The sequence below is a fragment of the Jatropha curcas genome, chromosome 10, assembly GCF_041381405.1.
Source record: "Jatropha curcas cultivar XTBG-Jc1 chromosome 10, XTBG_Jcur_1.0, whole genome shotgun sequence".
NCBI lineage: Eukaryota > Viridiplantae > Streptophyta > Magnoliopsida > Malpighiales > Euphorbiaceae > Jatropha > Jatropha curcas.
This window is the reverse complement of record NC_143160.1, coordinates 26649358-26721446: the sequence shown is the minus strand read 5'-3', so window position 1 is coordinate 26721446 and position 72089 is coordinate 26649358. Positions and strand designations below refer to the sequence as shown.

Sequence of the window (72089 nt, the reverse complement as noted above, 5' to 3'; positions counted from 1 at the left end):
GTTCGAGGAAAGAGGAGAACCATTTTCAATCCATAATTGTTATGGTTTCCTACGTCTCGAACCTCTCTCAATACTTGTAGAGTCATGGCTTGGAAATCATTTTGATGTTAATTCAGTAGTTTGCTAGTGATAGAGTAGACTATACATGTGTTGTCATTCTGTCTAAGGCATTTATTCCCCAAGATCACTCGGTATCCTTTGGCAATTTTACTGGTGGTCCACTTTGCTGCAGCTCCTTCTTCCGTTGTGATGTTACCACACCTTCCTACTTTTCGATCAACTAAAGGCACTTGTGATATTGAGGGTGCTTGATTCGCCATCAACTTCTCTAGTACAATTGTAAAATTATTGTAGGATTGGGTCAATGTAGTTGTAGCTTGGATTTCAATAGCTATGACATTAGGTGGAATTAGTGTGATCGGTTCAACTGAGAATCTGATCCTGCTAGTCTCATTAGCTTCATCCGCTGTGATTCTTCTGTCACTCATCTTGATTATTCGATGTAAAAGAATACCATTGTTAAGGAGTTCTGCTCAAACTGAGAGATATGAGATGTATTCTACACTCACCACACCAATTTGACAATGCTTAAATTAGAATAATAGCAACGAAATATAAATGACGAAGAATATTGTATGCTTTTTGATAATTATTAACAGGAAATTAAAAAAAGAAAATGTCATTAACCTTCACTTAACCGTAGAGATAGGTTTATACATAAGATTACATAAGTGTTATGAAGAGATAACCGAGCAAAATATTAGGAGAGAAAATCACCTAATATCGAGCTTTATCTTTAAAAATAATTGATTGCCCCTATTTATATTACAAATGGAACCCTTCAAATATTACAATTCAGTCACCGATAAGAATAGTTGTCTATTATAGTTTGCATTGAAAAATAATTAATTTAAATCTATTTAATTTTTAACTCGAAGATTATCAATATTTAGATATATAATAAATGTTTAACTCATTGCTTTGAAAAATTAAAATAGGAGAAAGTAAATAATTGATATAAACTCTTACTAAGGATTACAATTGTTAAAAAAAAACAATATTTTGAAAAAAAATATATATAAATATATAATGAATTAAAAGAAATTGAAATATAAATTGCTTTGATATTTGTTGTTTGTGGTATTATTAAATTTGCTTTGGATTTGATTGATTGATTATTGGTTCCTTCCATTGTTTTTATGTTTAGCTTTTATAAGCCTTTAATAGTTTTGAGTCTTTAATTTTCTATTTTTATTTTATATATATATATATATCTCGAAATATTTAATCACAGAATATTAATTAATTAAAATAAATTAAAATCCAATAAAGACAGTTAAATCTGTAAGGAGGAGTAAACAATTATAAAATATTTATCATTGGAGATGAAAATTGAATTATGACTTAGGTATGATCACAGTTTTAGAACCTTCAGTTTCATTTTTAAAACTACTGATTTCAGTTATAGAAAACGTGGAACCGAAATCCAACTATTTTTAGACAATTTCTAAGATAGTTTTAGAACTGCCAGTTTCATTTTGTTCTACTTTTAGACCAACTAAATCGAAACTACCGGTTTTAAATCAAAATTATTGATTTCGATTTAAAAAAATGAAGAATCGGAATCAAATTTTAAATACACAATTTCGATTACGGTTTGAAACTAAAAACCATTGACCAAGATTTAGTTCTAATTCGAATGGTTCAATTTTGATTCGATTCCAATTTAAAACTTAAGTGTGATCACACCTGCTCTTAACTATTCGTGAGGACCTTCACCTTAGCTATCAGGCTAAAGCTTAATTGGCATATATTTATAATATTTAAAACCACGAACAGTAATATATCGCAGTTTTATGAAAGTGTAGGCAGCCGGTGTCGTGTCGGTGGATTATCAATTCAAACAATTTGAACAATGTGAGACGAGCCATAGCATATGGATCCCATGTTGGTGTCGGTCACCGACGAATGTGCACATTTTTACTGTTTAAGCCTACGCCTCCCAGATTTTTAAAATTCATTTTTTGTCCATAAAAATTTTAATGAAATATTCATATTTGCCCTCTTAAATTTTCTAAAACAATTTAAAATTTATTTTTATTTTTATTTTTTGAATTAACCTTACTTAGTTCTATTTCTCACTCTCTCTCTACTAAAAAGTTTAAGACGTTGATCTTGTTAAATCATAATATAATAATGAATTGTCAACAACAATATTAAACTCGTAAATTTGGAACAACACAAGATTACTAAAATTTTGCCTTATAAAAGATCTAATCTTTAACAAAAACCTTGTGTATGTCTTTAAATGAACATTACACTTTGCCATTAACATGAGGTTTTTAGGAGAAATTCATATTTATATTCTATTAGAAAAAGTTAAAAAATAATTAAATTTCAATTAATTTTGTGTAAATTTAATGGTGGTGCCTTATAGCTGCTTACTACATCTCAATGATTATGATTATCTAAACCAACTCACTATGTATCTTTCAAACCTATAAAATTTCAAACACTGGATTTAAAGTATTTTTTAAATTTGTATTTCATTCGTAGGTCTATTCTTAGAAGTAGATTTAACATAAAAGTTAGATAGGTTCACAGATAAATAAATAGAGGTGCTCATTCTCTAGTTAGAGTATCCTACATGTATGCTCGTGTTCAAAGTTGAGACTTTATTTCTGACTCTTTGTTACTTTTTTATTCTATAAATTAACGATGTGAGGCATTTTCTTTTCAAAAAAAGAATTTAAGGTATGTTTTCTAGTTCTAAAAGGTTTTGTCAACTTTTCTTAATATATTAATATTTTAAATTTTTTTAACTAGAGTAACAAGGGAGGTCACTTTGAGAGTGCAGCTAGTATTTACCACTGGACTACAGCCAATTTCCCAATATACTAAATATTAGATTTGCATATAAACGATCAATCTCTTACTTAAGTAAGTTGAGTCCTTTCCACTCAAACCAACCTCTGTTAATATTTTATTTAAATAAGTAATATTTTGGAATTATTTTAATTGATAGATTTATAAGTAATTATTTATATGTCATTTTACTTAAATAAGTAATTAATTTAATTAAAGAAAAAAAATATTGCAATATATATAGTAATTCTACAAATATATAACATGGAGAGGAGGAAACAAAAGTTGTTATTGACACTTTAAAGTTGTGACACGTGGCCCATTTTTTCACCAAAGGCTTAAAGGCCTCATTTTTCTTAAAAGTCTTCGAAAGGTACATCATCTCTACGCCATTACCTTTTCATTTTTCTTGCTAATGCCGGCCCTATTTTGGTCTTGGGCTCGACTGTTATTTCTTTGCCTCAAAGATTTTCATTTTCAAATTACTATATGAACCCGCACTTTTCTAATTTGTAATTTTAAATTTATAAATGATTTGTATTTATGATGTATAAATTGTAGTTGCGATGTATTATAAGATTTGTTTCTGGTTTATTAATTTTTTTTTTTCTGAAAATGATTAAATTGTTTTGTTATATCAAAATTGTAACCCATTAATTTATTTAAAATAATTATAAATTTCAATTAATTCTAACTAATAAAGTTTTAGAATTCAAATAATTCATTGTGGATAATATGTCACAAAATATTATTTATAATTTAATTATTTAATGATAAAATATAACTTAATTGTTACAATAAATATTAATTTTAAACTTAAAAATAACAATCAAAACATAAAAATTAACAAATAATTCTCTCTCTTGTCTCAAATTGCTCCTACCTTGAATCTGAAAAATAAAGATTTATAGGAGTAAAAACATTCTCTTTCCTAGTTGAACAAATAATGGAAAATGTTTTCTTGATTTTTAAACAATTGTTCATGATTTGTGGTTTCTTTCTTTTATTTTACTTTTTTTTTTTATGATTATATAAGAATTGTTAATCCAAAATCCAAAATGTTGAAAGGGCTTGCAAATTTTAATCTGAATCTCCTTTTCTTTTTTAATCTATCAAAAATTAAAATTAAAATCAAAACAGAAAAAAAAAAAATTACTCCAAGCAAAAGAGGAAATCTGAGTTTCAAATTTAATATACAATAGAGAATGACCAATAAAAAAAACATATAACAAGAAAAGTAAGAAGAAGAGGTAAAAGAGATTTTGCAATCACTGTCCCGTTAGTGCTTTTCAAGCTAGGTTTGGACCAGTTGGAAAGAGCATCCTAATCCTTCGGACATGGATGCACTTAAAGACAATTGTGACAGGCGTGATAACTGCTCTGATTAAAGCCATTTTCTTCATCTTTCTTGTTATCCAAACAATTCTAAATTTAGGGATGAGATTTTCAAATCAAGCAATGTTATAATCAAATTGAAGCTGAGATCATGTAGATAAGAAATATGGGTATAATTTCAGCATATATAAGATAATTTGACAGTAATTGGAGTTTGAACATTCTATCATCTCTCTCAGTTTGGGCAGTTTCAATTTAGGCATAAATTCTCAATATTATTCCACTAAACGCGTAATTTAGAAGGAAAGAAATTATTCTTTACCTATATCAATCGCTAGAGATGACCGGAAGCCGCTAATTTTCGTCAGAGAATACGAAAAAAAAAAGTTGTAGTTTGATATTTCGTTCAATTGTACAGAATCGATTGTAAAAGTGAAGGACATAATTGAGCTCAGAGACATATTTGGAGTCGATATTCACTAGCTTCTGTCTCTGTGACTCACCGGAGAAGATGAAATTAATTGGAGACTAAGTTGTTGAAGCCGCAAGAATATTGTACAGTATTTAATATTTATTGGATGGGATTGCTGAGTTGTAAAGTTGTAGCTGACTAGGAGTGAAAGTCAAAGAAAGCAGTTACCAATTTTAGATATAGTTCTACTGTACCAAAAACACTGCACTTGTAACTCTGATATACAATTCTCGATTCAATATAATTTTCTCTCAAGAGTTCTTCTTTCCATTACTTTACATACTCTGTTCAGATATAGCGGAGAGAGGAGAGAGAAAAAGTAATTTAAAAAGAGAGAAAATTACAGGAGATAAAAAAATTGTTAAAAATATGATGTAGCATTTTTAAAATAATGATTTGCTAAAAAATAATTCCACATCAGCAACTCGCCGGCTCTTTATTGAGAAATTGGTAAAAATCCTTTTATGTTACTCCAATAGAAATTAATGTATTTTTAAGTGATAAATTAAAGTATATGGACTATTAAGAAATAAGGGGTGTAAATATTTAGATATACTTTCATAATTACCATCATACTATAATTATGACATTCGGATCCGGCAAAGCGATCCTAAGAGGGCGGATAGAGCAAAGATCCTGGCTAGCTTCTAGGATAACAAGCTAGCTATGGATAGTGAAATGTGGGACACATGAATAAATTGGATCATATATCGAAAATGGGGAAATTAATCATCAGAGGTGCCTTTTGGTAGAATGACTTGGAGAATTGGAAGAACTCCAGAGTTAAGCGTGCTCGCTTAACGAAAATCCTAGGATGGGTGACCTCTTGGAAAGTTTTCCATTTCATTTGTGGGACAAAACCGTACGGGACTTGCTAATCCAATATGAGATGGAATTGGCTTGGTCTAAAGCGGACAATTCCTCTAGTGGTTGGAGTTGGACATGACAAATGGTAGTAGAGCGAGACCCCCTCCACTAGATATATGGTTCAAGGACAAACCACTCGGAAGGTGGTGGGCCTATGACATCCCGATTCGGCAAAGCGATTCTAAGAGGGCGAGTAGAGCAAAGCTCCTAGCTAGCTTCTCGAATGGTAGGTTAGCTATGGGTAGTGGAATGCAGGATAGAGGAATGAATCAGATCATATATCAAAAAGGGGAAAATTAATCATCAGAGATGCTTTTTGGTGGAATGACTTGGAGAGTTGGAAGAACTCTAGGGTTAAGCGTGCTCGCTTAACGGAAATCGTAGGATGGGTGAACTCTTGGGAAGTTTCCCATTTCACCTACGGGACAAATCCATGCAGGTCTTTTCAATCCAATATGAGATGAAATTGGCTTGATCCAAAGCAGACAATTCCTCTAGTGGTTGGAGTCGGGCATGCCAATTGGTATCAGAGCCGAACCCTTTCTAGCAAGTAAATGCAAAAAATAGATGTCAAAGGAAAGATATTAAAATTTTAGATGTCAAATGAGAGATAATAAAAATTTTAGTACTTGATAGATTTAGAAAAAATCCATCCATAGCGACGTATAGAAATCTGCAAAATATGAGCAAAAAAGGAAGAGAAAAGAGTGGCCTTAGGCCTAAAACCACTCTGATGTTTAAATTAGTAAGAGAACAATAAATAGTTGTAATTGAATGAGATATTATAATGCTTATTACATAAATATTGCATCCTTGAGTAGGGAGTTTGATCCCTTTATATAGAGGTAGAAAGACCTTGATTAGAGTTATAGTTAAAATCCTTATTGGATATATATTTGGAATACCAATTGAACATGTATTTTGGAGTGATGGACTATCAATTAAGTGATCGTAGAGGAATATGAATGAGATGTCCTAATCCTATTCTGATTCCATACAAAATACAATTGGGCCTTATATATAAATGACTATTAAGTTCGTGATAAATATTTATATTTTATCAGATGTCCCCTTCAGTTTTTAAGTTATTATTTCCTTTTCTCTTTATTATTATTTTCATTATTATTTTTGTTTTAAGGTTCACATTTCAGGATGTCCCAAGGCTTGCCTATTGTGATGAATATATAGATTTGGAGTAATATTTGAAATATTTCAGCTCAAAAAGTCAGGATCCTAGAATCAATATTTGGACATAAATTTTTTTTTTCTAAATTTGGAAATTAACTTTTGAAGTCACTTACCTTTTTAAGCTCACCTTAGAGCATGGCGAGGTGAGCACTTATTTCGGAGGAGGTGCTTAATTTTTTTAAGGCACTTAGCCTTTTTCGGCTCTCTTAGATCATGGTGAGTTGAGCCCGTAGTTCAGAGAAAATGTTTAACCTTTTTAAGGCACTTAACTTTTTTTGGCTCACTTAGAGCATAAGGAGGTGAGCCCTTAGCTTGGAGAAGGTGCTTAACCTTTTTAAGGCACTTAGCCTTTTTCAGCTCACATAGAGCATGACGAGTTGAGCCCGTAGCTCGGAGAAGATGCTTAACATTTTTAAAGAACTTAGCCTTTTTTGGCTCACTTAGACAATGGCGATTTGAGCTCGTTGCTCGGAGAAGGTGCTTAACCTTATTAAGGCACTTAGCCTTTTACGGCTCACTTAGAGTGTGGCAAGTTGAGCCGGTGGCTCGGAGAAAGTGCTTAACCTTTTGAATACACTTAGCCTTGGAGAATTGAGCCCTTAGCTTGACGAAATCAAGCACTAATTAGCCTTGGAGAAACTGAGGACCTAGTTACCTTATAACAAATAATAAATAATAAATATAAATTTAATGCTAATTTTTTCATTTGATACATAGCATTAGACTACTAAATAATATAGTCATCACATGATTCAAATAAATAAATAAATATTAAAAAATATAATGAGAGAAAACTTATCTCTTTTTTCCTTTTCTTTTGGATACGATCTCCTTCTGCATCTCAAATTGTCGAATTATTTAACTTATCTCTTTTGGATATCGATATACGGCCTCCTTTTCTTTTTCTTTGATACAATCTCATTATAATCATGGTACATGTAAACATCACACCAAAATAACGTTCAGACATGGTAATTAAAAACTCAAAATATGGGTACCAGTGTTGAAGAATTATGCACTGCTTATCAATTGATTAACGTAATAGATACATTCATTTTGTTGCAAAGTTATTTATCCCTTTTATAGTTTTTTATTTTCTATGATATTTAAGAATATAAAGAAATTATAATATATACATTATTATCTGCATAATATGTTTAATGTAAAATTTGAAGTGTGTAAAGTAAGATTAATAGACTTATCTTTCATTCATAGAAGGTGTGTTCCACGCTCACCGTACCAATTTGATAGAGTTATAAAAATCCATCAATAGCGCCCATGTAAAAATCTACAAGATATGGGCGAAAAAGGGAGAGAAAAGAGAGACCTTAGGTCTGAAACCACTCCGATGTTTAAATCAGTAAGAGAACAATAAATAGTTGTAATTGAATGAGATATTGTGTTGCTTATTGCATAGATATTCCATCTCTGAGTAGGGAGTTTGATCCGCTTTGTATGGAGGTAGAAAGACCTTTATTAGAGTTATACTTGGAATCCTTGTTGGATATGTATTTGGAATATCAATTGAACATGTATTTTGGTCCGATGTACTGTCAATTGAGTGTTCGCGAGTAATAGGAATGAGATCTCCTAATCATATTCTGATTCTATATAAAAAATAAAGGAAAATAATTATTTCGTCCCTGAGGTTTGCCATAATTATTTAAGTAGTCCCCGATATTTATACAAATATTTTATAACGTCCCTAAGGTTCACTTTCGTCATATTAATTGGTCCTTCCGTCCAAAAAATACACTTTTTCCGTTAATTTTGGGAGGAAAAGACGCAATTATCCTTTGGGAAAATAATTATTTCGTCCATGAGGTTTGCCATAATTATATAAGTAGTCCCCGACATTTATACAAATATTTATAACGTCCCTGAGGTTTACTTTCGTCATATTAATTGGTCATTCCGTCCAAAAAATACACTTTCTCCGTTAATTTTGGGAGGAAAAGATAAAGTTATCCTTTATAAGTTTTTCATTAACATTATTGTCTATCCCTTTCCTATAAAATACCTAAAACTCAAATTTTTACCATCTTTCTCAACCCAACGTGGTCTTCATTGCCACCACCGTGTCTCTGTCAACCATCATCTTCATAACCAGATCACCACCAAAACTAAAACCCAACATCCAAACTCAATCAAGCCATCATCACCTTTCATCCATTTATCTCTCTCCCCTTGATTAGAGGATTTAGGATAGTTTGGTCATTCTATTAAAAATTAAAAAAAGTGTGCTTTCTCGATGGAAGGACCAAGTAATATGACGGAAGTGAACCTTAGAGATTTATAAATATTTGTATAAATGTCGGAAACTATTTAAATAATTATGAAAAACTTCAGGGACAAAATAATTATTTTTCCTTTTAATTTTGGTGGTGATCTGGTTATGGAGATGATAGTTGACAGAGACATGGTGGTGGTAATGAAGACCGCGTTGGATTGAGAAAGATGGTGAAAATTTGAGTTTTAGGTATTTTAGAGGGAAGGGATTGACAATAATGTCAATGAAAACTTATAAAGGATAATTTCGTCTTTTCCTCTCAAAATTAATGGAAAAATTGAAGGACTAATTAATATGACAGAAGTGAACCTCAGGAACGTTATAAATATTTATATAAATGTCGATGACTACTTAAATAATTATGGCAAACCTCAGGGACGAAATAATTATTTTTTCAAAGGATCATTTCGTATTTTCCTCTCAAAATTAACGGAAAAATTGTATTTTTTGGATGGCAGGACCAATTAATATGATAGAAGTGAATCTCTGGGACATTATAAATATTTGTATAAATGTCAAGGACTACTTAATTAATTATGGCAAACCTCAAGGGTGAAATAATTATTTTTTCAAAATATAATTAGGCTGTACATAAAAGTTACTTTTAAGTCCCTGATAAGTATTTATATTCTATCAGTGTTGAAAAACTTATAGTAATGTCCCTATAGTTTGAAAAATACAACTAGCATGTCCATGTGTTTATAAAATTATACCAAAGATAAGAAGAGATAAAAAAAAAAAAAGAGTATTTTCATCTTTCATAAAGCACTTAACGGAAAATATATAAAAAATTGGACGAAATGATATATTAGTATAACGAATCAAAATATAAGACTAGTCTATTTTTAAAAATACAAGAACGACTAGTTGTATTTTTAAAACCACAAGAATCGTACAATAATTTTTCCTCCTTGCAAATGCAGCCACTGTCTTTGCCTAATAAAAAAAAATCCAAAATAATAAACATGAATTATTTCTCAATTATCTTTCTTAAATATAAGCCCATTAGAGGATATAAGAAATCCCATAAATTCCAACTGCATAACTCTAAATTTATTACTGAACATGAGAAAATGAGAAAGTGAAAAAGGTGGAGATATGAGATTAAATTGAAAAAATTATCAAATATATAGATATATAAAAGGTTAGGCTTGAGATTCAGTTTTAGGTGTTTGGTTTTACTGATTCATACATATTATTCATAGCTGATTCGTACTCAACGACGACTAGCTCGTAAGTATTAGTAAGTTTTTTAATCAGTAGCTGATAGCTGACAGCTGTAAAAGTTCCAAACAACTGATTCCATTAGCTATGTACTACTAGCTGATACGAATATTATTTTATTTGGACTCCATAAACCTAAAAAAGTAACTATCAATAAAATTTTCAAATTAACATTTTCATGATTATTTCATTTATAGTTATTTAAAAAGTAATATTTTTTTTATTAGACATTATTTAAAAAAATTAATTAATACTTTATTTATGTAATATATTAGAATAATATTATATATTCACTTGAAAAATATATATATATATATATACATTTTACATCTTGATGTATAAAAAATAATTATATTTTTATTGATGAGGTTACATTTTAACAGCAACTGCTAGTCAAAATTTTACCAAATACTAACATCATCGTCTGACCGTTATATCAAATACTAGCCACCAGCTATTAGCAACTGCCATCAATTATCCGCTGATATGAACAACTAAACTAAACACCCCTTGAAAAGCTGAGAGTCGATAAAGAGATAGAATCCTTCGAGAAGGGAAGACGGACGATAAATAGAGAAAAAAGATAAAATGAGTTTTCGCATTGGAAATTTTTAAAATTTAATATATCATTTTATTGTAGATAATATATAATTAATCTAATCAAATTATACTAAAAATTAGAAATTTATGAAAGAAAGAAAAATAAATGTTAACAAAGGAGATTAAAAAAAAATTAGAATTTTGTAAAAAAAGGAAAAAAACAAAGATATAATAATGTCAAATCAACTTTTTAAAAATTTTTTTTTCAAGATTTTATCGATATATAAATAGATTGTTTTAGACCTAATTTCTTATTTAATTCTCAAATTGAAAATATGGAGAGTGTTTGGTTAGTTAATTTCGCATCCAACAACTAGATTGTACGTATTTAGTAAATTTTTTAATTAGCAAGTGATAGTTGATATAATTTTCAATTAAGTGCTTATTCCATTGATTTGATATTATTTTATTTAGATTCATTAATTTTAGAAAAACAACTATAGTAAAATTATTATTTTTCAAATTAGTATTCTTTACTATCATTTCGTTTATAATTATTTAAAAATAATAACTTTTATTAAATATTATTTTAAAAAGTTAATTAATATTTTTGCTTATATAATATATTGAAATAAAAAATGATATATGCACCTCAAACATTAAAAAAATATACATTACATGTCATACTATATTATATATTTTGAATCAAAATAAAAAATAATTATGTTTTTATTGATTATCTTATATTTGAACAACAATAGCTATAAAAATTTTACCAAACACTAATCTTAATTAGCAACAAATTGCTATCAACCATCAACTACTAGCTATCAGTTATCAGCTGTTGAGATGAACACTGAACCTAGGTAGAAAACATTATTTGTAACATTATAAAATAGCCTTGTAAATCATATTAGAGGTAGGTATTTTTTCCATATATAAATTAAATTAACTAATAAATTACACATTTTTTTAAATTAAAAAGCATGTTAGGTGAAATTAACTGTTTTAATAATTATTTATTCTAATAGTTATTTGCTACCGTATAAGCCGTAAATTACTCTATCAGTATTTTATCAAACATCGAATGAAAAACGTTTCACAGTTCACCGTGAATAAAATAATAGAGATAGTTTAAAATAATAATAATAATAATAATAATAATTCTTTAAAATAATAATAATAATAGAGCGCTCAAAGCATATTAACATATGAACGGCATAAATCCTTCCAAATCTTCTCTTTAACAACCAACAAAACCCAAACGCGTATATGGATTCAAAGTTCAAACTCAGTTTTTAAGCCTTATGTTTGAACTGTAAACGTGGACGTATTTCCAGCAACAAGAAAAGTAGCTTTGGCATCCGATCCAAACCTAAAATTCGATTTCAATGTCTACGAGCCTATAAAGGGACGTTAAAAAAAAAGTTGTGGGGTTATTTTTTTCTTTTTGATTGATGAAAAATTTTGTAAGAATCTTTAATCAGAGATGAAATGAGAATGAGAGAGGCTGATTTTGAAGGGAGAGTTCAAGTAAAGAATTTCTCCTACGGCTACTATGGCATCTGCACTGTTGGAGGAATGCTGAGCGCAGGGACTACTCATCTTTTTGTTACTCCTCTTGATGTCTTGAAAGTTAATATGCAGGTAATTATGGGATGGGATCCATTGTTGTTTGGATTGTAGCTTTTAATATACCTCTGCTAATCTTTATTCTATTCTAGGTGAACCCAATCAAGTATAACGGTATTTTGTCAGGATTCTCTATTCTTTGGAAAGAACAAGGCCCTTCTTCCCTCTGGAGAGGTTGGTCTGGGAAATTGTTTGGATATGGTGCTCAAGGCGGCTGCAAGTTCGGTCTTTATGAATATTTTAAGAGGTTTTACTCTGATGCATTGGTAGATCAAAACAGGACTTTCATTTTCTTTCTCAGTAGTGCATCTGCACAAGTATTTGCAGACCTGGCTCTCTGTCCATTTGAAGCTATCAAAGTCCAGGTCCAAACACAGCCCAATTATGCCAAAGGCTTGATTGATGGATTTCCAAAACTGTATAAAGCAGAAGGATTTTCTGGGTAAATTTTTCTGCAAAAAATTTCATCATCATTCTTTTTATCCTTCATCTTATTTTTACCATTATATATATCATTTACTGCAGCTTTTACCGAGGAATTTTTCCACTTTGGGCTCGCAATCTTCCATGTAACATTACTGTTTCTCTGCATTCTTGGAAATATCATCATTTCTTGATTGTTTTGCTATTATTCTAACACATGAATTTAATAGATCTTTTCCAGTAATTTCAGGTTTTATTTGTTTAGTTCAATTATTGTTTGCTAGCTAATGAACATGATAATTCTACCAATTTCCATTTAAAAAGAGTATTGAATCAGTGAATGATCAAGAATATGCTGTTTGTATTATGTTAATCCTGTAATATGTGGGCCTTGTTACAATAGCAAGTTTTCTCATTTGAGACTGTAGGGTCACTAACCTTCGCTGTTCCTTCCAAGTAGGGAACAGTACATACTTTTGTTCTGTTAAACATGTCTTATACTTAAGTTGTTTGACTGATTTAATTGAGGCAGGACAAGAATGCCAACCATCGATTAGATGCTTGATCATTTCTGTCCTCGAAATGAAATAAAAAGTATAAAGTCTTTGGCAATTAGCTTTTATGATAATGACTCTTATTGGTACAACTATGCCAGAAATTACAAGATACAATGCACGTGTCCCCATTTTGAGGACTTCCAAATAATGTAATCTCTTTCCGAGCAACTGTGTGGAAAGCTTGATTGTGATTATTATCTTGATGTGATGAAGTTATTTGTGATTTTAGGTAGGTTTTTTTGCTTGCATAGGACAAAAATTTCCTGTTCTAACACTTTCTTTGTAATGTTGCAATTGGCAGTTTCTATGATAATGTTTTCGACATTTGAACATTCAGTTGACCTGATATATCATAACATTATTCAAAGGAGAAAGCAAGATTGCTCCAGAGTTCAACAGCTTGGTGTGACTTGTTTGGCAGGCTACGTAGCTGGAACCGTTGGTACTGTAATTTCTAATCCTGCAGACAATATTGTTTCCTCTCTTTATAACAAAAAGGCAGACAATATGCTTCAGGTGCACCTTTATACATAGATATATATATAAAATTGCAGTTTTCCAAACGAGAAATGCAGAACTAGGGGAAAGAATTACCTAAATTAGTTTTTTCTGATTTATTTGATGTCCTTCAGGCTGTGAAGAATATTGGACTAGTCAATCTCTTCACTAGAAGTCTTCCTATTCGTATCACACTTGTGGGGCCGGTTGTTACTTTGCAATGGTTCTTCTATGACAGCATCAAACTACTAAGTGGAATGTAAGTAGATTTTCATGCATTTATGCATCATGAAAAGTCTAGTGCAATTTTTTTTCTTTTGTCTTCATGAGAATAGAATCCAGAAAAAGAAACTGAAGAATCACAAAGAAATGTGCAAACAAACAATTCTTTCCTCCTGGTTGTGTTGAACTTAGAAGAGCCTTTTAATTTCCAACTGTTTCTTTTTTCCATTCTGGTTCATGAGAGGCCTAGTGCTAAATGGGATGAATAATATTATAGCTATACAACAAAACAAAGTAACCATTCTCTCCAAATTAGTAAAGTTCCCATCATAATAGTAGAAGGGATACTCGAACTTGAGACCCTTTACTCCAAGCTGGCTTAAGGTGTACAATTGTTAGGTAAATTTGATTTAGCTTAGTTGGTTGCTTACAATCCCTGCAAAAAGTATTTGCCATTTAGAAGGCTTATGAACTAGTGTTTATGTGCGAACCTCGAATTCTATTCTTTCTTTCTTATGGTTGAACTTATTTATTTTTCTTTATTTTTTTTACTTGAATACATTTATAGGCCTACGAGTGGAGGGCTGAGCATACATGAAGAAGAAGCTAACCTTTCTGCTTAAACTTCATCAGTAGCAATCTTCTGTTTGGTAAATTTTTCTACAATTATCTTTAGAAACCAATCTTAATAAACACCTATATGATATATGGCGTTGTATATAGCAATTTAGATGATCTTAATTCTATATGTATAGGAGGAGGAAGGAGCCTTCTTATCATTTCACTATTTCCGTGTGAATTTCATAAAAGAATGCAGATTTTAAAAATTATTTTCTTTTGATTAAAATGGCCACTCAATTTAAACACTATATTGGCATTTCTACAAACATCTTGAATGCAAGCAGGTCTTACAGACAGATAATAACATTCACTATAGTGGATACAAGATGTAGAAAGAGCAATCATCCCATACCTGATTGACGTATTTATATTATATTTAGACTTATATTAACATCATACAAATAATTATTAATAAAGTTATTTTTTTAAATTTATATTTTTTATGATCATTTTATTTGTAGTTATTAAAAATAATACTTTTTTATTAAATATTATTTTAAAAAATTAATATTTTTATATAATATATGAAAATAAATGATAATAAAATGCACCTTAAAAACTAAAAAAATATACATATACGGTATATCATAATATATGAAAGTAATTATACTCTATTGATCATTTTACAAGCCATCAACAATCGCTGTCAGTTATCAGCTGATGTGAATGGTTAAATTACACGGCCTTATATTTAATATTTTGTTAATTCTCATTGCTAACCTTGTAAATTCAATGTTCCTAAGGCTGGAAAATTCACATTGTAGTGAAAACGGTGCCGGATTTAGATCTTTTTGTCCAAAATTGAAACAATCAAATTCATTTTATTTGTTAATTAATTATTCTTTTTAGCATATACTAACATGTAATATTGAAATAAAATATTACTAACAATGATAAAAATAATATGGGTAAAAGCCAAAGGAAGAAAAATCCAAAAATAGCTTAAGAGTGACAAACTTGCCGGTCCGAGTTTCAAAAGCAATATTCAAAATACTAACATTTTAAGATTCTAAAATTTAAAGGATACTGTTTAAAAAAATTTAAAAGAACAAAAATTAAAATAGGGTTCAAACTTGCTATGCTGGATCATTTTGACCAAAGGAGCTTTGTGATAGGGTCAATGAATTTTCAACGGGTAGGATGCTTCCTCATCCATTTTTTTATCAACCGGGAAAAATAACACTATGGGATATATAATTTTTAACTTACAAAATTGGTAAAAGCTATTATAGTCGAAAAGACTGGAACTCGAAATTTGTCGCTCCTCATAATAAATAAGAAACCAATCAGAGTACATTTGATTGATACTCTTTCATACTTTAAAATGTTATAAAATGAAAATAGTTAATTATATTTTTAGGTGCTGAATTTTTTTTTTCTTTTGAATTATTGAAAATCTTCTATTCAAAGACTTCTGTTAAAATTATTCATAGGACTTCAAAAGTAGAATATTTTACTTCTATAAATAGTAACATTTGCACATCTTTGTTTAATTATCTCTTTTAAATTTTAACTAATCATTTTTTTTTTTATTTTGGTTTTTATAGATTGTGGGCTAAAATTAATTAATTGGACTTTAAATATTTGAGGTCCATAATTAATAGCTAAATATAATGAAAAGTTAGCAGTTGAGGTAAGTCCATGATCTTAGGAATAATATGCACCATCTGATCCATGATCAATAGCGGTTGAGGTAACTCCATCTGAGCATTTGTACATTTGAACATTTGAGGAAACGACATTTTGGTAACCGTACGACGCTCTATCAAGCCAAGCTCAAATGCAGAAGAAGGCTCCCATCAATCAAATTCCAAAAATCGACTCAAGAACAAAGTCAACTACAATAAATTCTCAAGCTTGTTGCATCTCTCTTTTCATGGGACAAAGGCCAACAATCATGCACAAAGGATACTGTAGGCTATACAACAGGGGATATTTCTATTTACTTACTAAATTGGTGATAATTCACATAAGCGAAAAGATCAATCAAATTACACTTGGAAAAAAAATATTTATTTATACTTTCACTAATATTAAAATTAATATAATTTAATAGTAAATTTCACCTATATTTTTCTAATATTTTGTAAAATAATATTACTATCACTTCTTTACTCACTAAATTAGTGAGATCTCACATAAGTGATAAGATTAGTGAAATTACAGTTGGCAAAAAAAAAATATTTATTTATATTTTCACTAATATTAAAATTAATATAATTTAATAGTAAATTTTACCTAATTTAATAATATTTGCTGGATTAATATTAATATCACTTCTATTCTATTTAATGTCAGTTCATATAAAATTTTAAGCCACTCCCAATAAAGAATTTAATAGAAAATTTTTGATATTAAGTCAAATTAAATAAGGATGTATTAGAAAATTAACAAGTCTATTATATCCAAAGTGCATATAATTTATACTATTTCTATTTCATTAATTTCGACAGTTTTTGACTTTTTTTCTTGTTTCATTTATATGGCACTTTTAGAAAATCGAGATACTGTTAATTATTTTATTATAAATTTACCTGTATCTACATATTTATACTAAACTTTATCCCTCTTAATTATATAAATTAATAAGAAGTTAATTTAATTAATTACCTTTTCCAGAATGGAGATGGTTCAATATTTTTCTTAATTCTTGCGAGAAGTCAAAAAGTGCCAAAATCAATGGTAACTGAGGTAGTAAAAACTATTCTCTCCATTCTGTTAAATTTGACCGTTTTTAATTCTTTTTTGTTCATATTAGATGACACATTTAGAAAATCAAAGTAGCATTAACTATTTTATTTCGGTTTTACCCTTGTTAAATATCTGCACTAAATTTTGTCTCAATTAAATGAGCATAGGTAATTTAGTTTTCTAAAAAAAAAAAAAAAAGGTAATTTAGTCAACTAATCTTTTTTTTTTCTAGAATTAAGGTGAACCCATCATTTTCTTAATTCTTATGAAAAGTCAGTTGTCAAATTTAACAGGGAGGAGGAGTAAAAGTTATAATAAAAATACATTTTTTATGATAATATATCAGTATTTCATTTTGCAAATGATTTATTCTTTTTCAAAGCTTCTGTTATTGAGGGTATACAAGTTAAGGGTATTTTGAGGGAGTATGAGGAATCATCAGAGCAGTCTATTAATTTTTAAAAATCAGGAATCCACTAGTATCTCATATATTTTAGAAGTTCATACACCTATGGGAGGGGGTAAGTATTTCGGCTTGTTATCCATGATAGGGAAAAATAAGAAGTAAGTTCTTTTCTTTTTTAAAAAGATATTCTTTGAAAAAGGCTAAATAATTGGAATACTAAACTTTTATATAGAGCAGGCAAAGAAATTCTTTTAAAACTTGTAACTCAAGCTTTGCCCACTTATGTTATGAGTGTGTTTTTGCTCTTTAGTATTTGTGATGATTTGCAAAAGATAATGAATTCCAATTGGTGGGGGTAAAAGGGGTGGGGAGAGGAAGATTCATTGGTTGTCTTAGGATCGTATGTGTCATATTAAGAAGGATGGAGGGATGAGCTTTAGAGATCTTCATTCTTTTAAACATTCATATGTTAGCTAAGCAAGAGTGGCATTTATTGAATAACACTAACACTCTGTTATATCATATTTACAAAGCTAAATATATCTTAATGGGGATTTCTTGTCATCTAAATTAGGTTCTAACCCTAGTTTCACTTGGAAGAGTGTTTGACTAGCCAAAAATGTTTTTAAATGTGGTATTCATTTTCGAGTTGGGAATGGGGATAGGATTTTGGGAGGTATAGATGATAGAGTTTATACTATTAACCATGCTTGTGTAGTAGTATAGCTCTTTCAATAATTTTTTGTTTTATTGAAACTAAGATTTGTATTTAGTATATCATTTATGGTACATTTAATAAATCACCTTTGTTTTGAGGTTTTCTTTCCTTTGATTTTTGGAGCCCAAAGTATCTTTCTCATTCATTTTTGGTAAACATATAGTAATAAGATGTGAAAAGCCCAGACTAGGTTTGGGTCTACTTGTATTTATAAACCGCAGGCTTGTAAAATGAACTGGACATTAAAATATTTGGTGGATCTGTTTAAACCCTAAGATGTTAGGGTTCACATTTATTTATTTATTCACCCTCACTTTGGTTTAATTTGTAACCCTATTGAAGAATTCTAAATTTCTTACAGAAGCAATAAAGAAACATTACAATCAAATATAGAAAATCAACCTATTTATTGAAAAGCATTAAATTTCTTGCAAAAGTAATAAATAAAAACGTTACAATCGCATATAGAAAAATCAATTTGCACTTGACAATTCTGAATGAAAGAATCAACTATTATATTTTTAATCTAGCAAAACTCTCCATCAGATAACAACACTCTTCCTTCTGCAAAGTGTATATATATATATATATATATATATAAGACGTGCCCCAAGGACCCATACCCATTGCCTAACATTTACCAACTAGTAGATTCAATGGGTGGTTATGAAGTTTACAGCTTCGTAAATGTGGCTACTAGATACCACCAAATAAGGATGAGCAAACTAGAGGAAGAAAAAATGAGCTTCATTATAGACAAAGGAATTTACTGTTATCAAGTAATGCCCTTCGGTTTAAAGAATGCAGGAGCTACATACTAGAGATTAGTCAATAGCATGTTCCAGTACCAGATAGGGAGGACGGTGGAAGTGTATGTGGATGACATGATTATCAAGAGTACTCAGGCATCGAATCATCCCAACGATTTAAAGGAGGCATTTAAGATCCTAAACAAATTTAACATGAAGCTGAACTTAGGGTTCATGGTAAAAGCAGGAAATTTTCTAGGGTTCATGGTATCACAGCGGGGAATTAAGACAAATCTTGAGAAGATCAAGATGATCTTAGAGATGAAAGTGCCCAACAACATTCACGAAGTATAATAAGTAAGCGGCCGAATTACGGCTTTGGGACGTTTTAGCTTAATGGCACGACAAATATCAGCTCGCCTTTGATAAGATAAAGGAGTTCCTCTCTTCAGCTCTTCTCTTGAGAAGACCTAAGAGGGATGAACCTTTTTATTTATACCTAGCATCCATCCTTCAGAGAAAAAGATGAAGAGCAATATCTCATCTACTACACTAGCAGAGTCCTCCAAGGTGTCGCGCTAAAATACCCCTGTATTGATAAACTGGCATCTGCTATCCTCACATTGGCGAACAGGTTACGTCATTATTTTCAGTTTCACATTATATTTGTCAGAACTAACCATCGTTTAAAATAGGTTTTTTACCAAGCAGAAACCTCTTAGAGGTTAGTAGAATGGTCCATCAGGTTAAGAGAATTTGACATTAAGTACATACCTCATACCGCCATGAAAGCACAAGTGCATGCTAGTTGACTTTGTAGCTGAGTTCTCCAAGGAACATAAAGTGGGGGAATCAGAAGCCAAAGTAGCAAATCTGAGCAACAATACTTGGCAATTATATATTGATGGGGCCCTAAGAAGTCTGGGAGCTACCGCAGGTATCATATTGCAAGGACCTGGGAAGTTGAGGATACAGCATGCTGTCCGCCTAGACTTTACCACAACCATTAACTATGCTAAATATGAGGGTTTAATCACAGGGTTGAAGCTAGTTCTTGAGGTACAGGCTTCTATGCTCCACATCTTCCTAGATTCACTACTAGTGGTAAACCATATAACAGGTGCAGTCATCACCAAAGAGGCAAACTTAACCAAATACCACTCTTTAGCTCTATCACTCCTGCACAAGCTAGAAGAATAAGGGAGAACCTGAAAAATCTTTCGGATTGATTGGACAGACAATAAAGAAGTAGATGCCATTGCCAAGACCATAGCATGAAAAGAAGAATTACCCAAGGAAGTAATGTTAGAACAATAGAGCCAACCAAGACATGAATAGAGTGAAATTCTCATGTCTCAGCCTAGCAATAATTGGATAAGTTCAATCATTGATTTCATACAGCGTGATTTCCAGCCTGACAATAGATAAGAAGCTATCAAACTCTGCAAAAGCTACCAATTATGCACTCAAAAATGGAGAATTGTACAGTAGGTCAAAAGCACACCCTTGGGCGAAATGCCTAACTGAAGAACAAGGTAACTATATCATAAGGGACTCATGAAGGTGTTTGTGGAGCCCACGAAGGCTCAAACATGATGATAAGGAAGATATTACTTTTAGGTATTACTGGCCGATAATAAAAAAGGATATTCGCCAATATGTCTGCCACTTTCTTACTTGCCAAAAATATAAACGTGTACCTAAAAAACCCTCCTCTGAATTATAATTGTTAGGTTCGGCTTGGCCTTTTGCTTAAGGGGGGGTGGTGATAGACATCCTAAGACCTCTTCCTATAACAACTGGGCAAAGAAAAATTGTAGTGGTAATCATTCATCACTTCTCCAAGTGGGTAGAAGCCGAAGCTCTCAGCACTATAACTTTAACTCGGATCATCAGCTTTTTCAAAAACAATGTGATATTTAGGTACAACATACCCCACAAGATTATTACTGATAATGGCCAATAGTTTGATTCAGGAGCCTTCAGATCTTTTTGTGAAGACTAGCACATCGAACTTCACTTCACCTTGGTAGCTCCTTCCCAAACTTAATGGCCTCACCGATGTTACAAATAGGACTATATTGCAGGGGTTAAAAAAAAGATTAGATGGAGAGAAAGCTAACTAAACATAGGAGCTAAACAATGTACTGTGGGCATACAGAACAACACCTAGACAAGCAACAGGCCAGACCCTCTTCTCCCTCGTATATGGAACCAAAGTAGTAGTTCCAGTAGAAATAGGCATCCCAAGCAAAAGAAAGAATGAATATGAAGAGCTCAGTAGTAAAGAAAGCTTGAAAATCAACCTAGACTTAGTAGAAGAACTTAGAGAAGAGATAGCAATCCGAGTCGAGGCATACAAACAAAGGATGCGAAGATACTTCAAGATATGAGTCCAAAATAGGCAAATTCAAGGAAGGAGATAAGGTATGGAGAAAAGCTGAGATAACCAAAGGTTCAGCAGGTGTAGGCAAGCTAGGGCAGAACTAGGAAGGCCTATATGAAATTACGATGTACCTAGGTTTGAGTACGTACAAACTCAAAAAGATTCATGGAACCAAGCTACTTTAGACATGGAATGCAGACAATTTAAAGAAAGCATATTGTATTTCCATAAAATAAAATGTAAAATAGTTTTAGGATGAAGTAATAAAAAGATATCTCAAGTTTTTCACTTACTATATCATGCCTCAAAAAGATTAAGAAGTCATGGTATATTAAGTTTTTCCTAAAGAATCTTACTTAGAAACTCTTTAGCATTCTTTCACTTATTCTCCTGTCATACACATGAGTTCGGACTTAAGCAGCCTATGAGTTTAGACTTAAGCAGTCTGTAAGTTTCGACCTAAGCATTACACTTAAAAGAAATCCACTAACGTCAAGCTAAGCGATTCAGACAACTCATACTTAGATTGTAACACCCCTTCCTGGTCCACCCGTTGACCCGAATGAACCGAGTCGAGATGCTACAAACTGGTTGACTGTATGGTCTGACATGCTGAAAACATACTGTATATTGAATATAATAACATGCTGGTACTGTTTCCAAAAATAATGTAATTTGTATTTACAAAACATGATACAAGTTTACAAAATGAAATGGGCCCAACTGTGTGCCCTGTACATGCCATAAAAAGAAAAACAAAATGAATTTCTACCCTGAAGACCGAGTCTTCTACAGATGAACTGCAGCAGTTGTACGCGGACTCTCTATGGACCAGTCTCAAAAACCAGCGAGTTAAACAGGTAACTCGCTGAGCAAATAATGCTCAGTGGATATCTCAACAAATAAGAAACAATTAAACACATACATATATAGAAAGAACCATGGAAACATATATGGCACATATAAGCGCACACATTATGATACTTTCATGATATCTTGATTACCTTTTGTACTGTTTATAATCCTGTATAATTCATGAAATGTTATGTCAAGATATCTGAATGGCTCCATAAGGTTATAGTGAAACCGAAGTGATAAGATAAACTGTATGAAACTGGGTAAAACTGTATGCTATAGGCCCCTAACCGGATTCGCCTATGCCAATATTGTTCGTTTTGGTGCCCCTAACCGGATTCGCACCGCACGGTTTAATCATATCCACTCAACGGCCTGTAGCCGGAGTTCCAAACTGTATGGGGCACAGATCTGCTATTCTATGTCGCGACATAGCCTTATCTACATGGTTTCTACCTAACCTCAATGGAGCTTAAGATTAGCATGTCAACAATGTAACACAATAGCACATAAATGGTTTCACAACGTCATCGTTCATCATATTGATTTGATTTCACATCATATGAATGCTTGTATGTTGTTTTAATCCATGTTCTTATGTTGTATTTTTGTTGTAAAATGATTGGGTGCATGCATGTTGAGCAAAGGAATGTGATTGCATAGCAAATGAAAAGCAAAAGAGTGTCAAAGCATCAGTCGCGAGCGCGACATTCCAAGTCGCGAGCGCGAGATGCTTCCCAGAGAGAAGTCGCGAGCGCGTCTTCAAACCTCGCGAGCGCGAGAAGTGCATTTGAGAGTCAGAGGGTTTTCTGGCTCAAGTCGCGACCGCGCAGCACAAGTCGCGAGCGCGGGATGAAGTCGCGAGCGCGCTTGTGTGATTCGCGAGCGCGAGATGCGCACACTGAGAGTCAGAGAGCTTCTGGCCAAAGTCGCGACCGCGCATGTGATCCTCGCGAGCGCGAGTTGTGCAATTGAGAGTCAGAGAGCTACCTGACTCAAGTCGCGAGCGCGCAATGGGAAATCGCGAGCGCGACTTGCTTTCCAGTATGCGCGAGCGCGCGACGTGATTCTGTGCAGTCTGAGTTCTTTTGGCCATAACTCTCAATAGCTAACTCCAAATTGAATGATTCAAAAGCCCATGTAAAGCTAACACAGAAAGGAACAAATAACTCTTCTATGACAATTCCTAATTCCATCATTATATGGGTTCAAAATCAAGATGAAGTTGCTGGTAACATTTCCAGCAAACTCTGTTTCCGCTTCATATATTCATCCCCTGTTTTCACATCATTTCCAGTACTTCCACCCAACAACAAGCAACATATCATCTCATTGGCAACACACCACACAATTTTTCATGCAAAGAACATGGGAAATAATAAGAGATATCAAACCTTGACGTCAAAAGGCTTGACCCCTGTTTTAGCTTCTCTTTTCTGCAACTTTGGAACTTTCTTCTCCTATACACAAGAATTCTCATAACTCATCTCCACTATAACTCAATTAAAGAGTGAATAACATATAACTTCAAGGAATTCTACTTACTTGGAGTGGACTTACTGCGTAACTTGCATGAAAAGTGCAAGGAAATGGAAGGGAAACGTAAGAAGAAAATATGAAAATGGGAAAGTGAGCTGATAAGAACGGGTAGACTCTAGAAGAAATGACTTGGCTGTGAAACATATCTACTTGGTACCTCAAGTGTACAAAGACACAACTTAATACCCACACTGTATGTTTGGCTGCAAACAAGGCCTAAACTTTCCATGCAAATAAGTCCACTTATCAGCCATTCTACCCCAACCAGGTTTGGTTCAACCCGACTCAACTCAAGAGGATGTTACAGTTCTCCCCTTCTAAATAAAAACTTCGTCCCGAAGTTTACCTGTTGTAAACAAATGCGGATATTGTTGTCGCATGGTGTCTTCTGATTCCCAAGTTGCTTCTTCTGTCTTATGATTTCTCCAAAGAACTTTCACCAATGCTATTTTCTTATTCCGCAATTCTTTAATTTCTCTGGCTAGGATCTGAACTGGTTCTTCTTCATAAGTGAGATCCGGCTGAATATCAATCTCTTCCGCTGATAATACATGTGAGGGATCTGATCTGTATCTCCTTAACATTGATACATGAAAGACATTATGAATTCGATCTAAAGTTGGAGGTAATGCTAGGCGATAGGCTAATGGTCCTACGCGTTCAACAATCTCGTATGGACCAATGAACCTAGGACTTAGCTTACCCTTTTGTCCAAACCTTAAGATCTTCTTCCATGGTGAAACCTTCAAAAATACTTTATCCCCAACTGAATACTCAATGTCTTTTCTCTTTAAATCCGCATAGGATTTCTGTCGATCACTTGCTTCCTTCAGCCGTCTTCTAATGATTTCTACTTTTTCTTCTGTGTCTCTTACCAAATCTGGACCCAAAATCTTCTTCTCACTAAGTTCTGTCCAACATACAGGTGTTCTGCATCTTCTACCATACAATGCTTCATAGGGTGCCATCTTGATGCTCGCTTGATAGCTGTTGTTGTAGGCAAACTCCATGAGAGATACATATTTGTCCCAACTGCCTTCAAATTCAATAACACATGATCTCAACATGTCTTCCAGGATTTGAATCACTCTCTCTGATTGCCCATCTGTCTGCGGATGAAATGCAGTGCTGAAATGCAGTTTCGTTCCTAATGCCTCTTGAAGTTTACCCCAGAACTTCGATGTAAACCTTGGATCACGATCAGAGATAATGGATGATGGAACTCCATGTAGTCGCACTATCTCACTAACATAAATTTCTGCTAACTTGTCCAGAGAATAGTCCGTCTTAACTGGTAGGAAATGAGCAGACTTGGTTAATCTGTCCACAATTACCCATACTGCATCATGCTTCCGCTGTGTCTGAGGTAAGCCAGTAACAAAGTCCATCGTGATCTGATCCCATTTCCATGTTGGCACTATTATGGGATGAAGTAACCCGGATGGCAGTTGATGTTCTGCTTTTACTTGTTGACATGTTAAACATCTTGTTACAACATCTCCGATGTCTCTCTTCATGCCCGGCCACCAATAGCCTGTCTTCAAATCTTGATACATCTTGGTACTACCTGGATGCATTGTATATAGACCGTTATGAGCTTCATGCAAAATCTTTTGTCTGATCTCACCTGTCTGTGGTACAATAATTCGATCTGCATAAAACAAAACTCCATTGCTATCCAATCTAAATTTCCCACCATGATCTGCCTGGACTTGTTTAACCCATAGTGCTATTTGTGCATCTTTCTTTTGTGCTTCTGCAACTTCCTGAATCCAAGATGGCTGGACTTGCATCTGTGCTAAAATAACTCCCTGCTGTTGCAACTCCATGCTGATTCTCATTAAGCTCAAAGCATACAAGGATTTCCGGCTAAGGGCATCCGCTACCACATTAGCCTTGCCCGGATGATAATTAATGACATAATCATAATTAGCCAAAATTTGCATCCACTTCCGTTGTCTTGAATTCAAGTCCTTCTGTGTTGGTAAGTACTTTAAACTCTGATGATCTGTGTAAATGTAACACTTTTCACCATACAGATAATGCCGCCATACTTTAAATGCTAGAACAATGGCTGCTAGTTCTAAATCATGGGTTGGATAATTCAATTCATGTGGCTTCAATTGTCTGGATACATAGGCCACCACTTTCCTATCTTGCATGAGCACACATCCTAACCCAGTATGAGAGGCATCACTGTAAATCTCAAAGTCTTTACCTGACACTGGCTGAGTTAACACTGGTGCTTCAGTCAACTTTCTCTTCAAAGTGTCAAAACTCTGCTGACATCTAGCATCCCATTGGAATACAACCTCCTTTTTCAATAGTCTTGTTAAAGGTGATGCAATGATGGAGAATCCTTTTACAAACCTTCTGTAATAACCGGCTAAACCCAGAAAACTGCGCACTTCTGTAACATTTCTGGGTGGTCTCCAATTAACAATAGCTTCAATCTTCTTAGGATCCACTCTGATACCCTCTGATGACACCACATGTCCTAAGAAAGAAACTTCTTCTAGCCAAAACTCACACTTACTGAGCTTAGCATACAGCTGTTTATCTCTCAAAGTCTGAAGTACAATCCGTAAATGCTTATCATGTTCTGCCCTGTCTCTGGAGTAGACCAAAATGTCATCTATAAACACCACCACAAACTGATCCAGGTATGAATGAAATACGCGGTTCATGAGATCCATGAAAACCGCCGGTGCATTTGTGAGACCGAATGGCATTACTAAAAATTCAAAGTGACCATATCGGGTCCTGAATGCAGTCTTGGAGATATCTTCTTCCTTTATCCGCAACTGGTGGTATCCTGATCTGAGGTCGATCTTAGAAAATATACCTGCACCTTTTAACTGATCAAACAAATCGTCGATTCGAGGCAATGGATACTTATTCTTGATTGTCAGCTTATTCAGCTGTCTGTAATCAATGCACAATCTGAATGATCCATCTTTCTTCTTAACAAATAATACCGGTGCTCCCCAAGGTGATACACTGGGTCTGATAAAGCCTTTGTCTAATAACTCCTGCAGCTGAATCTTTAACTCTTTTAACTCTGCTGGTGCCATTCTGTAAGGTGCAATAGATACTGGTGCTGCTCCAGGATAGACATCTATGGTAAACTCCACTTCCCTCCTTGGTGGTAACCCTGGTAACTCATCTGGAAACACATCTGGATAATCACATACTGTTGGTATATCTTCCACTTTCAACCTTTCTTTCTCTATTTGTAACGCACATACCAAGTATGCTTCACAACCCTTCTGAATTAATCTCTTTGCTGCCATGGCTGATATCACATTACTCAAAAACTCTCGCCGCTTCCCGACTACTGTAATCTCTTCCCCTGCTGGTGTAGATAACGTCACCCTTTTCTTTGCACAATCAACTAGAGCATTATGTCTAGATAGCCAATCCATGCCCAGAATAACATCAAATTCTCTAAATGGCAACTCCATAAGATCTCCTGGAAACGCCTTTCCATGAATAACAATTGGACAGTCTTTGATCACTGTATGAGTTGTTACTACATCTCCTAATGGATTGGTAACCAACATACCCTGACCCACATGTGCAACCGCTAACCCTTTAACCCAAGGTTTAGGTACACTAATGTATGAATGAGATGAGCCAGGATCAATCAAAGCATAAACTACATGCTCAAATAAAGAAAACTCACCAACTATAACATCTGGAGCTTCCTCCTCTTCTCTGGCTCGCATAGCATAAACCCTGGCTGGACCCCTAGTATCGGGTCTGTCCACAGTCTCTGATTGCTGTCTCTGCACTCCGGAAGGCTCACCTCTACCTCTACCTGCTATGAACTGGGTAGGAACTCTTGCCTTCTTCGGACAGTCTTTCTTCTGATGGTCTGATGCTCCGCATGTCCAACATTTACCGGTCACCAACCAACAATCTCCACCATGTCATCTACCACAATGCTCACAAGGTGGATACGGATAACCGGCTGACTCTGCACCTCTACCGGTGCCTCTACCAGTGCCTCTGCCTGAACCTCGAATACCACCGGCAGAACTAGCCACAACTGATGCTGCTGGTGCATGAACACCCCTAGCTATGCCTTGGCTAAAAGAAGGTCTAGAACCAGCTGAACTACTAGCACCTCTGAATCTCTTGCTCTCCGGCTGATGTGTACTGGGTGCACTCTGAGTCTGGTCTCTTCTCTGCTGAGACCGCTGGCGTCTAGAACGCTGATTGGCCTGTATTCGCTCTATCTCTTGAGCTGCCTCTACCAAGGCTGAGAATTCTCTGAATCTGGAAGCTACCACTCCCATCTGAATCTCATCATTCAAGCCTTCTTGAAACTTCTTACACCTTTCGGCCTCTGTAGACACTATCTGCTTACCATACCTGCTAAGTCTAGTGAATTCTCTTTCATATTCAGCTACAGACATTCTGTTCTGTCGCAGGTACAAGAATTCCTTTCTTCTCGCATCTAGGTAAGCCTCTGTAATAAATTTCTTTTTAAATTCATCCAAGAAGAATTGCCAAGTACGCTGATCTGCTGTCACTCTCTGTTGTACAGTGGTCCACCATGTATATGCCTCCTCTATCAACAATGAAGTGGCACAAATCAACTTGTCTTCGACTGTACACTGCAATTGTTCTAGGACTCTCGATGTCCCATCTAACCAATACTCTGCAAGCTCTGGGCTATCATCTTTACTAGCTTTAAATTCCTTTGCACCATATTTTCTCAGCTTCTCCAGTGGGGGCTTTCTCTCTCTTTCTACTATTACGGGTGCTTGAGGCATCACTCCTGCAATTTGTCTAAAAGTGTCTGCAAGTTGCTTTAACAGCACCTCTTGACCTGGTGCCATTGAAGCCTCACCCTCCACTGTCCTAGCTTGACCTGGTGCTACACCTTCCACTGGTCTAGCTTGACTTGGTGCTACTGGAGCCTCACCCTCCACTGCTCTGGAGGCGTGTGACTCACTTACTCCTTCTTGAGACATCCTCCTAAAATAATAACAACTGCTTAGTTCATCAGGGTAGTCATGGCATGTACATATACTGACTTATGCATTCAAGCCCGGGGAAATTAAACCTAGGGCTCTGATACCAAAATTTGTAACACCCCTTCCCGGTCCACCCGTTGACCCGAATGAACCGAGTCGAGATGCTACAAACTGGTTGACTGTATGGTCTGACATGCTGAAAACATACTGTATATTGAATATAATAACATGCTGGTACTGTTTCCAAAAATAATGTAATTTGTATTTACAAAACATGATACAAGTTTACAAAATGAAATGGGCCCAACTGTGTGCCCTGTACATGCCATAAAAAGAAAAACAAAATGAATTTCTACCCTGAAGACCGAGTCTTCTACAGATGAACTGCAGCAGTTGTACGCGGACTCTCTATGGACCAGTCTCAAAAACCTGCGAGTTAAACAGGTAACTCGCTGAGCAAATAATGCTCAGTGGATATCTCAACAAATAAGAAACAATTAAACACATACATATATAGAAAGAACCATGGAAACATATATGGCACATATAAGCTCACACATTATGATACTTTCATGATATCTTGATTACCTTTTGTACTGTTTATAATCCTGTATAATTCATGAAATGTTATGTCAAGATATCTGAATGGCTCCATAAGGTTATAGTGAAACCGAAGTGATAAGATAAACTGTATGAAACTGGGTAAAACTGTATGCTATAGGCCCCTAACCGGATTCGCCTATGCCAATATTGTCCGTTTTGGTGCCCCTAACCGGATTCGCACCGCACGGTTTAATCATATCCACTCAACGGCCTATAGCCGGAGTTCCAAACTGTATGGGGCGCAGATCTGCTATTCTATGTCGCGACATAGCCTTATCTACATGGTTTCTACCTAACCTCAATGGAGCTTAAGATTAGCATGTCAACAATGTAACACAATAGCACATAAATGGTTTCACAATGTCATCGTTCATCATATTGATTTGATTTCACATCATATGAATGCTTGTATGTTGTTTTAATCCATGTTCTTATGTTGTATTTTTGTTGTAAAATGATTGGGTGCATGCATGTTGAGCAAAGGAATGTGATTGCATAGCAAATGAAAAGCAAAAGAGTGTCAAAGCATCAGTCGCGAGCGCGACATTCCAAGTCGCGAGCGCGAGATGCTTCCCAGAGAGAAGTCGCGAGCGCGTCTTCAAACCTCGCGAGCGCGAGAAGTGCATTTGAGAGTCAGAGGGTTTTCTGGCTCAAGTCGCGACCGCGCAGCACAAGTCGCGAGTGCGGGATGAAGTCGCGAGCGCGCTTGTGTGATTCGCGAGCGCGAGATGCGCACACTGAGAGTCAGAGAGCTTCTGGCCAAAGTCGCGACCGCGCATGTGATCCTCGCGAGCGCGAGTTGTGCAATTGAGAGTCAGAGAGCTACCTGACTCAAGTCGCGAGCGCGCAATGGGAAATCGCGAGCGCGACTTGCTTTCCAGTATGCGCGAGCGCGCGACGTGATTCTGTGCAGTCTGAGTTCTTTTGGCCATAACTCTCAATAGCTAACTCCAAATTGAATGATTCAAAAGCCCATGTAAAGCTAACACAGAAAGGAACAAATAACTCTTCTATGACAATTCCTAATTCCATCATTATATGGGTTCAAAATCAAGATGAAGTTGCTGGTAACATTTCCAGCAAACTCTGTTTCCGCTTCATATATTCATCCCCTGTTTTCACATCATTTCCAGTACTTCCACCCAACAACAAGCAACATATCATCTCATTGGCAACACACCACACAATTTTTCATGCAAAGAACATGGGAAATAACAAGAGATATCAAACCTTGACGTCAAAAGGCTTGACCCCTGTTTTAGCTTCTCTTTTCTGCAACTTTGGAACTTTCTTCTCCTATACACAAGAATTCTCATAACTCATCTCCACTATAACTCAATTAAAGAGTGAATAACATATAACTTCAAGGAATTCTACTTACTTGGAGTGGACTTACTGCGTAACTTGCATGAAAAGTGCAAGGAAATGGAAGGGAAACGTAAGAAGAAAATATGAAAATGGGAAAGTGAGCTGATAAGAACGGGTAGACTAAAAAAGAACACTTACATTCCAAGTACTAAAAAAGAACAGTACTTCCATTCTTTTTTAAAACAACATCTCTTTAGTGCATTTCATAAAGTTTAACGCAAGCATTTGAAGTAAAATTATGTAAACACTTAGAATCATGAAAAATGGAAGAGTATAGTAACAAAATAAATATGAAATTCCATTAAATAAATCAAAATAAGGATTACAAAAATAGCCATATGCTATTATAAAAAAATCACCTAAAAAGAACTACCTAGCCTCCTCCCCTAAGGGAGCCACAATGTGTGAATCTTGATCCACAGGAGGATCCGTGCCATTGCCCAAAGAGCTTCCAGGGACTATTGTTGACCCATCTCAAAAGAGACTAAGGAGTCTTGAGTAGAGGGTTCTTGGTGTAGTTACAAAGAAGAAGGAGGTTCCTTTAGTGCGGAATCATCACCAACTAGCTCAACTTCTTCCTCCTCACCATTAGGGTATACCTAATAGATCTAAATCCAATCTCCCTCTGGGTTCCAAGCTTTCAGCATAGTCAAAATATTAGCACTAAGGCTAAGGCAAGCTTTGGCTAAAATCCTCTTCCATTGAGCCCTCCTGTCCTTGAAACCCTTTCAGCTTATTTTCCAGCTCTTGATTCTTAGCCTCCAAAACCTTGATCTTTTCAGCTTGAACTTTGCTATCCTCCCAGAGCTTTTCATGCTCGACATTCAGAGCTTCAATCTCTGTCTTATGTCGAGTCTCTTGCTCCTTCATGGTAGAATCCAAACTTTTCAAAGCTTCCTCTAACTCCACTTTCTTTACCTCCAGCTTGGTATATCCACCCTTTAATTTCTTTATACAAGCATGGTTGATGTTGTTAGCATTTATGGCCTGAAAAGAAAAGTTATAACATGTCAGTTTGTGAAGGAAATAGAAGCAAAAGGCTCAAGCGATAAGGATACCTGAAATAGGCATCAGTTGACAAGAACCCTAACTCCCAAGTCATCTAAACATTCATATTAGTTCTGGTCCACATTGAAGATGAAGCACCTAGACATTTCGTGACTAGGAAAATCTCTTTGAAGACTGTAGCTTGGTTTGTATTTTCTCATAAAATATGCCTGGGCATCCGAAGTCTGCCAGGACTAAGAGGAAGAGGAAGCGAAACTAGAATTAGTACCTCTCGAGGTCTCTTTCTGCTAAGCCCAGTAGCCAGGTTTAGGGGAGTAGTTTGGGTGTGCTCAATTGGGGTGAAATCTGAGTTCGTTACCCGCAGCGGATTCTGGAGGATCTAAAATTACCAAGGCTGTCCCTTTTGCCGAGCCCTCCCCTTCAGCTTGTTTTTTTATGGCCTCGGTTATCTTTGACATCTAGAAGACATCACCTTTTTAGGAGCCATCTCTACATAAAAAAGTAATGTCAGTACAAAGTAATAACACTTATGCAATAGCAACAAAGCTTATCAGATGGAGAGGGGTCTAGTCTCATGGGTCCGCTAGGAGAGTAAACCTGATAATCCTCGACAATTACTTGCTTAAGGTTCACTGATCTCAATCCACTAGCTTTAATTAGCTCCCCACACTGTTGATCTTCAGGGGTAGGCGAAGCAGGGAGATGAAGCATAGGGCCATTGGACCATTGGTTCGGTACCTCAAACCCACCTAGATGTCGAACGATAAAGTACTTCTGTTTTCAGTTCTTCAGAGAGGAAACATTGGACTTCATTTACTCAGTCATATAAATGATAAAGTTCCCACACCCCCAAGCTATAAGAGTTGTCCTATCGTGTCGAGCTAGCTCCACTATACCACATAAGAGCCTCAAGCCATTAGGATGGAGCTAATAGATAGTAATGTCATAATCATTGAAAAAAAGACTTCAAAGGCTTGGATAAGGGTAGCCGAACTCCAAATCAAACATCTTCTTCACATAACATAATAGACTTGCTATCTAGAGGTTCGTTTATCCTCATATACTTAGAGGGGTGAATTAACTTATATTCTAGTGTGATACTATACATAAAGCGTATTCAAGGAGCTCGCCTTCATCAATGTCAGAAAGAACATCGACAATCCTAATATTCTCTTTTCTACTTCTCACTTCGCCCACTCCGGACTCAATAAGCTCGGCATTCTCATCCTCGGGCTGATCTACCAGAACTCAGATGTCCTCATCGCTAGACGAACCCATGACCCCGACAAAAACAGATGAAAAACAAAGCAAAAATTATAAAACTTACTGAAACAAAGCAAGCTAGAGAGAGAAAGGTAACACTTCTAGAGAGAGACAGTCTGGAAATTAGAAATGAGCAAGTGAGTAAAATGAAAGGAAGGAGGAGCTATATATGGGGAGGTGGGACATTGAATAGTCACTCCCATTTAATGAAGTGTCTCTTGAAGTTCCCGAGGAAAATGAATCGTCACCTCATTCCTGCAAGAGCCATTTTCATTTAAAGCAAGAGGCTCGGATAAAGAGCTCTATACTAGGGAAAATACATATATATATTATAATATAAAAATAATGATATATTTATTTGTATATATACAACATATTGTTTGAAAAATCACATGTCAATATCCTCTTTTGGACATAAATGATAAATAATTAAGGGAGACTACTGGTAATACACAATAATAAAATATACAAAAATAACATATAAACATGTATACATAATAGGAAATTCCTAAACAAACTCTAATTATCAAAGATAACATAGGATTCTCAATATCATTATCCTACTGTAATCATTCTCTTCCTTTTATATATATCCCCAGTTAGTTCTAGAAAGGGGCTAATTCTGAATTTTCTTAATCCTTGATTCCATACAATTAATAAGAATATGGGATAGATGAATTTTTTTTATTCATTGGGAGACTAACAATCATGTACAAAGAATATAATAGACTACACAACACGAGATACTTCTATTTACTTAATAAATTTGTGATAACTCACATCAATAAAAAGATAAACCAGATTAGAATTGGCAAAAAATATATCTATTTATAATTTCACTAATATTAAAATTATTATAATTCAATAGTAAATTTTACCTATATTTTTCTAATATTTTTCTAAATTAATATTAATATCACTTCTTTACTCACTAAATTGGTGATAACTCACATAAGTGAAAAAATCAATTAGATTGCACTTCACAAAAAATTTATTTATTTATATTTTCACTAATCTTAAAATTAATATAATTTAACAGTAAATTTTACCAAGTTTAACAATATTTTACTAAATTAATATGAATATCACTTCTATTTGATGTCAGTGCAACAAAATTTTAGCTACTTCCAATAAAAAATTTAATAGAAAATTTTGATATAAAGTCAAATTAAATAAGGATATATTAGAAAATTAACAAGTCAATTATATCCAAAGTGCAAATTATTTATACTATTTCTGTTTCGTTAATTTTGACACTTTTTGACTTTTTCTTATTCCATTTATATGACACTTTTAGAAAATCGAGATAGTATTAATTATTTTATTACAACTTTACTTTTATCAGCATATTTGTATTAAACTTTATCTCTCTTAATTATGTAAATTAATAAGAGGGTAATTTAATCATACCTTTTTAGAATTGAGATGATTCGTAATTTTTTTAATTCTTATGATAAGTCAAAAAGTGTCCAAATTAATGGAAACTGAGCTAGTAAAAAGTATTCTCGTCGTTCTGTTAAATTTGACAGTTTTTAACTCTTTTTGTTCATTTTAGATTGCACTTTTAGAAAACCAAAGTAGCATTAACTATTTTATTTCAATTTTACTCTAGCTAAATATCTGCAGTAAATTTTATCTCAATTAAATGAGCATAAATTAAAGGATAATTTAGCCAATTAACCTTATTCTTTTTCTAGAACTAAGATGATCTAATCATTTTCTTAATTCTTATAAGAAGTCAAGTGTCAAATTTAACGAAAATGAGGAGTAAACATTATAATAAAATTACATTTTATTAAGATAATATATTAGTATTTCATTTTGTAGATGATTCTCCATTCTTTTTCAAATCTTTTGTTGTCGAGGGTATCAAAGGTAAGGGTTTTTAAGAGAGTGTGAGGAATCATCAGAGCAGTCTGTTAATTTTCGAAAATCAGGAATCCTTTTTAGTCCAAATGTGTCTCATTCTCTAAGGTTTAGTATCTCAAATATTTTAGAAATTCATAAACCTATAGGAGGAGGTAAGTATATGGGTTTGCCTTCCATCATAAGGAAAAATAAGAAGCAAGTTTTTTCATTTTTAAAAAGATATTCTTTGGAAAAGGGTTAATAATTGGAATAATAAACTTTTACTTAGAGCATGCAAAGAAATTCTTTTAAAATCTGTAGCCCAAGTTTTGTCTACCTATGCTATGAGTGTGTTTTCACTCCCTCTTAGTATTTATGATTATGAATTTCCATTGGTGGGGGAGCAAAAGGGAAGGGGAGAGGAAACTTTATTGGTTGTCTTGGGATCATATGTGTCATAGTAAGAAGGATGGAGGGATGAGTTTCAAAGATATTCATTCTTTTAACATTTCTATACTAGCTAAGTAAGGGTAGTATTTATTGAATGGCACTAACACTTTGTTATATCATATTTACAAAGCTAAATATTATACCAATGGAGATTTCTTATCATCTGAATTGTGTTCTAGCCATTGTTTCACTAGGAAGAGTGTTTGGTTAGCTAATGATGTTTTGAAATGTGGTATTCGTTGGTGAGTTGGGAATGGGGATAAGATTTTGATAGTACAGATCCATGGATTACAAGAGATGATTGTTTCATAGTTGATGATGGATTGGGTTTTATAAGTCCAAATATGAGGGTTAATAAGCTAATGGTTGATGGGAGAAGGGAGTGGAATACTAATAAGACAATAGAGTTTTTCTCTCTACGAGATATTAGAAGTATTTTAAGCATTTCTTTAAGTTATAGAAATTTGAAGGATAGACTTATCTGACATTTTGATAAGAAAAGCAATTTTACTATAAATCATGTTAGTATCTTTGCCAAAGAGTCTTAGATAGGAATGAAAATGCTTTACATGAAGTTCTTGTCTTTGGTTGTTGGATATTCCTCAAAAGGTAAAAAATTTCTTATGGAATATTTTTAAAAATATTTTACTAATAAAAGCACATTTGTTTGACAAAGGGTTGATATGCTGTGTTGCTTTTGTCATGAGGTTGAAGATACTGATTATGTCTTGTTGAGGTGTAATAAGGTTAAAGAGTTATGGGAGGCTTGTGGTTTGTGGTAAATAACTAAGGTATTTCTTTCAAAGATTATTTTTTTGCAAGTTCTTAATTCTCAAAATAATGGTAAAAGCAACTGAGATGACAGTCCTAGCATGGAAGATGTGATTTTACCGTAATCAAATGATTTGAATCATAATTTGCTCTCAACAATTGAGTTGTGTTTCTCAATCTCTTTTAGTATACATGACTGGCATACAAAAAAAGGTATAAGAGACGCACATGGTCCTTTGCACAGTTCACAAGTTAGAAGACCATCTTTTCATCATATAGTGTCAACACAATACCAACTAATGGCGATTTTTCCTCATCTATCATTATCAGGCTATGCTGCCATTACATAAAATTCTGAAGGAACTTTTCTTTAAGGCTATTTCTAGTCGTTAAAATACTTTCTGAATCTTCTATCTTGAATCACTTGCATTACGATCAACTTTGACTTGGATTGAACTTAATCTTCAAGGGGCAAGTTGTGTTTTCACAGATTCACAAATCCTTGTTTATGCTTTATGCTTTACTGATCAGGATGACTCTTATTTCGGTTTAATTGTTGATGATTGTAAGCTTGTTTTAAGTCGTAGGATGGACATTTCAGTTAGATGGATAATGAGACAAAGAAATGTAGGGGTGCATTCTTTAACAAGAACAACCTATTTTCATGCTAGTTTTCAATTTTGGGAGAGTATTGCCTCATGTTTGTACTCTCTTTATGATTTTGGATAATGATATTTTGTATCGTTCAAAGAATACTTACACGCATATGAGTGATAGAACTTGCTCTTAAATACCAAATATAGGACACGATTAAAATAACACACAGAATGAGTAAATCTTCAAAATGATTAGCTAGATAAATTATGTTCTTTCATACATAGATCGATTATCCATTAATTTGCATAAATCTCTCAATTGTGTATTGAATAAACCTACCATGAATTTTTTATTTAATAAATATATAAATAAAATTAAAATATCAACTTTTAATATTTCAAGAAAACTTTATTCAATCAAATGTTTAATTATAAATCGATTAATTTCAAAAATAATTCAATATGAATGATTTAATTTTAATGGCTATTAACATGAGATTATATTAGAAAAAAAATTATAATTTAATTATATTAGTCAAATTAGGATAAAAATTATGAAGCGGTGAGAATATAAATCTAATCTATTTTTGGTTTTGGGACTAAGGAATAGAATTATAGATGGGCCTATCGAACGTTCACTTTACGATTAGTTAAAACTTGATCGTTAATTAAAATTAGGAAAAACAGAAAGACAAGGAAGTGATTTACTGTTTTTGGATGATCCGATGCTAATGATATGATAAAAAAAGAAAACAAAAGAAAGACGCGTAAAAAAAAAAAAAAAAAAAAAAATTGGAAGAGAAAGAGCTGGTCAGCACACTCATCCGATGTTTCTCAGCGCCAGCAGCCCTATAATAACACCACCAACAGCAGCCCTTTTTTTTTTCTTTTTCTTTTTTTAAATATAATATTCAAACTCATAAATAAATGAAGACCAATTCATAATCTACTCTACAAATTTCCTTTCCTTCTTTTCTTTTATCCATTTCTTTATTTCCACTTCTTTCAGATCCATTATCTCTCTCACACCTTTTTCTCTTTCCTTTTGTAGCGCATACAAAGGTACGGATATTCATTACTTCATGTTGTTGTTCTTGAATCTTTGTTTTGTAATATTTCATTAGATTGTGTTCTTGGAATTTTGGGTGGTGGGTTGATTTTCATTCCATAGATGAGCTTTGTTTCTGTTTCTCGTTTCTTTCATGGAAAAAAAAAATGTGTTCTTTAATTCAGAAATTCATGGATGGAATGGATGACAGCTTTCTGTAATTTTTTTGTTCCCTTAAAACTGAACAAAAGATTCTTCTTTTTTATTTTTTATTTTTTATTTTTGGGTTTGATGAGAAACTAGCATAGAAGTGGGCCTGATCTGATCTGGGAAACTTCTTATTTTTTATTTTGTCTTGGATTAGATAATGATTGGTTATATGTTTATGCAAGCATTGTACTCTTTTGAATTATCAGGCTTCTAAATTTGGATTGTTGTTTTTCTTTTGAAGAATTTAGTCATTTTGTGAAATTGATTTTGTCAGTGTACTTGATGACATTACTGGGTGAAGAAAAGGCCCTGAAGAAATCTTAGGGAATTTTGACTGTTTCATGGGCAACACATGCCGTGGATCTTTCAAAGGGAAACTTTATCAGGGCATCAATCAGCCCGAGGAACAATCTGCTGCTTCCCATTCCAAGCGCAATCCGTCCTCTGAACACTCTAGTTCTGAGCATTTACCCTCTAGTTTCGCTCCTGGACAAGAATTCCCCAAGGAAAACCCCAAAAAGGATAGTAATTTACCTCTCATTAGCCCCAATAAGAAAGATTTAATAATGAGGCGCAGTGCTGATAACCAGTCTTATTATGTTTTGGGTCATAAAACTGCAAACATTCGTGATCTTTACACTTTAGGCCGTAAATTAGGACAAGGACAATTTGGGACTACTTATTTATGCACTGAGAATTCTACAGGGATTGAGTATGCTTGTAAGTCTATATCCAAGAGGAAATTAATTTCCAAAGAAGATGTTGAGGATGTTCGAAGGGAGATTCAAATAATGCACCATTTGGCAGGTCATAAGAATATTGTTACCATTAAGGGTGCTTATGAAGATCCATTATATGTTCATATTGTTATGGAGCTTTGCTCTGGGGGAGAGTTGTTTGATAGAATCATCCAGAGAGGTCATTATAGTGAGAGGAAAGCAGCTGAGTTGACGAAAATTATTGTGGGGGTCGTTGAGGCATGTCATTCACTTGGGGTTATGCATAGAGATCTAAAGCCTGAGAATTTCTTGTTGGTGAACAAGGATGATGACTTCTCTCTCAAAGCCATTGATTTTGGACTGTCTGTATTCTTCAAACCAGGTACAAAAAATTGTTATATGCCTTTTATTTGATGTACTAGCAAACCTATATGCCAAAACTTCATTTTACTATCATGTTTGTTGCTGATTAAAAACTCTTTCCTATTGTACTAACCGCGCCTTATATTTTATGGCTGAATATGTTCTTTATTGGCATGTATAAATTTATTTATCTGGTTCTCTGCCTATCTACAAGGTGTCATAAAAAGAGTGGCATATTTATATGATAGTCAGTTCTCATTGACAGTTGATATCCTTTTATTGAGATTTAGGAATGGGTAGCATCTTTGACTTTTTAAAGTACCCTGTTAAGTTTTATATCTGATTTGCTACTTCAGGTCAAATTTTCACTGATGTGGTTGGGAGCCCATATTACGTTGCTCCTGAGGTACTCCTGAAGCATTATGGGCCAGAAGCAGATGTATGGACAGCTGGAGTCATATTGTACATATTGCTAAGTGGAGTGCCACCGTTTTGGGCAGGTAGGTGTCGTCTATTATGCTACCGTAACAGGCAAATCTTAATTCTTTTGGCTATCTACTGAACATTTCTGTTTCGGGGTTCAGAAACACAGCAAGGAATATTCGATGCTGTACTGAAGGGATATATTGACTTTGAGTCAGATCCTTGGCCCCTAATATCAGATAGTGCCAAAGATCTCATCCGGGGGATGCTTTGCTCTCGACCTTCAGAACGCTTGACTGCACATGAAGTGTTATGTATGTTGACCTTCTGATTGTTTGTTAAGTCTTATTATTGATATTTTGGCCATTTAATGTAGATATTATGAAACTGCTTGATTGACTTGATGCTTATTTCTGGGTTATTGTTTCTTTTCACATACTAGTTTGCAGTATGTTTGTGTTTAGGATGCATGATGCATTGGCCTGCTACTGCATTACTGCTGCTGTTATACTTATAAAACTCAGGAAGCCCTGTTCTGTTTATTCATGCAACGAGTTTCAAACAATTAAAGTAACACATGTACTGAACAATTGGTCTTGCTGAAATAAATTCGTCTTTTTGTTATTGCTCTTTAATAGACTGCTTATTTTCAACTCACTGCCTATTTAAAGTAGCAAAGGAATTGTAGTTGTTGATACAATTCGTTCTGAAAAATTCTACAAATTTTTGGAAGTTGGATCCTGAACCATCATGCTTATGTTGGAGTCTGGCATATAAATTAACAAAGTTTTCTGCCTTCTGCATTACTTTATGTTTTGACTGAATTCAAAATCACCTGTTTGTTTTGTTAGGCCATCCTTGGATTTGTGAAAGTGGAGTTGCTCCGGATAGAGCACTTGACCCGGCTGTACTTTCTCGCCTTAAGCAATTCTCCGCTATGAATAAATTGAAGAAGATGGCTTTACGGGTAAGTGCATGTTATTTGGGTGCATTGACATGAATATTTTGGACATTTTCATTGCCAAGTGACGCACTTGATGAAGAATACAGCGGTTATCAAATAATTAACAGATTTGTGAGTGTAGTTGTGTTCTTTTTCCATGAGAAGCCTTTGATTATTTTCTTCCGACTCTTTTGGTATTGAACTCAGTTACTCAATTACACCTACCATGCAGTTCAGAATTTTAGCTGTGAAGGATACTGATCATTGATATTGAAATTTAGTTGTTCCAACTGATGCAAATACTTTGACCTTCTGAGAGTTTTAACACTTGCCTGTTTCCTGTAATCAGGTAATAGCTGAAAGCCTTTCTGAGGAGGAGATTGCTGGTCTGCGAGAAATGTTCAAGGCTATGGATACTGATAACAGTGGTGCAATCACATTTGATGAACTAAAAGCTGGTTTGAGAAGATATGGCTCTACCTTGAAAGACATAGAGATACGCGATCTTATGGATGCGGTAAGGTTTTTTTGCAAAGAAGATATTGTTTATCCGATGTTTGGGGGGGGAGGGGGTTGTTGTGCGTCGACATGGTGGAACTAGAAGTTTTAATGCAATTTAAATCAAACTCATGGTATGTGCATGTGTTTATTTATGATCAATGAGTGCTAAAAAAGGGTTAAATGCATAAATTTACCCTGTACTTTGCATAAAAAACCGCTAGCACCTTTAACACTTATTTTAACCTGTTGACAACTTTAACTTATAAAATGTACTTATTAAACATTTTAACTTTCAAAATTATTCTATTGAATACTCTTGTAAAATTGGATCGATTAAACACTTATTAGATAATTGAAAATTGTGAAAATTATAACCGCACATCAAATTAATATTTTGCATATAAAAGCCAAAAACACCAAAATGTTGTTACTATTATTGCTAGTGGAGGTTACTAAAATTTGCAACTTCAAGAGCATAATAGATCTCCAACAATGTTTGGGGTGTCACAGGGTTTTTTTAGAGGGTGAATTTTTACATTTGGCCATCGAAAAAATGAGTCTAAATTTTTCAATAACAAAATAGTATCATTTAGAGTTTGAAAAGCTATCATTTTTGGAAATACATGGCCCAAAATAGAGGCTCAATACATAAATCTACTCCTGTACTTTTTATGAAACAACTTGTGGCACTCTTGACTTTCACTTTGACTTATTAAACACTTTAACTTATAAAAATTGCACCTATTGAACACTTCAACTTATAAAATTAGATCGATTAAACACTTATTGGACAGTTGAAAAATGTGACATATTATTGTTTCAAAAGTTGTATTAACCACATATCAAGTCAATATTTTGCATATGAAAGCCAAAAACTTCAAACATTTGTTGTTTATAGCGTGAAGATGTGTGAGATTATTACAAAAAAAGAAGTTAAGGGTGCCATAAGGTCGATTTTAAACTTCGGGGTGCCACAAGGTTTTTTGTTAAACTTCAGGAGTTAAATTATGTATTCAGCCCAAAATAAAAAAAGAAAGAAAGGAAAAGACCATGTATTAAAAAAAAAAAAAAGGTCCCACATAAATTGAAGTAGTCTACTAGCTTGAGTCTTTGAATTCTTTTTTGATCTATCATGTCAAATTCATGTTGGTATTCTCTGCATGTAGTTCACTACAATTGTGAATGTCAACTTCAATGGTTTGATGTTAGCAATACTGCTTAAATTCTAGTGTAATATGGTGCCCACGAGTTTGAGAGAGGGAATGTTTTATTAAAATCTGAAGATGGTAAACATAAAATTTGAACCTAACAAATGCAAAATAAACAAAAATCAGCTTCTTTTTATTTACCTACAAAACCATTGTATGAAAAAAATATAAATTTGTGGGGAGGGTCAATGATCATAATAATATTTTGTTAGTAATTTTTAGATAAGAAGTGGTCGATACTCATATCTCATTATGTTGTATAGATTAATTAATTAATGCGACAGCTTGAAAATAGAGGAAAGCCAGAACGGAAAAATAATATTTTTCAAGAGAAAAAAAGTTTTTATTAATAGGGGGAAAAAATGAATGGATACGAAACCATAGTTCTGCCTCTCTGCGTACTCCATTTTGCTTGGTTTATATTGTCATGACATTTCTTTTTATCCATTTCCGTTTTGTCTTTGCAACACAACTGTTGATATGGAAAACCTTTTTGTTCTTCTCAAACCAGTACATGGGCTATTTGGATTTTTTTAAAATTTTTTTTGCCCTGATTTTGTTTTGTTCTTTGAAGCAACAGTATCAACGATCTATGTGATTATTGTGATTGATAATATCATTATTGGTACGATACAAAATAGTTTATTAATTAATCAACTCATTATGTTCAATCAACTGAGCTATATTTTGTAAATTTCAGGCTGATGTGGACAACAGTGGGACTATTGACTATGGGGAATTTATAGCTGCAACAGTGCATCTTAACAAATTAGAACGAGAGGAGCACCTTGTTGCGGCATTCAGATACTTTGATAAGGATGGAAGTGGTTATATCACCATGGATGAGCTTCAGCAAGCTTGTGCAGAGCATAACATGACTGATGTTTTGCTTGAAGATATAATCAGAGAAGTTGACCAAGACAATGTAAGTCACCTAAATATGTTTATGCACTTTCACTTGTAATAATTTATTGCATTACATGTGTATTTGTAAATTTGACTTCCCTTATAAATAAATTTGTGCCTTTGGGTATCAGAAGGGGATTCCAAAAGGTTACAGCGGAATGATGCTCAGTGTAGAGCATTTTTGTTGGTTGGCATATGTTCAACATATAACCGATGTCTTTCATCAATGCAATTTTTTAACCATGTGCTCATAAGTTTTTTCCTGCTAAAATCACCTCAGAATTTAAATTTGTATCCATGCTGTTTATGTTGTCCAGAAAAAAAAAAAGTAAAAAAAGAAAAAAAAGGAACATGGGAGTTCTAAAGGTTGGCTTTCTTTTGATTTCTATAATCGAATACTGTAATTTGTGAAACTTCTAAGGGAAAAAGCAATTAGCTTTTGCTGTAATATTATAGTTGCACTAGTGGGCATCTTGTTTGCTTTTCATTTCAGTAATTAAGCTTTTACTTCTTATTTTGTTTATTTGGTATGAACTTCATATTATATTGTGAATATTTTCTTTCAGGATGGAAGGATTGATTATGGTGAATTTGTTGCCATGATGCAAAAAGGCAATTTTGGAGTTGGTAGACGAACTATGCGAAATAGTCTGAATATGAGCATGAGAGATGCACCTGGTGCTCAATAATTTGAAATTACACGTCATGTACAGGTATTTTTCAGCTTTTTGACTTGTTGATTACCACCTTTTCGCAGTTCCTTAGTTGGTGAACCTTCTCCAAGGACGACTTTTAGGATGCATGCATTTTATAATTGTAGCAGAGGTTTAAAAGAAATACAGATACTTAAAAATTGTGTTTATAAATCAAATTGTCTAGAGTATTCCTAGGTCTGTCAACAGTGAAAAGTCTAATGATTCAACTTATGTTTCTAAATATGAGCATTTAGCAAGTGAAGCATTACCAAATAAATCTTCAGTTAATTTTGCACAAATGACTTGTCCATTGTTTGGTATAAATGAATCTGAAGTATATAATTCTTTAGTAGATGATACCATTTGATTTAGTTATGTTGAGTTCTATAATAATGAATTTATGATGGTATCCATTTTTATTCTTACCAAATATGGAAATTCATTTATACCAAACAGTGCATTCAAGAATTGCTATCGGGATTTAGTACTGAAACTATAATTATATTTATTAAACTTCTTCAGATAGCTTTCTAGATTATAACTTGAAGCATTAAAATTAATCATAGTTACAGAATTATGGAGACAAAAGATTCATGTAGCAGACTCTAGTTCGTTGTTGCTTATTTTATGCTTTGTTCTATTTATTAATATATCAAATGATTTTGAATTCTCCTTCAAAAATTTCTTCTCTACAAAAGGTAATTCAAAAATTTTTCTGACATGTACTTATCTTTGCATTGATATTAATATATGATCAGAGCAGACATTGGAAACAAAGGATTCATATTACCAATCCCAACTGGTTTGAGATTAAAGCTTAGTTGTAGCAGTTGTTGTTATCGTTGGTTACATATCTACCATCCGATTCTAATTATATGACATCCACTTGCATTCCTAAATTCTGACTTAAGATTCTGGAACTTACTGCATCAGAACCGTCAATCTCTGTGCATAAAGTGGTGATAAATTAATCCTGATTTCTGAAATTTATTTCATTAGCAGGCTATACAGCAAAGGCAGATGAGGAGGGTGAACTGTGATGAGCCCTGAACAGTGATTTTGTTCCCTTCCTAGCTAACGCACAAGATTTGATTTTCGATGTGAATGTGATCAAGCATTTATTCAGATATGCATATTTTTATATTCTGCTGTATGACTGAGGAAATATCATTCTAAGCTTTGTAAACTTTTCAAGTGTGAGTTGTTCCAGCTGTTCCTAGTTGCCATTTTTCTTTTTAAAATTTTTCCTGTGCTTTTGCTTTGAGGTTTTCTTCCTTTTTGATTTTTGGAGCCCAAAGGATCTTTCTAGTTCATTCTTGGTAAACATATATAGAAATAAGATGTGAAAAGCCCTGACTAGGTTTGGGTCTGCTTGTGTTTATAATGTAGGAATGTTGGGTGATGAATTATAAACAGCAAGCTTGTAAAATGAACTAGACATTAAAAATCTTTGGTGGATCTGTTTAAACTTTAAATGCTAAGATGTTAGGGTTCACATTTGAGTTCAATATCTCTCTTTTCTAATGTGCCTTGAGAAGAAGAAAGTATGTGTGTCTTGTTTAACCAAAGTAAAAATTTACAAAAAGGATTCTCATTGCCACAACCAAATTTCAATTTTTGTTCCCTTAATGGCCCTCATGTCATGCCTTACAGTGGTAGTAATCATTTAATTAGGCTTTTTCCCCACTTTTGGGGAAAATCCATTTTTGGGCCCCCTGAACTTGCTTGACTTTTAAAAAAACATATGAAAAGATTGTTTGACTTTCGATCTTCTGGGGCCCTAACCTTTCACTTTGTTTTTAACTTGAGAAAATTGATGACCTATCCAATGGCAAAAATTTGAATTAAAAAAAAAAAGGAGAGATTTCTTAATGGCAGAAATCTCTCCTTTACAATGTAGCACAACAAAAAATAAAAAAATAAAAAACAATACCAAACAGCTGCTGGATTTTCAAAGTTTTGACTACAAATAATACCAAGTTCTCAATAGTCAGTATCCTCTCATATTGAATAGCTCATGGCCTCAATGGTCAAAAGCATATATAATTAAAGAATAGTTATAGGAGGCTCAAAATATAAAACTTACAACCCTCAAGAGCTTGAAAATGTATTTTTCTTTAACATTTCTTTTGCATGTAATAGACTCTCACTCTTTCATGTTCCACTTTACAAGTATCAAATAGTGGCTGAAGTCACTTTTTGAACATTTGGAAGTACACAAAACTGTGTACCACTAGATGTTTGAACATAGAGCACTTCAAATGGATTTTTTTCCCCATCAATTTGGTCTTCTACAACTGAAAATAAATATACCTTACATTCCCTGTTCTCGACCTGAAAATTAAATTGTTCAGTCTAGGTCATATAGTTACTAGCAGCTAGACACCCTGTGTAGTTGCAGTTTCTCTTGCTAATGAAATTTCCTGCAACAAGAAAGAAGTGATGTCAAAACAAAGCCGAATGAAAAAGGCTGACGAGTGACTAAAATGCAACTCAAGTTGAAATATTAAATTTAAGTTGAAAAGAATTTAGATCGACATTATAGGAAGCAAGGACTTCAGTTGACAATGTTGCCTAAATAATTCCCACATATATTCTACATCCTGATTGTGACATAAACCTAAGCCTTTATAAGAAAGAGGGACCTAATTGCGATTTCACAATTTGATATATAATTTGATTAGCAAATTATAATCAGATTAGCAAATTTGATATATAATTTGCAATTTTAAATTCTAAATGGATTATTTGTCAACTATTTTAGCTTTACAATTATGAATGTAGCCTTTACAAAGTATATTTGGTTTTAGGTTAAACAAAGATAGTTCAGATGTTAGAACCGCGGCATTGGTCAGTATCAGAGCTCTTATATGCTTTGGCATAAGCTGGTTGTGGATAGCCATTGGCCATTAGCTGCAAGGGTGATAGCAACCTGCTCCTAAAGTTTAATTGGATGGGTAAACCGCAAAACAAACAGCTTGGGCATGGAAGGGAAGAAAAACCTTTAAAATAGCTACTGCATTATCGAAAAAAAAAAAAAAAAAAAAAACACTAAAAATCTGCTATTGTGCCAAAGCAATCACCCATCGCCAGAAGTGTCCAAAAAGAGTGACCCATTACCAGAAGTGTCCAAAAAGAGTGTTTCTTTCTGAGTTGGTGCATATTTCAATCCTTAGATAGATAGTTCAATTTTCATCTCATGAGTTTGGCATATGTATCGGGGCAACTCTACTCACGGTTACTTAACTTTGCTTAGCTTAATTGCATAAATTTAATTTATTACCAAAAAATTCACTGAAGTTCAATTTCTGTTCCAATAAGATCATGTTTAAGGTAGATTTTTGTCTTTCTTAGGAAGGATAAAAACAATGAAGGAAAAATAGAAGGGGTGTGGGGGGGAAGGTTTCAAAGAAAATGCAAGGATTTAGCTGCTTCAGATAGTGCACAAAGAATTCCAATAACTCTAGCAACAAGTTCTCAATTTGTCTGCTTAGCATAAGATGGTTCATAAAAAAGGAAAAAAAAAATTTGTGCAACTGTAGAAGGATTTGACTGCCTAATGGTTAAGTGAATGCCTTTTGAATCACTTGATTCTAAAATTAAGGGTATGAAAAGTTGCTAAGTTGTGATCCAAAATGCTCTGCAAGTCCCTTCCGCTAACACACTGCCACATCTCATTTAACCCCCTTAGGCAAAGATTAAACCATTAAGACTAGTCTGCCTAATTTACTTGAGAGAGAAAACATGAAAATCTTTGTGATTGGCTCCATCAAACAGAAACCATCTTTGACTAACATGGTGTGAGAAACAAAGAAAACTGAGTATGAAAATTACCAGTTTGAGAGGGTGTTACTGCAACAAATGGTAAAATCTTTCACGACACCACCAAATTTGTTAACACATACTGTCCCGATTAGCCTCCGTTGAGAACTTTGATGGGGAAAAAAAAAAGCTTTTCTCATTTTTTAAGGAAAGGAATTACATTCCAGCAATGTCGTGCTCTTTTTCAATGTGACAAAGACATTTGAGACCCATATTTTTTGGGCAGAGAACCACATAAATGATGCACTAGTATTCTGGAGGAATCAAGTATAAAATATAAATTGAACTAAAACGTAAGTTTGTAGGTCAGGCTACAGCTTATTTGAGGAAAGTAGAGAAAAGAAACCACTGCCAATGCATGCGTGGGAGAGTATGAAGAAGGTTGTTGAGGCTACACAGACTTCCCAATATCAGAAGACACAAGGCCCTCCGTTTAAGTACTGCAATTGCAGAGATGGAAGGCATACTTATCAGTATTGCCCAGGTAAGATGTCACTGTGGGAAAACTATTTGCAATCTAAACTACAACATTTCCTAAAATTTTGTAATTTTATATTTTTGTTGGGTCATTTAGTAATTTTACAATTTGTTTCTTTATAGATGAATATTGCCTCTATACATATATTTAACTTTGGTTCAACAAATTAGTTTGGATGAGATAACCTAAAGTTCTTCCACACCATTTAGCATCGAAACATTACTATGAAATTCTATGCTCCAATAGATTATTCTGTGATAAATAAATATTCTATCGTCAGCCAAAATAGACTAAACCTGTAGCACTTGACTCATTCATGATTAATGACTGGTAGATGTTAAATCAATTTTTTTTAAGACCAGCATATTCTGGCATTGTAACTAGGATTAAGAGTAAACAAAAAACCTATCATAATAAACTTGCCTTTAACTTCACATTGCTTGAGAAGATGCATCTTGATGTGATAGCAGATCCATAATCAAATAGCCATCCTGCCTCACAGCAAGTTTCACCATTGCTGCTTCCTTTTACTGAACACCATAATTGCTTGGGGAGCAATATGATATTATGTTCATCTATTACTGACTTCTGTATGCTCTCATCTTTCAGTTCTTGAAGGAAGCCCTGGATTAATCAAGAAGGGTTCAGAATTTCATAAACCAAGATATGGAGAAGAATTCATTCAACAAAGACACAAAGTCATGCTTCTGAAGTGTTTGTAATTATTTTAAGAGGATGATCATATTATCTGCCATACTTTTCCAGTGGATGAACATGAATATATAAATGAACCCAAAATCAGTTGTCACGCATCATAATTCTATTTCAATCATCTATTTTTAACTCTCCCCCTTCTATTAAGGCTGTTTGAAATTGGAAGAAGGTCAAACATTCATTAGCTGCAAATTGTCACAGGTGCTGCAAAATGTTTTATAACTAACTCATAATTATTTTGCACCTTATTGCCTCAAAGAAAGGCCAATAATAAATAATGCGCAACTAAAATGCAATAAAATCTTAATTGTAGACTAGTTGGTGTAAATAAGAATACAAAAATTTCAATTTCAAACAGCATTAATTGTCATATGAGCATTTTCTTTCAAAATTAACAAAAGTATTGGAGCTAAGCTAGCACTATAGCACTTAATCACTTGTCAACACAGAAGTTTCATCAACTGCCCAAATGAATAAATCAAGTTTGAATAAAGCAAAGCAAGAACGTAAGCTCCACAACTCACAGTTTGAGAAGTATCGTAAGTGGCAAAAAGTCTAGGTCCTTGCCAAAGTCCTACAACTTGAGAAGCTTCCAGAGCAGGAGCAGAGGCAAAAGCAGTATCTCTAATAGCACATCCACCTAATTGGTCACCATTTCTAAATGGACCATACCACTGCTCACAGAAAACCCTAATATTCTTTAATCTCATATTTCTATTATCTAAATCAACAATCTGAATTATTCTAACACGAGACTCTTTATCTTGAGGATTTATCAAGCAATGCTCTAATTCAAATTGATTATCATGAATTGGCCAAACAGCAACATAAGACCCACTAGATTTATAAGCAAAGGCAGAAACTTTATTATCTAAACCTCCAACAACCCTCTCATTGATACTATACCGAGTAGCAGCATCAGCTTCACATCCAACGGTGGGAAGTAATTTAATGGTTTTATGGGTCATTAGAAGCTGATTTGGTTGAGCAAGAGTAGGGCATTGAGTCTGCCAATCAAAAACCTTCACTTCCCATTCTCTATAAGCTTCAGGCACAACAGATTCAGGAAGTTCAATTGGTTTTCCTTCAGAAGTGAAGTCTGCTCCATATCCATCCCATTCGCCAGACACATTTGCAGCAAATTGAGACCAAACTAATACAAAAACAATATTCAGACTATTAGATTTTGGAAAGTGGAAGTGGGGAAATGTGTAATGAGAACTTACTGCTGCTGCTGCTGCTGCTGGTGGAGACGCCATCTGAAACAGCGGAGTTTTCCGTGCAAGATAAGGAAGTGGGTCGATGGTTACAGTGAAGGAGAGGGAGTGGTGGATTTGATTGGGAAGTACTGACAATGGGTTTAGATCGAGGATTTGAAAATGGCAAGCCTATGGGAATGGGAACTCTGTTTTGCAAGATTAAATTGTTGCCTGTCAACGCCATTTTCGTGTCCTTCAATCTCTTCTCTGACTCTCAGGATGTGGGCGATGGAGCACCAGCGTTTCTGGATTCTGGTAGAAAAAGAGTGAAAGACAGGGACATTGAGAATATTCTCTATTCTTGCGTGAAATGTGAAGGACTCGACGTTAGGAACATTTACTATTTTATCCCGTAATTTGGTGAAAACTGACTGCTATCTCACCGTTATATTATGGAGAGAAATACTCTCTCTCTCTATAAATAAATAAATAAATAAACAAATATATATATATACATCCTGAAACATAAAATCTTTTATAAATACTGATTTGTCATTTTCTGGTTTCAAAATTTTTCTTTCTCTTTTTTCACAAAATTTTTTAGATTTTTAATTTATTTTTAACAAAAAAATATAATTATTTGTCAATTAAAAAATAGTATATTTACATTATTATTACTAATAATTTATTTTAAAAAATCAAAGTTTAAACCTTTTTAACTACTCCATTCCCTTTTATCATAATATCATCTGAAAATTTAAACATATTTTCTATTTTTTAGAAATTTATAAGCTCTAGCTATTTATATAGATAGATCTACTGTTCTCTATCTTTTAAATCTCAAACCACTCAGTTTGATTCAATGACTGTCTTTATTTTTTAATTTCTTTGTTTCTTTTTTATGTTGATATATTTATATTTATTTATATCATATTAAATTTTGCTATTTTTGTTCATCAAAGCTAACATTAGCTCTCTCATATATTTTTTCCTTTTTTTTTAATCGTTCTTCGACTATAAAGATTTAACTTTTTTTTACTATATAATTCTTTTCCTTATTCTTTCATTTCTTCGTTTATAATTCTCTCTTTCTATTTTTATTGGTTCATTTATTTTTTATTTGATTTTTCATTGATATCATTATTAAATGATTTTTCATTTGATATCGTTTTTTATTGCTCTTTTACATATTTTTTTGTATTTTTATTGTTCGTCTTTTAAATTTTATTTTGAATATTATAAAGATATTCGCCCTCTTAAATCAATTTTTCATTATTTTTAATTATTTTTTATTTCTCCTTTTCCTATCTATCACAACTACTCTAATCCTTTTTGTTTATTGATTGATTTCAACAAGATTTTTATTGTGATCGAGTTATTAGGATATAGAATGTTGATTGCTTTCCATCTGTAGCTTTTATTATGACAGCTAGAATTTGTTTGGCAAGTTTTTAATTAGTGTAATTTTTCATTTGTTATTTTTATAGGGTGGAATCGATTCTCATCATATTTAAATAGACTATCTTTATTTTGAATAGTATAATAATTTAATAAAATTTTAATCTGATCATATGTGGAGTTGGTTCCTTACTTAGGTTTGTGCATGCAAAATACTAAACAATGAAAAACTTTTTTATTGATTTGATAAAACAAATAAAAATAACAACCTAACCAAAGTCCTTATTTTTCATTTGTTAATGGTATAATTGTTCTTCATGTTGAGCTATTGTTATTATTTAAATATTTTTATTATCGTAATTTATTTTTTATAATTTATAAGTTAATATAAAAATACGAAGTGTGTTATTTGAAATAATTAATGGAAATCTTTTTATGAATATCCTTGTATCTTAAAAATTGAAAAAACTTTTGAATTTTTTTCTTATCTATCTATTATTTTTAAAATAGCTATACTTAGATAATTATACTTTTAATATTTTTAATTTAACAAAGAATTATCCATATTGAATTATTTCAATTTTTTTATGTATATGTTATTTTATTGTATATTATCCATATTGAATTATTTAAATTCTAGAACTTTATACTTTATATAGAATTATTTAGGATAAAAAATAGTGTTTGAATTATAAACTCCAACTAAAACTTTGCTAGACTAATTGAAATTTATGATTATTTTAAATAAATTAACGGCATTACAATTTCTATAGAACATAGCAATTTAATAAAGCAATCCGCGGGAAAATGAATCTTATAATATATACTAAATACAATTCATATATTAGAAATACATATTGTTTATAAATTATAAATTGGAAAAGTAATCCACGCAAAGCTCGAGTCTTCATCTAGTTATTCTATAGATTATAGCAAAATTAAAATATAATAACATTTGATTTTAAAAGCTAAAGTATGGGATTTTCAAATTTCTCCCTCTCTTCTCTTTAAATAGAGATAACTGAATTTATACATGGATTAAGATGGTAGTTTAACTGAATAGTTTTTCTAATTTATGCCGCCCTAAACAATATTAAATATGCTCTTCAATTGATCGAGAGCCAACTTATGCGGATAGACACCCAAGTTATCATTAATTATAGGATTTCAACCAAAAATGGAGGAAATTGTAAGCTAATGACATTAATTTATCCTTTTTCAAAATTTTCCAAATTAAAATTTTATGTTTGAAAATTTGAATTTCCCTCATTTTTTAAAGTCTTGAGCAATTTCAATCACATGCGCCCAAACATAACGAAAATGTGGAGCCAAAATTTTTTATAGTTTTACTGTCTCTTCAACTTCTATAATATGCAGTTATATAAATTTGAAACAGACCATGAACATGTAACTGCATTCATAAGCTTTTCAAGCTAAAGGTAATAGAAAGAGGAGAACGATATTTCTTATGTAACACCTATCGCCCAATCCCGAGAGACCCGACGACGGATGCCATATTTGGTGTCAGAGACACCGTCCTAACTGACATATAAATCATATAATCATATTATGAATTAGAAGTGACTTAGTATTCACAAATTTAGCAAATGATATTTTGTTATTAAAATGTATATTTATTTTATGAAAAACAATTTGGGAAGATCCTACAGAAAAACTGCAAGAGTTTCCCTTAAAAACTTGGCTCACTAAAAATGTGAATACCAAAACACAATAACACTTCTATAACCTCTTAACTATATAAATCCTCAATAACATTTTGGTTATTATCAATTGAATACGTTCATATATATATATATATATATATATATATATATCATGTCCTAGTGAACTAATCATACCAACTGTCTTAAAAAAAATATTTTATATCTAATCATAAAATATGTCTCATACTTATCTCCAAATATATACACTAAAATAATTTGTAATAGCATGCTTAAGTTATAATTCAAATAACATAATTTCCAAAAAAAAAAAAATGTAATAATTATACATGCCAAAATTCTTAATTACATAAAACTAAATCTACTACTACCAAATTAGTTTCTTCTGCTCTGATGCTACTCTTCTGGTTTTCAAGCAGCAAAATACAGTCTCGAACCTGCGCGTGATAAAATCAACGCGCTGAGTATAAAACTTAGTGGTGCTCATAAATCACAAACATGCCAATGTTGTGATGACAACATACTCAAATTATAAATTTTCATAAAAAGATTTACAAATCATAAAATCATTAAATTTTTAACATACATTAACATTTATAGCATAAGAAATATAAAATAAACTTACAATAGATAACATAAATAATTTAGTTCTTTTACACCTTAAGTCCTTTACTTAAACATTTATTCACCAATAAACATGCTATTATTTTAAAATTATGTACAAAAACATCATGCTTTGGAAATTTATTTGATAACATAAATAATTTATTCTAAACTAAGATTTACTAAAATAATGCAATCTCATTAATTTAATTTTCTTAAAGATATTTTCCAAGGGGCTCGCATATATTTAGGAGAAAAAGAAGCAGATAAGATTTCATAGCTTATTCATAGGGGCTGCAAGAGCCTATCATAACATATAGAATGCGTCCGCTTTAACATAAGACACCCACGTGCCTAGCATATGATCATAGCTTTTTATCATAATGGCATCAAATGCCGAGCATGCTCATCTGACAAAATAAATCAAATCATGCAACAAATTTACACCAAGTATATTAGAGTCCAAAATTCTTGTTTTATTTCTTAATTCATAACATTTCTCATAAAATTCATTTTCTTTAGTCTTCTTAAAATCATAATGGAAACTTAATTTAAACTTAAGTAATTCACAAAAATTTCATACTTAGGCACAATTTCTTATCATAGGAAAAATTTCTGTTAAACTCATTTTATTTTATTTTATTTTATTTTACTTATCCTAAATTCATAATAAGATTCATCATGAATAAAACTTTATCAATTAAATCATATTTTCCTTATGAAATTCAAGGCACATATGCTTAAAACACCCATTTCTCATAAACCTAAAATATATGAAAATTATCAAATGTATCATACCTATGAAATATATATATATATATATATATATATATATATAGCATGACATAGAAGGTCCATATATCACATAAGCAATTAAGTAAGACTCACCACCCTAGGGTGGTTCGGCCTCTTCATGCAAATTAAGGGGAGGAAGTTTCCTCCTTCAATCAAGCATACTAACATAATTCTTAAGCACTCAAATATCTGTTTAAACCCTCATCATGTATCAATTAAATTAATTCCACATTTTCCCCCAAAATGTCCAATAATTTACTCATAGGAAAAATTAGTAAATTTAACATATGTACAATTTAACTTTAGTATCCATTAAATATTGTCATAACAACACATTTAGAGCTTAAATCAAACATTAATTGAAAAGAAAAACTCACACCCTTACCTCACATATGGTTCCACCAACATGAGAGAATAAGGGGAAGAGTTTCTCTCAACCAATTAATCATTCTAACAATGTTCAAATACACCAAAGAGCATAATTATACAACCAAAGCTCAACAATTTAATCAATTCATACAAAATTCTCAAATTAACACATAATAGCATAAAATCACAAAATCAAAAATTAAAACAAGGTAAGTGTATTTATGAACACTAAACTTAAAACAAGCTTTAACAAGCTTAAATTAAAACTCTTTAAGCCTTAGCTTTGCCCTTCTCTTTGGTAGAAGGTTCTCCACCCTCTACATATAAGAAAATTAAAATCAAAACAAAGAAAACACATAAAAGAAGAAATTGGAGCATGAGTAAGCATGTATATGCTAAAAGAACAATCTAAACCCAAAAATAATGAAGTTATCATCAAAACACTTGTTTGGCTCAAGTAGGAAATCTCCAAATTTCTTAAAAATAATCACCACAAATCACTTTTCAAGCTTAATTCTCTAAGATTAATTACTTAAATCAAATTAAATGTAGTGAATTTGGTAGATTTAACAAGTAGGAATTGAAGAAAAACAAAGAGAAGAAGAAGAGGAAGTTGACGCCTAAGTGAGGAAGAAGAAGAAGAAGAAGAAAGTGTTGCTCAATTATTTGGGTGTTGACTTATATAAAGCAACTAAAGGGCTTTTTAGTCTTTTACCATAATTGGGTGGCTAAGATCAAGTCAATGGTAATCTAATCTAATGGCTAAAAATATTCTCCAATTAAATTCCTTTAAAATATTATTTATCTCCACAAAATTCTTAGATTTATTCCATAAAAATAATTCCTCAAATTTCGTTAGTTAATATAACATCATAGTTCACTATTCACTAATTATCTAAATTCTCCAAATAAATTCATTACTTACTTTCTACCCATAAAAATCATGCATGAATGCTCCAAAAATATTAAATAAAATATAAAATATATAATAGTAATTTTTTCGAACCAAAATCATACCGATTTCCGAAGCGGTAGTACTATTCACAGACAGGTGGTACTATTCATAGACCGGTAAAATACTATTTCACACACAAGAAAAATAGGGCGTTACATCTTGCATAATGAATACACCATTTTCATTTGATCTCAATGAAGTTCCAATAAATTCGCAACACATTCTCACGATATGTATGCAACATTTCATCTGCCAGATTTGAACTCCTTACCTATGCAGAAGAAAGCATTATGGTAGTTCCTAAAATGAGTCATACCGAAAATCTTGTTGTAGGAAATGAGAAAAGAAGAAACAAAAAAAATATAGACCAGATCATGTAAAGAATTCTGTAAGCACCATGCTTTTTCTTAAGGTATAACAAGATAACCTAAATTTGCATAGTTATGAAAAATCTGCGGCCACATTTAGCATATCTTTGAAGTCAATGTATAAAATTTGGGAAAATGTCAAGATCCATTAAGAGAATAATATTTATTGCAAGAAAGGTCCATGGAATAGGGAAGAAAAGAGTTCAAATCCCAGCACATAGGATAACAGCAATCCCACTTAGATATCACATGACAATTCATTCTTTGGAGCATGAACTGGGCATCTGCTTTATATGTGCATAAAATGATTAAAGGTGGACAAATTAGATCTCATTTTGGTTCTATAAAGCCGTTGCTCAAAGATGATAATAAAATAATAAGAATTCATTTCTATCTCTTAATGATTAATCAAGGTATATTAGATAGTCAACCTTCTTTCTTAACCATGCATGACATAATTCACATTGATGAAAAATGGTTCTATATGTATAAAGAAATATGGAAATTTTATCTAGCAAAAAATGAAGAGGAACTTTTGAGAAAATGCAAAAGCAAGAGGTTTAGATTGGCATATGACCATTTTATTTATAATGAACCAATGTAAAGGAATAGTAAGAATCGCTCAGTTGGTACAATGGAAACAAAACTCATACTGTCAATAAAAAAAGATGTCATTCGTAATGCTCTCATTTATAAATTTTTGCCTTCTATAAAAGAAAAGTGACCACAGATTCATGGTCCAACCATCATTTTCATTCAATAGGATAATGTTAAGCCACATATAGAAGTAGGTGATGTCCAATTCGCACAAGCTGCAAGTGAACTTGGATTGGCCATCTGTTTATTGTGCTAACCTCGAAATAAATTTAAATGTTTTGGACTTTAGTTTTTTAGAGAAATTGATTCAATTAAGCATAGAGAGGCTCCAAGTATTACTGTCAACTTGTTGATGCAGTTTTAAAGGCCTATGATAGTTTTTCTGCTTCTTCAATGAACAATGTTTTTTTTTTTACTCTACAGACTTGCATGGTTGATATAATGAAATGTTATGGTGGTAACTATTATAAAATAAAGCACAAGCCGAAGGATAGCTTGTTAAGGAATGTGATTCTCCCAACATCAATTACAGTGAACTAACAAATTGTTAAGAATGCAGCACTTAGTGTGAATCATCTAATCCTTCATCATGTCAACAATTTCACTCCTGTAACTTGGTGCTTAACTACTGAAGACAAATAGGAAGCTACGCACCTAAGTTCAACAAGGAGTGAACAAAGGCAACAAAGTCCGTATGAGTTAACCAGGATGCTTGAAACCGAAACATAGAACTATTCAGACAAGAGTTCTCCAACTAAATAAGGGGCCATGGTATGAAATAAATCTTTCCAAATGAAAAACAGTAGCAATAGGGTAAAGAATTCGCATCTGCAAGTTACATGAAGCCCGGTTTAACCTAGTTGCTTGAAAAGTCGAATGTGAATGTTGTTGCCACAGGTAAAACAAGCTCCAAAAAACCCCATATCAATCAAACCCAAGGAAGAAGACTAGTCCCTAAATTTATTACATCCAAGAAAATGAATCAGCACGATACACCTCATCAGGACTGCCATAGATTATAGTAAATAGCTAACTCCAAGCCGCATGACAACCTACCCGACAATGAATAAATTGAGCATGAATATGCAGAACCAAAAGAGTCCCAAAAGAAGAATTCCAAAACAACCAAAAGATGCCGCTTAGACCCATAGCTTTGACATGAATCCAACTTTCGAACCCCAAATTCAAAGAGATCAAATTCTCCTATAAACATAAGATTTTCAATTCTATTACCACCACAATACACGGCTTATGCTTGTGACAAAGAATTCCACCAACATTTGGATCAAGAAGAATAATAGATTTGCTCATTTCCCTTTGCTCTACCATTCCCACATCTGCACTACCAACAACTACTATGTGTTCATTAAGTGAAGCAGCAACTGGTGATTTGGGAGAGGGTTTGAAAGACGCAGGTGGGTCTGAGTGGGTGAGACACGAGATGTCTCTTATAGGGGTTGGGGCTATTGGGCCTAGAAATAGAAGCATGCGAGAATGAATCATGGCCTAACAATTTGGATGAATGGAGCTCATATGATGTTTCTTAGGCTTGGCCACGAAAACCCAATCATAGTATTGGTCTTTCCAATAGCAGTATCATATGAGGCTAAAGTAACTAAATTAACCATGCTATCATTATTCTTAACGTCATCCTTAATATCTTGATCAATTAGAGCAACAAAGCGGGACCCTGCAACATTAGAAGTTGCATGTACCACGGAGTTTACCTTATCCTTCATGTAAGCAGCATTAGAGACCTTTTTAGAGACAAAATCCTATTGACCATGCATTCTTAATTTCCTATGATTCTTGCTCCCTGAGTTCTTCGTTAATATCCAAGGGCCATAAGCATCAACGACTTCTACTAGAAAAGCTTCCATTGGAGGTCTGTTGTTTCGACCACCCTCCTGTCTACTTCTAGACTTATCCACCAATTGCTCTAAGTTCTCATAAACCTTATCTACTCTAGTTCCATCCGCACCTCCTTTAGCTTGCCCTAGATCAGCTTGTTGTCTATCTACACACTCCTCCCTCCAATGACCATAACAACCACAACTAAAGAAAATTCAATGGATGCCTTCATACTCAATCCACTTAATCTTCTCCGTAATTGGAATTTAGCAAGTAAAGGCTTGGACAAGTCAACTTCCATACACATCTTAGCAACTTCCCTCTTGTAGCATCTAGAGTACTATCATCCAAATGGATTGGAGTCCTTATTCTCCAACTTAATATGAGAAGAAAGCTCCTCACATAATATTTTATGGGTAGGTTAGGAATTTTGACCCAAACAAAGCTTTATCAATAACAACATGTTCTGGACCAAAGTTCGGTTGCCATTGACGCATAGTGAGGCAGTGGTCAGCCACCATCCAAGGACCCCCATACAAGACGTGTTCATATTCTTATTGGTTTGAAAATCTAACCATGAAATAACCATTGATCAAGTTAATCATATCAACTGGAGACTTTAGAGCCTATAATAATTTTTAGTCGCCTCTGAAGGTTGTTGAATCCAACCGACCTACTAAGTACCTTAATAATCAAGGTATTCTACTATGGAGCTTGTAGCATCCTTTTCTCCACTTTGGAGACTTTGATAGTAGCACAGTCCACTTCAATATCATCTTCATAGTCATCTCCCAATTCCTCATCAGAGTCCAACTCCTTATCCCATTATCCTCATTGGTGATCATGCATGGCAATATCCCCCACCACAACATCCTTCAAGGACTTTTTACTTCCCTTCATTCACACAGTCCTTAGACCCATCAAAACTAACTATCCCCGCCACTGATTTATCAACTTCCAGATCACGTATTTTGCCCTTTTTTATTGCATCGCCGGAGTTGATCACTTTCTTCCCCAGAGGTTGGTAGCGAGAGAGAAGGTTCTCTCATAATTTTCTAATTGATAATTTTCAGTTTTTTTACCTAATATAATATTTAATGAAAGCCGTGAAGACTTCAATCAATAATCCTCCACCCTTTATTTTTTTCTTCACTATGTTACAAGAACTAAGGTACCTTACATTAACCTTCTCCATATGTTTTATGTTGTCTCCCTTTTCTCCCTTTTCTCTAGACAAATCAATACCACTTTTCACTATGCACTTAGAAATCAACCTCGCATAAGGCAAGTGAATGCAATTTTTCCTACTCTTATACTTCTCTAAACTCATAATTCTATGGTTGTTCGCAATATTTTTCATAATAATGGAGGCGACATTCAACATTGAATGATGGATAACGTGCCATAGAATCATAGTCTCATCATCTGCCATATTATCTTTACTTCTAGACTTAGGTAAGATGTTTGAACACATAATTAAGTGGAGCAACTTAGGAATCACTTTCATCCTAGTGCCCACAACTTCATTATTTAAATAATCCTCTGCTAATTCAGTTCTCTCAAATTCACTAAGTTTACTGCTAGAGGGTTTTGTAATGTCTTTTAAAATGGAATTATAACCATTGTGAGGTACACCATCAATTTTTTACAACACAGCCTCATTAATCTTTTAGTTTTATACTTCTGTATTCGAAGATCAAAGTATTGGCCTAAGTCTAAACCTATACCCTTTAGTTCACGAAAATCAATTATTTTTTCATACAATAATTTCTCATGCATTACTATTTGATTATAGTAATCTTGTCTAGACTAAGATATGAACCCATACCTTTCTAAGAAATCATAACTACTCCCTTCATCATCCAATTCCAACTTGGATTTTGTTTCTTCCTCCGATTCGGTTGATTCATGCTCTTCAGCAATTAATTTTTACTTCTTGTGTGGTGGGTTTTAGGCATTGGGAGTTTTTTATGTTTAGGGCCAACTTTCTTAGTAGTGGTCACTGTTATTATGGATTCAAGGGAAGAAAGGGATTTTGAAGATGACCCTTTAGTGTGCAATTTTTTTGTTTTGGCTTTTCAATCTAAGGATAGTTTTTCTTTGCCCTTTGAAGCTTTACTTTATTTTTGAAGCTTGGTTTGATGATAAATCATCCCTCTCTATCATCATTTTTTATTTTTTAGAATGAGTACTGATCTTCTTGCTCCTGGACGTCGTATATGACCGTCGAATGACATCAATGACGGGTCACAAGCTGGCGATTACGAAAACGACCGGGTTTTGGGAGGACAGTTTGTAAATGGTGTCTCTCTAGAAATAGGGTAAACTAATCTATTTTCATTGAAGGGGAATCCAAATAGGGTACAACTAATTCACAATTAGCGCTGCTGTTTTTTTTTTTTTCATTTTGTACACTTATTCAGAATATAAGCACAAAATTTTCTTCAGTTCTTAGTTAAATTATAAAATTACATTAAGTAATTCGGAGTCAACGAAATTCGTGTACATATTTACAAGGTGTAATATCAACATAAAAGAGTCTTTCAAAATTATAGTACAACCATCCAATTGTGTGTCCATATTTTGAATAATTACACAAATTGTCGCTCATGTTTGTGCTCACATCCATAAAGTCGAGCACACTAATTAAAAATACACATTGAAAAATAGACATCTAATCAAACTTTAAAAACTTAAGTGTAGTAAATGTCTTTCTTTTTTTTGTCTGCCACTTTCCTTATTCACGGCACAAGATGCACGCGGATTACATAGCTAATATGAGGGCATTTTGGAGTTTTCATCTAGCATCCTTCCCAAAGTTTTCATTTTGAGTAAAGTTCTCTATATAAAAGAAACGTCCTAACTAGAAAGTTTCTCTAAAAGAGAATAAAAGGAGTATGATTTATTAACATTTTGGTTCTCGAGCCCAAAGAAGGAAAAGAGCGGACTAAAGCGAGGAGTTCATTGGTCATACATAGTGAAGGGGGATGGGGAAAAGAGAGATCAAAGTATTAATAGAGTCATAATTTTAAGACATCATAGTTTGATTATAATTTAAGGATCAATTTATCGGTTAAGTAACATGAAAATAAGCTATTTTTAATAAAAGAATCCAAATATTAATAGAATTATAAGTTATGAACATCATAGTCTGTTTTTGAAAATAAAAATCATCATGATTAACATGACTATACTTCAAGGATAGATTTATATTTTATCCTTATATTTTGAAAAGTCAAATAACTAATACTTTTGTCCATTAATACCACATTTTCATATTTAGTTAAAAGAATTCATGTAATACTTAAGAAAAATTTTAATAACAGATTACAATTGACATATTTAAGTGAATTGAATTTGTCTTAAAAATAGAAAAAAGTCACTATTAAATAAAATTTCTTGATTTGCATTATCACTTGGTATACTGTGCATGTTTATAACTTTAGGTATACTCAATGAAAGTCAATGACTCCAGAGCGAATGAGAACTAACATGTAATATTATAAATACATGTAAATCATATGTCATATAAAACACATTTACATGTTCAAAATTGGCCTTAAAAATTTGAATTTATTACTACGAAGAACCAAAAAAATTTGAAGAACGTGAAAAAAATGCATTAATGCATGGATAAACAAATGCTCCAATACCGATGTTATATTAAGAAGAATTAAACATATTAATTCAGGTTTTGCCCAGAAAATTACTAACCTCTTTTAGATAGCCAATGCACTTGAAGCAAAATCTTCTTTCCTTAAATAGAACACTAGGTTTAAGTGATTTTATAAGAAAATCACCAATGATCCACAATCCAATTCACTTTATTGTGTTTGATTTGTGGGTCTCGAAAATATATGGCACAACCCAAGAGGGGGGGGGGTGAATTGGATTTTCTAAAAACTGGAATAAATTTTAGAAATTCTAAACAAGAATTAGAATTCTAAGTGCAGCGGAAAACACATAGAACTTTGTGAGAATAGAATATGGGTTAGAATCACCTCACAATGTTCTAATTGCAAAAGATAGAAAGTCTGTGCAAAGTGCAGCTATTGATTAGAACAGCTTTACACTGACTTATATACTATCAGAGCTTCTTTATGAAGGAAAGTTATCGATATTAGAACTTCCTCATAAAGTTTGCAAAACCATATAAAGCTATGTGAAAGATAGTTATTAAAATTCAGAACTTCTTCACAGAGCCTTAATCAAATATTAAAGTAACTTTATGATGGAAAGTTATCAGGATTAGAACATCCTCGTAAAGTCTAGAAAAAAAAAATAGAAACCCAAACGGTGAATTATACTGGGAATAGAACAATAGTTAGAACATTGTATATTCACTTTATTAGAATACCAGAGTTCTAATGTTCAGAATAGATAAGACTTATTGCCGTTTTAGAACATCTGAATTATTAAAAATTTCAGCGTTTCTAAAAAATTAAACAAGAGTGTAAAAGAGACAGTATCAACCAAACTTCAGAAATAAAGAGATCAACACCGAGAGTTATAGTGGTTCGGCACTAACTCGCCTACATCCACTCCCCAAGACGCATCTTGAGATCTTCAACTAAGTTATCTCTTTTAAAGGGTAAGAGACAAACCAACAGTACAAGGCAATAGATCAAAAAACCTAGATCTACCCTTTTGTCCCACTAGATTTTCCAAAGGTTCTAGTTAACCTCAACCCTTTCTGTCTTTGGTAGAGTACAGAAAACTTGATTCAAGACATTACTATCCCACACAAGGAGAAGGTCGCTTGATAACCTCTATCTCAATAGCTTCTAACCTAAGCTATTACACACAAAAGTTTAACAAATAAAGAGCCTCTCTACTATAGATTACACAATCTAAATAGACAGAAAGAAACGCCCATATAAGCACAGGAAAAACAATTTTATCATATTAGAAGATCGATTAGAACACAGAATTGTTTTTCAAAAGCAATTGTAAAAATTCTTTTCACTTTAAATATTGAAAACGTTAAGAGTAGAGATGAAAAGAAAATGGGGGTAGAGAGTAAGTTTTGAGAGATAAAGATTCGTTCAATGAGAGAGTGCTCTTAAAATAACAACTCTTACTTCACCAAATGTTTAAGGCGTGAACGTTCCTTTATATAGGAAGCAAAGAAGTTGTCGCCTTTTGGAAAGAGATTGAAATCAGAATATCTTCTTTCCTTATTTAGAAGATATGAAAATCTTTGTTACCAAAAATTATTTTATCCCTTTTTGGAATTTTTTGTAAGAGAATAAAACCCGATTTTCACTTTCCTTTAGAAAAGATTTTCGACAGCGTTTATTCTGGAAGGATATTTTTGCGGAAGGATACTCTTACTAAAACCGAAAGAGATTCTCTTTCGTTTTTAAGGTAAGAAAATTTTAAGTGTATTAGATCTTTCAAAATATATTTCCGAAAAGAGAGTGATTTGTATTACCAAAAACATTAAGAGAAGAAATCTCTTTAGTTTTAGGAAAATAAATCTTTTCGATTTAAAGGAATATTTTCGAAAATAAATTATTTGAAGTAAACTAATTTTTCGAAAAAGATTTTTGAGAGAGAAAAAGATTTTTGTGCTCATATATGGATTTTCTCTCTGTCCTACATAATATCCTAAATACCTAGCTACTAGGTTCTTCGAAATCTTCACACTCAATGTAGGGCTTGCCTTGTACGATTTCTTTCCAAAGAAATTCTGCATAAAATAAAATTAGCACAAATAACATAATTTTAAATTTATTTATTTTGAATTAATCATCAAAATCCGAGACTTAGAAATTGACCCTTGAGCCAACAATCTCCCCCTTTTTGATGATGACAAAACCAATAAATTTAGCAAACATAAAAACATGTGCTCCCCCTGAATTTTATGCATATAAGTTCTAATCATGCCAAAAGATTTTTAGAATAGAGTAAATTAGAACATGTATTTTGCTCCCCCTGAATAGATGCAGTAAAACTGTTTTATGAAAATTAGAAATAGGGAGGCCTTTTTAGAAACTGATTTTAGAACTAGCAAAAATAGGCAAGATATTCTAAGTTCTAACAATCAGAGCATATGTATATTAGAACTAGCAGAGATTGACAAGATGTTCTAAGTTCTAATAAACAGAACATATGGTCAGAGCAAAAGAATAGAAGCTGATGTTTAAAAAATAGAACAAAAGATCTTATATTCAGTCTGCAAAACAGTCGTTAGAATAAGAATCTAAGTTCTAAAATCACATAGCTTATCATGTAGCTCATCAACATAGACCATATAGAAAACGATAAACATACAGATTAGAAAGTATTAGCACACAGATAACTACTATATAAGTACTTTGGTTGCCAAGTACGTACCAATAGTGTTCAAAATATCACCAAAATACCTGTTCTCCCCCTTTTTGTCATCATATAAAAGGGTTAGACAAAATCATAGCAAAAAAATAAAGAGAAAATAAACAGTTCAAAAATATAATCCTACGAAGATAAAGCAAAAATAAATTGTTCACAACATATAGGAAACAGATCAGAGAGGCTTAGAAGCAGTTCTAAGTCTCTTAGAACTTCTCAGGTTCTGAGCTGGAACAGTCTCAGAAGAACTTTCTGGCCTTTTAGAAGAAGGGTGTAGTGGAGGCTTCTTTCCATGAGTTCTGTGCTTGCCAACAGTATGCTTCACATTCTTTGGCTTTTCTGAGGAGGGAATGTAGGTTGTCTCTTTCACTCTGAGAGTGGCTAACTTCCTCGTGTTCACATCCTTCATTTTCTCCAAGGTTTTGATGAGTGATTGATTCTGTTCAATAATAGTTTGACACTGTTGTATTGCCTCATCAATTTCCTTGTTATGCTCCTCTATAAGCTCCTTTTCTATTCTCCCCAGCATAATTTCCCTGCTTCTTTGAGCAGACAGCAACTCAGATTCTTGTTCTGTCTTGTCCTCAGTTGTCTTTTCCTCATCGCTAATCTCTAGCTTCTCAGTTTCAGCATCACTGCTTTCTTCCACTTTCTTCCCCTTTTCTGTCTTCTCCGGCTCTTCTATCTTTCCTGTTTCTTTTTCTGATTCCTCTTTCTCTACAGTACTCTCCTTTTCTGTTTCTTCTTTTCTCTCCTCTTCTAATTCCTCTTCCTGTGTTCCTTCTTCCTCTTCTTTTGCCTTTTCTGCTGACTTCTTTTCCTCTTCTTTCTCTTCTGATTTCCTCTCTTCTTTTACTATATCTTCTAACTTCCCTTTTCCTTTTTCTTTCTTCTTTTCAGCTTCACTTTTTACTTTCTTTTGTTTTTCAATTTCTTCTTTTTCCTTTTCCCTTTTCTTCCTTCATTTTCTGCTTCTTTTCTTCTTTTTCTTTCTTTTCTTTTTCTTTTTCTTCTCCTCCTTCCTCGTCCTTCATTTTTAAGGACCCGCTATCTAATTTGGAAACAGAACTGCCAACATGCTCATCCAGACTAACATTCAGAAACTCAAAAACTGGTGTAAGAATCATCCCGTAAGGTAGCTTCTTGGGATTAGTTTGCAGCTTATCAAAAATAATGTGACATAGGTTGAGGGGTTTTCTTTCAACAATGTGCCACATATGTCAAAGAAGCGCTCTTGGGATAGATATATTGAACAATAAGCTTGTACAACCATTTCATGCTCTCTGTTAAGTTAGAGCATTCTATCGAGCCTTGTTTATCTGCAGACAACTTTTTCACTATTTTTCTCACAAAATCTTCCTTTTTGTAGTCGCTAACCCTAGACACATCTTTGATTTTGGTCACCCTGGACCCAGCATTTGGAATACCAAAAATTTTCCCAAAATCATCATACGATAACTCTCCGGTTTCACCCTGAAGTTTCACAGAGATCGCCTCTGTTCCACTAACTTTCAACGAGCCATAAAATTCCTTCACTAAACTCTCATAACATAGTGCATTTAAAGACAGAAAGTTCATCCAGCCTTGGAACTCAAAGAGTTCCTTAAAATTAAACTCATCACCACCAAAGAACTTTCAGTCAATCACATAAGAACACATGAGAGGGTAAGTTGAGAGAACCGACTTACCTTTGTCATGAGCTTTCGTTGCTTGTTTCTGTGAAGTACCCGTTTTGATTTTTCTTTTCTTAGGTTTTTCTTCTGCCTTTTTCTCCTTCAACTCCTTTTGTTCATACTTCTTTGAGAGCTTCTTCAGAAGTTGAAGCTCTTGCTCGGTAAGAGAGTCGGATGAGGAGTTTGAACTGGATTCGGCCATTGTTGCGGATTTCGAAACTCAAAAGCAACTTAGGGTTTCAGTTTTCAAAGAGAAGATAAAGAGAATGCTAAGCAGTTAACACAAAATAGAGACGCTTAAGTGGCGGAAGAAAGAAATAAAGAACAGTTTTTAAATGGAATTCAAAATGACAAATAAGACAAACGAAACAAAATAAATAAAGGAAATAAAACAAAACAAAAAAAAATAAAAATAAAAACCCTAAAACTGCCAAAGCACTAAAGACACAAAAACATAATAAAAACAAACACAATAAAATAACTGTTTTAGTCTAAAGCAAGATTCTGATAATGACTTTAGAAAGTCGTATTAGAGCAATGTGCGTTTTTAGACAAAAAAAAAAAAAATTTCACACAGAATAAAAATTAGAACATAGCAAATCTTCTATTCTCAAAATTAGAAAGCAGTTTAGAACATACTTACAGAGTTCTAAAGTTACGAGTTTAGAACTAGCATACCAAGTTCTCTTCTAATTGAGCAGAATTGACTTTCATTCAAAGGTTTTGTAAAGATATCTGCCAATTGTTTTTCTATGGGAATGAACTCAATCACGATATCACCTTTTTGTTGATGATCACGTATGAAGTGATGTCTGAGTTCTATATGCTTGGTTCTAGAATGCTGAACTGGATTCTTGGATAAATTGATGGCGCTTATGTTGTCACATTTGATAGGCACTGTTTCTAATTTCAGTCCATAGTCTGCCAACTGTTGTTTTATCCATAGAACTTGTGCCACACAACTTTCAGCAGCAACATATTCTGCTTCTGCAGTGGAGAGAGAAACAGATGTCTGTTTCTTGCTAAACCAAGATACAAGGGCGCTACCCAGAAATTGACAAGTCCCAGACGTGCTTTTTCTATCTATTCTGCTTCCTGCAAAATCAGAATCACTATACTCAACAAGATCAAATGTATGATCTTTAGAATACCACAGACCCAGATTAGAAGTTCCACAAAGATATCTTAGTATTCTTTTCACAGCAATTAAATGAGATTCTTTGGGACATGATTGAAATCTAGCACATAAACAAACACTAAAATGTATGTCTAGTCTGCTTGCCGGTAGATATAGCAAAGAACTAATCATACTTCTAAACAATTTGATATCCACGTCTTTACCTTTTTTATCTTTTTATAATTTTGACGATGGACTCATTGGTATACTGCATACCTTGGCGTTTTCCATTTTGAATCATTTCAACAACTCTCTAGTATATTTTGCTTGATTAATGAAAATTCCATTTTTACATTATTTGATTTGAAGCCCTAGGAAGAAATTTAATTCTCCCATCATACTCATTTCGAACTCACCCTGCATAATCTTAGAAAATTCCTTACAAAGAAGGTTGTTAGTAGAACCAAAGATATGTCATCAACATATATTTGTACAACTAGAATATCATGTGCTTTATTTTTAATAAATAGTGTTGTATCAACCTTTCCTCTTGAAAAACCATTTTCTAATAGAAACTTACTCAATCTTTCATACCAAGCTCTAGGAGCTTGCTTTAAACCATAAAGAGCTTTAGTAAGTTTGTAAACATGATTAGGTTTATAAAAAATCTCAAAGCCCGGAGGTTGTTCTACGTACACCTCTTCATTTAGAAAACCGTTTAGAAAAGCACTTTTCACATCATTTGATACAACATGAAGTTTTTAAAGCATGCAAATGCACAAAGCATTCTAATGGCCTCAAGTCTAGCAACCAGAGTAAAGGTTTCATCAAAATCGATGCCTTCTTCTTGGTTGTATCCTTGAGCCACTAATCTTGCTTTATTTCTCACAACATTACCTTGTTCATCAAGCTTATTTCTAAACACCCATTTTGTTCCAATAACAGAATGGTTTTTAGGTCTAGAAACAAGTTTCCAAACTTGGTTTATCTCAAATTGATTTAGCTCTTCTTGCATAGCAAGAATCCAACTTTCATCATTTTGAGCATCTTCTAAATTTTTAGGTTCTAATTGAGAAACGAAAGCAACATTACCAAAATATCTTCTAAGTTGAGCTCTAGTCATCATCCTTTCTGAGGAGTTATCCATTATGTCTTCCTGGGGATGATACTTATGAAATCGCCATTCTTTTGGTAATTGAGAATCTTCATTTTCTGTTTCTGGCATTTGGCTTTCAACTATGTTCTGATCTTCATGTTCTAATTCTGGTTCAACCTGATTATTGATGTTCTGATTGCTTTCTGACTGTTCTAGTTGTTCTGATTGCTCATTCTGCTTCTCAGGATTAGAATCTACAACATCATCACTTTCTAATGTTCTAGAAGTAGAGTCAGTTTCATCAAACACAACATGAATAGATTCTTCTACAACTAGAGTCTTTTTGTTAAATACTCTATATGATTTACTATTATTAGAATATCCCAGAAAAATCTCTTCATAAGATTTTGCATCAAATTTAGCAAGATGATTTTTCTTGTTATCTAGAATAAAGCATTAGCTTTTAATTGGCTTTTAATTGACTATTGATTAAAGTGAAGAAATAGAAATATTACCTGAGTTTTCAAATCAAAGATCCAGCGCAGAAGTCTTCACAAGAGGCTGCATTGAAAGTGAAAGAATTTTAAATTAGATTAGCAGCAAATACAACCTCAAAGATGACAAACAAATAGGTAAGATGTGCTTAACCTAGATAGATAATTAACAATAATAATAAATTACTATGAAATATAAAATAAGAAAAACATCCTTATAAGAGTCAATGCTTGCATCCTATTCTATCCAAGAAATGTAATTTATCAAATTGAAAAACAAGAGTGATGAAATGAAAATAAAAACTTGTATTTAAGGAGAAAGTGAGTGAAGAAGCATCAAGATACAAAATGTTAAATAGATGAAAATTGTAACGTCCCATTTTTCTATTGAATCGAGTCGTTGCTTAGAGTCGAGTCGGGCTGATCCAAAACCCAGTTCGAGCCATTAGAGGCTAGAGTGGGCTAGAATGAAATAAGGAGAAGAAGTGGACTTACTTGAAGGAAACAAAAAGATCAAAGTATAAGGATTAGGACTTGCTTGCACTAAAATATAAAGTTGAGGTAGGAAGTTGTACCATTTTGACACTTGAGGTACCATTTGGTAATTTTCACATAAAAATCCATAAATATTCTAGAGACTACTCGTGAGTTCCATTTCATTTTCATTTCTTCATCTTTATCTTCATCTTCTTCCTCTACTTTCCTCTTCCACTTTCCTTTCTCCATCACTTTTAATGGTAGTGAAGATGTTAATGGGATTCAAACATTAATTCAACTTCTATTCTATCCAAGTAAGTAAACCTTCTTGAATTTCCTACTTGAATCATTTGGTGATATTTTTAGATGATTCATAAGAATTCTCATGTATAGGAGAGGTGAGCTCAAAGGTAGAAGAAAAAGGAAGCTAAGAAGAAGATTCCAAGCTTGTTAAGTGAAGGTGTGATATCTCTTTTCATTTACCATTTTCTTTGCATGAGAAATTGTGTGGTGTGTTGCTAATGAGACAATATTGCTTCATGTTGAGTGGGAGGACTGGTAATGGTGAGAAAACAGGGGAGAACAGGGGAGGTATTGAATAAATGAAGTAAATATTGAGCTTATGTTGAAACAGGGCTTGCTGGAAATTTTACCAGTAACTTCATCTTGATTTTGACCCCATTTAATGATGGAATTAGGAAGTGTCATAGAAGAGTTATTTGTTCCTCTATGTGTTAGCTTTACATGGGTTTTTGAATCTTTCAAATCGGAGTTGTATATTGAGAGATATGATCAAAAGAGTACAGACAGTGCAGGTTGGAAAACGCGACGCGCGCGCGCGCGAATTGCCTGAAGAGGTCGCAACTTGTGCCTGAAACTCACTGACTCTCATTTTGCACTGTATGCGACCGCGATTTTCATTCGCGCGCTCGCGACTTTCACCTAAAACTCTCTGACTCTCATTTTGCACTGTACGCGACCGCGACTTTCATTTGCGCGCTCGCTACTTGGCCCTTGGCCTGTAAGCACTCGCAACCTTCATCGCGCGCTCGCGAATTTGGCCTGGGAACTCACTGTCTCTCATTTTGCACTCTACGCGCTCGCGACTTTCAAGTGCGCACTCGCGACTTGTGCCCGATAACTCACTGTCTCTCATTTGGTGCTTTACGCGCTCGCGACCTTGCAAGGCGCGCTCGCGACTTGTGTTTTCATGCACTTTTGGACTTCTTTTTCTATGCAATTGGATTCCTTTGCTCACTTTGTGTGCCTCCAATCATTTTACAACAAAAATACAACATTAAATCATGTATCAAAACAACATGCAAGCATGCAAATGATGTGAAATGAGGTAAACACAACTTGTAATTGTATTCTATGCAATTGTGAAATGGTGTATGAAGTTATGAATTCTATGCAATTGTATTCCTTTCTCAACTTGTATGTCTTCAACCATTTTAAAACAAAAAGACAACATGAACACATGTATAAACACAAAATGCAAGCATGCAAATGGTGTGAAAATAACATGACACAAGCATGCAATTTATGACACAGTTACTTTGCTTTTGTTTTATCTATTGTCATTCCATTAATATGCTCCATTGAGGTTAGGTAGAAACCATGTAGATAAGGCTATGTCGCGACATAGAATAGCAGATCTGCGCCCCATACAGTTTGGTACTCCGGCTACAGGTCGTTGAGTGGATATGATTATACAGGCCATAGCAGCCAAGCATACAGTTTCATCCAGTTTCATACAGTTTTTCTTATCACTTCGGTTTCACTATAACCTTATGGAGCTATACAGTTATAATGACTATAAATTGCATAATCATACAGTATACTAAACAGCAAGAAAGATCATTAAGGGAAAATGAAAGTATCATGATATGTGTGCTTACATTCCATATGTGAGTAAATGTTTATTTCTACATATGTATGTGCTTATATGTTTCTTCATTCATTGTGATATTCACTGAGTTTAATCAAAGTTGCAGAGTTCATACCACATAAAGAACATCAAGTAAGATTATGAAAGTATCATGTTATATATACTTACAAGTTTGTTTATTTAATTCTTAA

General features: G+C 33.3%; 3 protein-coding genes across 4 annotated transcripts; 2 read left to right on the top strand and 1 right to left on the bottom strand.

Moving 5' to 3' along the window:
- The first annotated feature begins 12048 nt into the window (after window positions 1-12048).
- Window positions 12049-14982, top strand: LOC149493376 (mitochondrial phosphate carrier protein 1, mitochondrial-like). The gene is made up of 6 exons (XM_089726575.1): window positions 12049-12428; window positions 12506-12855; window positions 12939-12982; window positions 13695-13909; window positions 14026-14150; window positions 14682-14982. Exons 1-6 carry the CDS (start codon window positions 12276-12278, stop codon window positions 14734-14736), a joined length of 942 nt encoding a protein of 313 aa, XP_089582701.1. The 5' UTR covers window positions 12049-12275; the 3' UTR covers window positions 14737-14982.
- Window positions 14983-37772: 22790 nt separating this feature from the next.
- CPK26 (calcium-dependent protein kinase 26) lies at window positions 37773-45227 on the top strand. 2 transcript variants are annotated; one of them, XM_020679402.3, is made up of 9 exons: window positions 37773-38032; window positions 38503-39329; window positions 39667-39810; window positions 39895-40047; window positions 40585-40700; window positions 41026-41193; window positions 43086-43310; window positions 43858-44004; window positions 44986-45227. In XM_020679402.3, the coding sequence occupies exons 2-8, from the start codon at window positions 38570-38572 to the stop codon at window positions 43978-43980; spliced, it is 1689 nt and encodes a 562-aa protein (XP_020535061.1). In that variant the 5' UTR covers window positions 37773-38032; window positions 38503-38569; the 3' UTR covers window positions 43981-44004; window positions 44986-45227. The 2 variants fall into 2 exon arrangements, with proteins under 2 accessions (XP_020535061.1, XP_089571861.1); XM_089715735.1 differs by lacking the exons at window positions 37773-38032; window positions 38503-39329; window positions 39667-39810 and having other exon boundaries at window positions 39877-40047; window positions 44989-45227.
- A 679-nt stretch (window positions 45228-45906) lies between these two features.
- LOC105635335 (glycerol kinase) lies at window positions 45907-50616 on the bottom strand. Its single transcript, XM_012218440.3, has 4 exons — window positions 50227-50616; window positions 49525-50153; window positions 48710-48910; window positions 45907-46409 (listed from the first exon to the last, which is right to left on the bottom strand). Exons 1-4 carry the CDS (start codon window positions 50441-50443, stop codon window positions 46365-46367), a joined length of 1092 nt encoding a protein of 363 aa, XP_012073830.1. The 5' UTR covers window positions 50444-50616; the 3' UTR covers window positions 45907-46364.
- Between the last annotated feature and the right edge of the window lie 21473 nt (window positions 50617-72089).

What these genes read in the sequence shown, in the direction of transcription:
- LOC105635335 (XM_012218440.3), bottom strand. Translation starts at nt 50,443, where the DNA reads ATGGCGTTGACAGGCAACAATTTAATCTTGCAAAACAGAGTTCCCATT. An exon ending in CAGCAGCAGCAGCAGCAGCA is followed by an intron (nt 50,154 to 50,226) that starts GTAAGTTCTCAT and finishes TTTTTGTATTAG; the next exon opens with TTTGGTCTCAATTTGCTGCA. An exon ending in CTTACGATACTTCTCAAACT is followed by an intron (nt 48,911 to 49,524) that starts GTGAGTTGTGGA and finishes TGATTAATCCAG; the next exon opens with GGCTTCCTTCAAGAACTGAA.
- CPK26 (XM_020679402.3), top strand. Translation starts at nt 38,570, where the DNA reads ATGGGCAACACATGCCGTGGATCTTTCAAAGGGAAACTTTATCAGGGC. An exon ending in TGAAGAAGATGGCTTTACGG is followed by an intron (nt 40,701 to 41,025) that starts GTAAGTGCATGT and finishes TCCTGTAATCAG; the next exon opens with GTAATAGCTGAAAGCCTTTC. An exon ending in TACGCGATCTTATGGATGCG is followed by an intron (nt 41,194 to 43,085) that starts GTAAGGTTTTTT and finishes TGTAAATTTCAG; the next exon opens with GCTGATGTGGACAACAGTGG.
- LOC149493376 (XM_089726575.1), top strand. Translation starts at nt 12,276, where the DNA reads ATGAGAATGAGAGAGGCTGATTTTGAAGGGAGAGTTCAAGTAAAGAAT. An exon ending in AAAGCAGAAGGATTTTCTGG is followed by an intron (nt 12,856 to 12,938) that starts GTAAATTTTTCT and finishes CATTTACTGCAG; the next exon opens with CTTTTACCGAGGAATTTTTC. An exon ending in ATCAAACTACTAAGTGGAAT is followed by an intron (nt 14,151 to 14,681) that starts GTAAGTAGATTT and finishes ATACATTTATAG; the next exon opens with GCCTACGAGTGGAGGGCTGA.